The 72,053-nt window shown below is 45.9% G+C and overlaps 1 protein-coding gene across 1 annotated transcript; it reads right to left on the minus strand.

Annotated features, from left to right (window-relative positions):
- Window positions 1–10,252: 10,252 nt before the first annotated feature.
- LOC115460742 lies at window positions 10,253–59,759 on the minus strand (the record flags this gene model as incomplete). The annotated part of the gene is made up of 6 exons (XM_030190496.1): window positions 57,038–59,759; window positions 42,893–43,006; window positions 20,610–21,435; window positions 19,940–20,535; window positions 15,627–16,730; window positions 10,253–12,811 (listed from the first exon to the last, which is right to left on the minus strand). Coding segments are annotated over exons 1-6 (7,860 nt in total), but the record flags the coding sequence as incomplete, so codon positions are not given.
- Between the last annotated feature and the right edge of the window lie 12,294 nt (window positions 59,760–72,053).

Below are 72,053 nucleotides of genomic sequence, written 5' to 3' on the forward strand. Positions count from 1 at the left end.
TGAAAAAACAGGGTCCAGGAAAAGTGCCCTAAATTCTAGCTACAAACGCATCCATTATCGGCGAAGGGCGCCTATCTCTGTTCGGGTGATAACCACGCCCCAGTTCCGCCTTCGACACGCCTTCGACACGCCCCCGTCCACTTTGTCCGCATCCGCGACGGAGTGCAGTTGAAAGCGTCCCAAATTCGGCTTTTGATTATACCGCGTTATTCGTTTTTGTGAGATAAACGCCCATCTCCCGATTTAGGTCGGAACTTGGGCGTTTTTCTCGTTCGATTATAAGCTGGATGGTCTGATCCACCGACCTGGAATACCAAACTCCCAAATATTTAAGTTTAGAAGGTTCCCAGGCAAATGGATATTGAGATATCTGAGATCTATACACCAGGGAATTTAACGGCATGATGGCTGATTTAGACCAATTTATTTTATAGCCAGACAGAGAGGAGAAGGAATTGATTACATCCAAAATAATTGGCAGGGAGTTTAGGGTGGTATAGAGTAAAATAGCATCAGCATAAATAGAAAGTTTGAATACCTCTCCTCCCACAGACACCCCAGAGATATTGGAATGAGCCCGGATAGCCAGAGCCAATGGCTCTAAGGCAATATTAAAAAGGAGAGGAGACAATGGACAGCCTTGTTTAGTACCCCGCCGGAGAGGAAAAAGTTGAGAATTTGTACCATTCACTGAGATTGAAGCCATCGGATCAGTATATAAAACTTTGACCATTTTAATAAAAGATGGACCAAAATTAAACCAAGCCAAAGTGTGAAACAAGTAATCCCATTCAATTCTGTCAAAGGCTTTCTCAGCGTCAAGTGAGACCGCTATAAACGGCTCACTTGAGCCCTCAACATGTGCAAGGACATTCCAAAAGAGTCTAGAGTTATCGCTAGCCAACCTGCCTATCGTAAACCCATTTTGATCTCTATGGATGATATCCGGCACAATATGTTGAAGGCGCAAGGCCAAGATTTTGGCATAGATTTTGTTATCAATGTTAATCAAAGAAATAGGCCTATAATTCTCAACTTTAGACGGGTCCCTATCTGGCTTGGGTATAACAATGATCTTAGATTGATAGAAAGAGCCAGTTTGACCTTCATAATGTAAGAGCGAATTATAGATAATATGTAACTTGGGCACCAGAAGATCTGCAAACATCCGGTAAAATTCCACAGGGAGACCATCATTACCTGGTGATTTACCTTTAGAGAGGGAATGAATAGCCTCCAATATTTCCTGTTGGGAGAAGGGTTGTTCCAAAGCGTGCTGTTGAGACCCATCAAGTAGAGGCCTATCAAGATGGTTCCCAAAGTCCCCAAAGGATCCTGATGAAAAATGTACCTCAGAGTCATATAATTTATGGTAGTACGATTGGAATTGCTGGGCAATATCTTCATCCGAGGTATATATGACCTGTGCGCAGTCAACTATTTGCGAGACCCTAATCCTATTTCTCTTAGTTTTAAGGTATTGCGCAAGAAGATGGCTGGCCTTATTACTCTCAGCGTAGAATGTCGACTTATGAGCATGAATTAATTCCAGCGCATCTTTAGAAAGAGTGGTATTAAAATCGTACCTCAAATTCTGCAAGCACAAAAGAGTCGTTGAATCATTATCAACGACAAACTGGTCTTCCAATAGCTTAAGTTGAGCAGTTTTAACCTCCAGGTCTCGTCTACGCTGACGAGCGTGCATGGCAGAATAACTAATTATATGCCCTCTAATTGTAGCTTTAAAAGCATCCCACCACAAGAGTGCTTTACCCTCCTCCAATGGGTTAAAATGAAAAAATTCATCCATCTTGGATTTAATAAATTGAACAAAGCGATCATCCTGCAGCAGCAGAGAATTAAATCTTCAAGGTGGTGCACTCCGACTAGGCAACACCGCAGTTAAACTAAGACACATTGGCGAGTGATCTGAGAAAACCTTACTCAGTATTTCTGAATTACAAATATGTGGCAATAAATTCGAGATTAAAAAGTAGTCAATCCTTGAGGAAGTGACGTCACGCGGCTGAATGGCCGCTTAATCCCTGAGCTCCGTGCCTCCTTACCCTCTCAAAGGTGCCATCCGAATCAGAAAACCTCTTCAAACACGCGGACGGAGCTATAAGTGATTGGCGAACGTCCTAGGCAAACCGCCATGAGCAAGAAAAGTGGAGCGCAGCAACGCGAACACGACCGACCAGCCACGAGGCAAGCGGAGCGGGGCCTTGCGCGACCTCCATCCCCCAAACCACGCTGCCCGTCGGAGTCCGGATCAGCTTCCTCGAGGGAGGATGGTGCTGGATGTATGGAACCGGCCCCTATGCAAGCTCTCCCCGCAGATCTGGCGCGCTGCCTGGAGACCATTCGAGCCGAAATTAGAATATCCAAAGAAGAGATCCTAGAGCACGTGGATGCTCTCAGTGTGGATCTGCGAGAGCTAGGAGGCCGAGTGGAAGTCCTGGAGGAGAAGGCAGACGAACAGGGGGAAAAAAACGAGGAGGTTGATAAACAACTTGCCAAGTTAAGGGAACAGTCGGAGGAATTCCAATATAAATTAGATGATCTAGAGAATCGAGGGCGCAGACACAATCTAAGATTTAGAGGAGTCCCTGAAAATGGCGACCGAGAAGCAGTCCCGGAGGTGGTGCGTTCCATATGTGCCCAGTTGATGGGAGAAGACTTTGACTCCACTGCAATGGGCATCGACAGGGCTCATAGAGCGCTGGGGAAAGCGCGAGATAATAAACCCCGGGACATAGTAGTGCGTTTCTCCTCATATAACTGCAAGGACCAGATATGGCAGAAAGCTAGAAAGAATCCCGATGTGGAATTCGCGCAGAGCTATGAGACCGGTAATAGAGATTTTGAAGAGAGAGAAGATTCTCTACAGGTGGACATTCCCGTTTGCACTTTGTTTTGAGCTTAAAGGTGCACAGCACAGATGTCGAGGAGTGGGAGAGGCCTGGAAAGTCTTGTACGATGCTGGATTGGCTTCTACAGCTACCCTGCCAGTGGAAGTGGCATCCTCCACAAAAGCAAGGCTTCAGAGGTGGAAGAGGGTAGAGAAAGCACCCAGGAAGCTCAAGACTTGAGCAACAGAGGTGAGATCAAGGAACCTGTGCGTGGAACCAGAAGCTGAGGGACCTCGAGAGGAGGTGATGAGAAGAGAGACATTTGGGGGAGAGGTGAAAAATAAAGGATGGTACAAGTTAAATATTGATATGTTTGAGAATGCATGAGGGAGGGGGAGGGGGCGGGAGGGGGGATCGCAGGGAGTGTTTAGTTGTGTTGTGTTAAGCTCCTGTTTAAAAGTGGGTATGTTTGGCCGGTGGGGTTGCTTCCTTGTAACTCCCAATTGGTGCCATATGGGACCAGTTGGTGGATATTGGATTGTGGGTCAGGGAGGGTATGGGAGGGGGGTGGGAGGGAGTTGTGGGGGGAGAGGTAAGGGACTGAGAAGAACCAGAAAGTTCAGGAGGCAAGCGGGTTGGAAGAGGGGGGGTGTAAGGCAGGATAGGCGTCCTCCATCTGCAGTGGGGTGCACTTACAGAATAATCAATGGCGGGATTTAAATTGGTTACTTATAACATTAAGGGGCTGAACTCCCCTTACAAGAGGCATGCGCTGTTTCGTGAACTGCAGTTGATGAAACCTCAAATGGTCTTTTTGCAAGAAACACACCTAATGCAAAAACATGAAGGCCTGTTGTCCTCCAAACAGTACCCGCTGGTGGTGTGTGCCTCTGATGTAAAGGGGGCTAAAAAACGGGGGGTGGCGGTGCTATTTCATAAAGATGTGCAGGTGCAGATTGTACGTTCTAGAAAGGACAGGGAAGGAAGATTTCTCTTACTGCAAGTTGTGCTGGAGCAGGAGGAGTATACCTTGGCAAGTGTATATGCACCAAATGAGAGGCAGGGGGAATATTTCCTCCGTCTCCGAAAAGAGATGCAGGGCTTTGCCAAGGGTAAGGTAATAATGGCGGGAGACTTTAACGCCACCATGCAGCCTGGATTAGATCGTTCTACTCCTCCTGCCCCGCTGGATTGTAAAATCTCACAGGCCTTAAAAGATAGTGTGGAGGAGCTGGGCCTGTATGATGCTTGGAGACTGGCACACCCCAGGGGGAGAGATTACACATTTTATTCCCAGATCCATCTGTCCTACTCTAGGCTTGACTACATCTTTTTGGACAAGGCGCTGTCTGGGGGGGGGGGGGGGGGGGGAGAGTCCTCTATAGGGCACATTAGCATATCTGACCATGCCCCGACCTGGTCTACTCTCCCGTCCCTAAGAGAGGAACCGAGAGAAAAAAGATGGACGCTTAATAACATTTTGCTACAGGACCCGGACTTAGTAGCTGGGTTTCGTCCAGTTCTGAAAGAATACTTTGATATGAACTTAGACTCGGGACCCTCTCTGGGAACGGTGTGGGACGCCTTTAAGGCGGTCTCGAGAGGCTATTTTATACAGGGAGCAAGTCGGAGGGCGAGGGCACACAAAGCTCGATTAGCCCAATGTATGGACAAACTTGGGGCATTGGAGACTAAGTATAAGGCCACAGGTTCTTGGTCGGACCTGCGGAGACTGCAGGCGGTTAGACTGGAGCTTAGCTCGTTGCATGAAGACAGCTTGCAATTTGCGCATGCAAGGATGAAGCAGGTTTGTTATGAACACACTAATAAACCTGGTAGGCTACTAGCAGTCAAGTTAAGACAATTGAGATCCTCTCGTCACATTTTGAGAACCCGAGATGGCAAGGGGCAGGTGGTGCACAGCTCAGCAAAGATCAGACAGTGCTTTGCCCAATACTACGAGAACCTATACAGGGAGGACGCCACTGTGCAGACTGAGAAAATTGACGCCTATCTGGGAGCTAGGGGGCTGGCGGTTTTGACCGAACCACAGAGGGCGGAGCTTGAATGTCCGGTGCGGGTGGATGAGGTTATTGGGGCTATTAAAACTTTACCCACAGGGAAGGTGCCTGGCTTGGATGGATTCACCAACGAATTTTTTAAGGTATACGCGGTAGAGCTGGCCCCCTATCTGACAATGATTGTTAACTCAGTGAGAGAGGGTGTGCCCCTACCTAAGACTATGATGGAGGCGTGGGTGGCTGTAATTCCTAAGCCAGGTAAAGATGTTACGTTGTGTGCCTCATATCGGCCCATCTCCATATTAAATGCTGATGTGAAAATTTTAGCCAAGGTCCTGGCAAACCGATTGGGGGATGTGCTTCCTGGTCTGATCCACCCGGATCAAGTAGGGTTTGTAGCCAAAAGACAGGCAGCGGACAATATAAGGAGAACAGTGGACCTTCTTTATGCAGCCCAGATGAAGGATAGACCAATAGTACTGCTTGGATTAGATGCAGAAAAGGCATTTGATAGGGTCCACTGGGGGTACTTGGACAAGGTCCTACACAGAGTAGGGATAGGACAGTTTTACAGAACGTGGATTAGGGCCTTGTATTCTGAACCACAAGCATGTGTGCGCATCAATGGAGGGAACTCCGAATCATTTCGGCTGGGTCGAGGAACCAGGCAGGGCTGCCCACTATCCCCCCTCTTGTTTGCTCTGGCAATGGAACCATTGGCGGATGCCGTTCGAGCTAGTGAAAACATTGCTGGAGTACAGGTGGGAGGGAGGGAATATAAAATTGCCTTATTTGCAGACGATGTTCTCTTGACCTTAACCAAGCCATTAATTTCCTTGCCTAATTTAATGCAGGTGATAGAGGAGTATGCGACAATATCTGGGTACAAGCTGAACGCCAACAAGTCCACAGGATTGGCTGTGGGGGTTCCTTCTAGAGTGATGGACACCTTGAAGGCGTCTTTTGTCTTTAAATGGGAGGCTAGAGCGTTAGGATACTTAGGAGTGCAGCTGCCTGGTAACCTGTCAGAGTTGTTCACCAGTAATTATCCGCCACTTAAGCGAGCTGTACAGAGGGACCTGGACAGATGGATGTCTATGGGACTGTCCTGGTTCGGGCGGATTGCTGCAGTAAAAATGAATATTTTGCCTAGACTTCTTTATCTGTTCCAGGTCCTACCCATGCAATTGTCCAGATCATTTTTATCAGGTCTACAGGAGGCGATTAATCGCTTTATCTGGAATCAGAAGAGGCCACGCTTGCCCAGGGCCCTGCTATATAAGTGTAAGCGGTTGGGAGGGCTGGGGGTACCCAACTTGTTCTGGTACTACGGTGCAGCTCAGGCCAGGGCGGCAGTAGCCTGGTTTAAAAGGGAGGATCACCACGTATGGGTTGACATTGAGCAAGCGTTGGTGGGTTCTCGGAGACTGGGACAGTTAATATGGGTTGGGGGTAGGTACAGAGGGCAAGTAGACAGATTTCCGCCCACAGTGAAGGCTACTTTCCACTATTGGGACCTTATGTTTTCAGACAAGCAACCACTGGTTTCGGGTTTGGCTCCGATAGTGGACAACCCTTTGTTTGAACCAGGGATAGGGAGTGTCACTTTTCACAGATGGGCGGAGTCCGGATTAGACTCATTGGGGCAGCTGCATGTGGGAGAGACTATTGTGCCCTTTGAGACACTGATGAACGACTATGGGCTTGGGCAGGGGGATCGATATGCCTACCTGCAGCTGGTGCACTTTTTGAAGAGCCCTGCATATGTAGAATGTTTGAGGTGAGAAGTCCACCAGCTGGAGGAGATGTGTGTAGAGGACAAGGGCACGCAGGGTATGATAACTAGACTGTATGCCTATCAAGGGACCAGAGCTAAACCGTCCTTCCTACATAGGCAGAGATGGGAGCAGGAGCTGCAGTTTACATTGCCGGAGTCCGGCTGGGTGGCCCTGGAAAAGCAGATTTTGAGGTCATCACTGGCAGTAGCCACGCAGGAAAACGCCATAAAGGTTTTTTACCGGTGGTACCTGACACCGGTCCGATTAAATCATATGTTTGCTCAGGTATCAAAATTTTGTTGGAGGAAATGCGGGGGGTTGGGGACCGCAGGTCATATATGGTGGCTATGTCCCAAGGCACAGGCCTACTGGAGGGGGGTGAGTTCACGACTCCAGGCGTGGCTAGGTCGGTCTGTGCAGTGGCATCCTTTGGTTTTCCTTCTTGGATCTAGGCCGGCAGGGCTAACGTCTGACCAATGGATGCTGACAAGGTGTGCTCTACATGCGGCCCGAATAAATTTAGCGCAAAGTTGGAAATCCCCGCTGGTGCCCTCAATGCGAAGATGGATTACCAAAGTAAGATATATGTGTGAGATGGAAAGACTGACTGCCGTGAAACGGAAAACCGTGTATAAATGGAACAGAGTTTGGGATCCCTTTTTACAAAGGTGCTCTGGTTGAGACATGTGTTGGTTGTTAGATGGGGGGTAGTAGGGAATAGATGGGGGGGGAGGGGGGGAGTGATGGTGGGAAGGGGGGGTTAAAAGCACAAAAACTGGATAAAAATTGAAGTATAATAAGTTTCTTGTTCTAGCATTGATATTATGTTGGTACCTTTTGGGTGCTACAGCTATGTACATTGATTGTTCTAGATTATATGGTTCTGTATTGTGGTACATATGCACTGTATTATTTATCGATGCCTAATAAAGACTTCTTTAAATTAAAAAAAAAAAAAAAAAGTAGTCAATCCTTGAAAAACTCTCATGCGGAGGAGAGTAAAAAGTAAAGTCTTTCTCTGTGGGATGAAAAAGACGCCGGGGGTCCACCAATCCCAGAGAGGTCTTAAGATCCCGGACCTATCCAATGATTTCAACAGCCTGGGAAGACATGTGGATTTCCTATCCAGGATAACATCCTGCACTTGATTAAAGTCACCACTCTAATATTGCTGGCTCCAAAGGAAACAATCTCAGTAATTATATTATGAAAAAACGAGGGAGAGTCAGAATTCGGTGCATACAAGGTCCCTACTAACCAATTAGAATCGTGCAGTTTTAAGCTCACTAATATCCATCTCCCCTCAGTATCGGAGCACTGTTTTATAATGGAAAGTGGAAGGGAGGTGCGAGCAAGAATTGCAACTCCATTCTTTTTATGCACCGCAGAGGAGGCAGCAACAAGAGAATAGAACTGGTCTTGGAATCCCGCCACATCAGATGCAAGAAGATGCGTCTCCTGAACTAGAATAATATCAACCTGCAGCCCTCTAAAATACATCAAAACCTTCTTACGTTTTATAGGATTATTTAAACCTTGTACATTAACAGAGACTATTTTCATCTAAAGACAATATAAGTACAGGTTAGGTTCATAGGAACCAATCATGGAAAATGGCATCACAGGCATGGAATATCGTTGGAAAACTGCGAAGGAGACTATGCAAAAAGAAGAGAGACCAGAAGAGGTACCTAGGAGAGAAATAAAACCCTGGAAACTGCAAAACCCTCCACAGAGAAAGCAGGAACTGCACTGCCACAAAACCAGAGACCTTCAGGGTAGCAGACTGCCAGAAATTACAAGAACCCTCAGAGAGTATCAGTGAGCCGGCAGACTGCAGTGTGAGAGAACAACAGGAGCAGTAACAGGAGGAGTGATACCCCCGGTAGTACAGGCATCTGGAGAAAACGACTGCCAACAAAACGTAATGCCCCCCTGGGACCAAAGCTGCAAGAGAGAAAGTCCGTTGTGATATGCAGAATTTTTAATCTATTCAATTCAAGAATCTTCCTTAACATACAGTGCTATAACTCCACCAATTTAATCCGCCCTATCACTGCAATATAATTTGAACTCTGGTATGACATTATCCCATTGGTTGTTTCTCCCCTGCTGATCCAATTCCTTGAAAATTTTTTTTCACTTCACAAATTCTGTTGCTTCCATCCCTTTTGGCACCGATAGATTTTCACCCACTCCTTCTACTTGTCAAAAGGATTCTGGAGGTTTTCTTTCATATTTTAATACCCTTTGTGAACTGGGATCTGTTGATGCCATTAAGTAAACCTGGAGGACTATGGAAAAAGAAGCCAGCAGATCAATATAACATCAGAAAGATTTTATTGAAGATACCGCATGTAAACAAATTGCCCAACACAGGCCGTGTTTCGCCCACCAAGGGTTGCGTCAGGGGCTACAGTAAACAAACACCATCCAGCAGGTGAGGGGGGGAGAGAGCTGGGGGAGGCCCCAGAGAAGAGCAGGTCGGAGAAGGAGAGGGAGGAGAGAAAACAGGTAATGGAGATCTGGTGTCAGAGGAGGAGGACAGTGACTCTTCAGAGGAGGAAGATTTCACAGACTATTTCAGGATCCAGAGGACCCGACCAGTGGCCTGATTAAAAGGGTGAGGAAGATAAAAAGTACAGAAAAGGAGGTGGTGGAGTTGGGGAAGCAGGTTAAGATGGCAAAAGCCCTGTGCAAACTAGCCCCAGTGGAGCACCACAAGACCTATACAAAGGAGGTAACCCATTTACTTAAGCTTCTTCAAAAGAAAGAACATTTGCTGGAGGTGTTACTGGAAATGTTACAGTTCCAAAATGATGTTTAAGAATAGAGGGGATCGCTCAGAGCATGTGGTCGCAACATGTGCTGTATTTATATTTTGATTCTATTCTGTTTTATTATTCCCCAATAAATACACTAAATTTGAATTAATTACATTAACCTGCATTGTACGTTTAGGAACATGTGCTTAAAGCATTTGGAGCTTGCACATGTGAGGACATGTGCTTTTCACCAATATAAAGGCCAGATAGTTAACTTTAAAAAGAAAATGTTTATTTCTAATACAGGCAAGATAACAAATTTACAATAGAGAGGCAATTTTAGAGAGGATCTTTTACCAATGGAAGTATGCTACAAAATAACAGGTTTGATTGTAAATGAAGCTGGATAACTCACATTGATGGAGGCTGCTATGGAGAGTGATGCAGGAGATCCTTGCTGGAACAGGAAGTTTCTTTGTAGATTTGCTGTCTGATGGAGCTTGAAGCCGTTTCTTTCAGGTGGATGTGATGTCCAGCTGCTTTTAGATTTAATCACTTCAGGGCAGCGGCGACTAGGACAGGAGCATCAGGAACAGCCAGGAAGAACTCTCCTTCTAAAGAAAGAGCCCCTGCTTTTAAAGTGTCTGAACTGGGCATTTATCGTCAGGTGGTTGCCCTTGGTCCAATTAGAAAGCTCCTGGGTAGCTGAATTCTGGGCATCTGGCTTTGAGATGGAGCATGGCAACAGGTCACATTCTCAATGACATCACAAGACTTCCTGCCTGGACATCTGCTAGTCCATTGTCTGAGAGTGATTGAGCTTAGATGGGCTTAGGACATGGAAATAGCTTCTCACCTGTGTGGATTCTCTGGTGTATGGTCAGTGTTCCCTTTTTACTAAAGCTTTTACCACATTGATTACATATAAATGGCTTCTCTCCTGTATGGATTTTCTGATGTGTGGTCAGTTTTTCCTTTTTACGAAAGCTTTTATCACACTCACTACATTTATATGGCTTTTCTACTGTGTGAATTCTCTGATGTTTGGTCAGTGTTTGCTTCTCAGTAAAGCTTTTACCACACTCACTACATGTAAATGGCTTCTCTCCTGTATGGATTTTCTGGTGTTTGATCAGTGTTCCCTTTACACTAAAGCTTTTACCACAATCACTACATATAAATGGCTTCTCTCCTGTGTGGATTCTCTGGTGTATGGTGAGTTTTTCCTTTGTACTAAAGCTTTTACCACACTCAGTACATGTAAATGGCTTTTCTCCTGTGTGGATTCTCTGGTGTATGGTCAGTGTTTTCTTCATAGTAAAGCTTTTACCACACTCACTACATGTAAATGGCTTCTCACCTGTGTGGATTCTCTGGTGTATGGTCAGTGTTTTCTTCATAGTAAAGCTTTTACCACACTCACTACATGTAAACGGCTTCTCACCTGTGTGGATTCTCTGGTGTATGGTCAGTTTTTGCTTTTTACTAAAGCTTTTACCACACTCAGTACATGTAAATGGCTTCTCACCTGTGTGCATTCTCTGGTGTTTGGTCAGTGTTTTCTTCATAGTAAAGCTTTTACCACACTCCGTACATGTAAATGGCTTCTCACCTGTGTGGATTCTCTGGTGTATGGTCAGTCTTTTCTTCATAGTAAAGCTTTTACCACACTCACTACATGTAAACAGATTCACCCCTGTGTGGATTCTCTGGTGTATGGTCAGTCTTTTCTTCATAGTAAAGCTTTTACCACACTCACTACATGTAAACAGATTCACCCCTGTGTGCATTCTCTGGTGTTTGGTCAGTGTTCCCTTTTTACTAAAGCTTTTACCACATTGATTACATATAAATGGCTTCTCTCCTGTGTGGATTCTCTGGTGTATGGTGAGTTTTTCCTTTGTACTAAAGCTTTTACCACACTCAGTACATGTAAATGGCTTTTCTCCTGTGTGGATTCTCTGGTGTATGGTCAGTGTTTTCTTCATAGTAAAGCTTTTACCACACTCACTACATGTAAATGGCTTCTCACCTGTGTGGAGTCTCTGGTGTACAGTCAATTTTCCCTTTGTATTAAAGCTTTTACCACAGTCAGTACAAGTAAATGGCTTCTCACCTGTGTGGATTCTATGGTGTGTGGTCAGTGTTTCCTTCGTACTTAAGCTTTTACCATACTCATTACATGGAAATCGCTCAATGCTGTGGATTCTCTTGTGTTTTCTGAGGTGTTCTTTCTGACTGAAGCTTTTATTACAGTCAGTACATGTAAATGGCTTCTCACCTGTGTGGATTCTCTGATGTATGGTCAGTGTTTGCTTCCTACTTAAGATTTTACCACACTCATTACATGGAAATCGCTCAATGCTGTGGATTCTCTTGTGTTTTGTGAGGTGTTCTTTCAGACTGAAGCTTTTATTACACTCAGTACAAGTAAATGGGTTCATTCCAGTGTCAGTTTTCGGGTGGTCTCGGAGACTGTCTGTAGTGAAGCTTTTACCACACATAGTAGAGGTAAATGGTTTCACTACTGAATTAAGCCTCTTGGGCATTGTGAGGTTTCCTTTCCAACAAGCACTTATAACACTGTCAGCAGAAGTATATAATCTCTCATTTTTCTTGATTTCCTGGTATTTTGAGAGTGTTGCCTTCCTGCAAAATATTTGTTCAGATTTAGTAGAAGTGTCCGATTCCCCAGCAGTTTGAGCTTTTTGATGATCTATGACTGCTTCCTCTTGACTAAAGCTTTTCTGACATTCAGCACTTGAAACTGAGCTCTGTCCTTGGTGGAAATTTTCTTCCTTGTTGGAGCTTTTCTCACATCCAGGACATGAAGATATTCCTGTGATGTTTTTCTTATATTTTATAATGTCTGCTTTGTTCGTAAAGCTTTTCCCATATTCTGTAAATGTACACATTGTAGTTTCTTTATTAGTTTTCTTGTGTTGCATTAGCTCTTTCTTCCTATTGAAACCTTTCCCACATTCAGAACCTGTAAAATGTTTCTCTTTTAGGACTGTTTTCTGTTGTCCTTCTAGTTCTCTCTTTAGACTGACATTTCCCCCATTGTCCGTACATGTAGATGGTCTCTCTTCAGTATCAGATCTAAGAAGTGATTTTAGAACAAAATGATTGCTGAGGAATATCTGACAAATATCACAGGAACAGCTTTGATCTCTCATCTGGTTTCTCTCCTCTTCCCCTGCCTGTTTGAGATTACTGATACTGTTTTCACACAGAGCTGAGCCTCCTGGTGAAGGTTTTTGTTTATTTTGATTCTTTTCCTTTTCTCCCCAGTCAGAACTGGAAGAAGTTTTCTCTTTGTCTCTTTCTGATAACATCTTTTCCCCTTCAGGCTTCTCACTGAGCTTCCAGTTATGTGTCTCTGTATTACTGTTTTTAGGGTCCTCTTTTTCTTAAAAGTAAAAAAAAAGAGCATTGTGTATTATAGTAGGAAAAGACATAAAAACAATCTTACAATCCAAACGTATCACAGGCACAAAACAGCAATGATGAGCCAGTAATTATTAAATTGGAAAATGGACAAACAATCCACCTAAAGCCGCCTAGATAAACTTTTTTTTATATATTTTTAAGGGAGGGGTTTGTGGGGTGCTATGTGTTTTTTATTCTTAGTTATTTGTGTTTATCTTTAGGGGGTTTGTTTGTCCATTTTACAATTTTACCCCTGAATGCCGAAACATGTTGGGCTGACGAACTAATAGAAAAAGTACTTTGGACTTAGATTTTCCACTACTTATAAGGCTGTTTTGATTCCTTAAAGGATTTTAAGAAATAATTACCGGCTTCTCATTGCTGGTTTGTTATTGTAAGAGAAGAACAATTTAACAAGTTTAAGGGTCATAGGGTTGCCATGTGGAAATCAGCACTACCGTCCGGCATACACAAAGTTTGCCGTGTGCCATTTTCCATGTCAGAAAACATTTTTCTACTTTGTAGCGTGGGTTCATGGTGTAGGTGCGTCTGGCGGTAATTGTGCACTGACCGATTACCGCTGCGTTAAAATGTGAACCTGCTCAGGCATTAAATGGCTGCAAAAAACAGATAGGCAACCGATCCACAAAATCCAACGTGGAAACAAACACAGCAGATCAGTCAATGATATGGTTCAAAACTTTATTCTAGAGTCATTGCCCAACACAGACTGTGTTTCGCCCACCAGGGCTGCGTCAGGGGCTTTAAATTGAAACCAAGTTTCAAACCGAAGCAAAAAAAAACAGTGTGATGCCTTCTTCCAAGGTGAACCCAAGAAATTCACTCCGTGGACCGCGTGTATATGCTGCAGGTCCACGGAGTGCATTTATTGGGTTCACCTTGGAAGAAGGCATCACGCTGATTTTTTGCTTCAGTTTTGAACTCATTAAATGGCTGCATGCAGATTTCTGTTTTAGCAGACGGCTATTTAGGCCTCCATTTAAAACAAAGGCAATTCCACACGCCCACACTACCAAGCGCCACTTACATGTGCGGAGGAGTGGTCTTGTGGTTAGGGTGGTGGACTTTGGTCCTGAGGAACTGAGTTTGATTCCCAGCACAGGCAGCTCCTTGTGACTCTGGGCAAGTCACTTAACCCTCCATTGCCCCATGTAAGCCGCATTGAGCCTGCCATGAGTGGGAAAGCGCGGGGTACAAATGTAATACACAGACCCCTTTACATTCCCTCGAAGCAGAAAATACAACATATCCATGCTGACGATTACCAGAGATGCAGATAGAACAGATGATGTCACTCAAGCTGATATTTAAAAGCTCCTTGTTGGTCTTCCCACATCGATATAACAGCCATCAGAGTCTTGATCCTGTCTCCAATGGTGGCCAGTCTGGTCACAAATGCCTGTCAGAGCCCAAAAAGTAGATCTATTTCTCATGGTTCATTTTTCACTGACGAGCAATGGCTCTGCGAAGGGGCAGACTCAAGAAGAATGTCAGGAAGTATTTTTTCACGGAGAGAGTAGTGGATGCTTGGAGAACTCTTTTATTTATAGAGACGGAAATCAATAGACAACCGTACATTAAAAATACATAAATACAAATCAGCCCACTATATACATATTCACAAGTCCCCCCCCCCCTACCCAGGAACCCTAATAAAACCAATACCCATCTGAAACCAAAAAATCATGACAGTTTTAACTTAACATGCTTCCACCAAATAAAAAATTTACCAATCCCTACCTCCGCCCTTTCCCACCGTGCTACCTCCTGGACCGCCCTTACTATATCCCAACTGACCCCCTCAACAGACCTGTACTCCTGACGCAGGGAAACCCCGCAGCGCGCCATCCAAAGACAGAACCTGACAATGACAGAGATCAGAAACCCCGTTACCGGCTCCAGCTGCCCTTTCCCCTGCTGTCTCCCATAAACCCAATCCGCGTAGGTGTAAGATCGAAAACTAGGAATTTGTAACAGAGAAGCCACTCTGTCACACACCTGAATGGAAAAAGGGCATTCCTTTAAAAAATGGTTCATGGTTTCTACCTTTCCAACACATTCCCCCCTCGGACAGTCACGGTCCTTCATGTTCCTGTCCTTCAGATTTCCCCTTACATATAGCTTTCCATGCAAGGACAGCCAAGCAATGTCCCTGTACTTGTGTGGGATCCTTTCTGATGACACTAACCGCAAACCCCGCTCCAATACCGACCCAGGAGCATCCCTAAGTACCAGTGGAGAAGAAAATCTCTGAGTGCGCACCCTTTCCACCCAATCCTCCCTCCTCCCTTCCTTTATTTCCTCTACCATAACACCCCACAACCGTACTAACTTGACCAGGGTCCGATAATACCCTACCCCCTCCGGAAAGCCTTTCCTCAAAACCCTCACCCTCCCCCCTCCCAGCCAGGGGACCCAATATTCCTTCCACCACTGAATAACACTCTCTGCCCACCCCGGGGGTTCTTGATCTACTGCCCGACCCAAATTAAATTGAAGAAACAAAGAACTGAAAACTAACACTGGGTTAACCATACCTACCCCTCCCTCATTCCTTGGCAAGTATGTGATGTTTCTTTTGACTGGATTCATCCGGTTACCCCATAGCATTTGAAAAAACACACTGTAAAGTGCCGTGTAACAACGCTCTGGTAACAGACAGATGTAACTTAAAAATAAAAACATTGGCACTACATGGGATTTGATCAAACGAACCCGATCTGCCATCGACATCCTCCAGCCCTTCCACCTCTCTACCTTTGCCCTTGCCTCTTCAATCTTCTGATTCCAATTAATCAATCCATAGTCCCCTGCCTCAAACTGTATCCCCAGAACCCTTATCCTCTCTGTAGCCTGTGGGAACCCACCCTCCAATTCAAACCTTGCCCCTGCCGGTCCCACCCATAAGCTTTTACATTTCTGATAATTCACCCGCGATCCTGACGCCTGCGAATACCTTGAAATCATCCCTTGCAATTTCCTGCCTTCTGTCTTATCTGCTACCCAGACCGTAATATCGTCCGCATAGGCCACCACCCGTAGTTGCTTCCCCTTGCTCACCTCCACCCCTTGCAATCCCTCTTCACCACTCAACTCCAAACGCCGCACAAATGGGTCAATGGCGAAGGTATACAGCAGAGAGCTCAAGGGACACCCTTGTCGCACTCCTGCCGTAATCCCAAAATCCTTCCCCTTCCAGCCATTCACCAATGGAAAACACCGCACATTGGTATACAATAACCGAAGCTGTTCTACCCATCCCCTTGGAAACCCATAATGAATTAACACCTCCCATAAAAAATCCCACTGTACCCTATCGAAGGCTTTGTCCTGGTCCAGGGCTACCAGTAACCGCCCTTTCTGATCCTCCCGACTGCGCTCCAGACCCTCCCGTACCCATGCCACTGCCTCCAACACCCCCCTGCCCGGAACCCCACAACCTTGTGAGATCGCCAGCACCCCCCCAGATACCTGTCTCATCCGTGCTAAGAGCATATGCGCAAAGACCTTCCGGTCGCTATTTAACAATGCTATAGGCCGCCAATTAGCCATAAGCCGAGAATCTTTGCCTTTACTAAGGAGAACCAGTGCTGACTCTGAAAAAGACTTTGGCAAGGAACCCGTCCTCCGTGCCACCTCCCAGACCTCCAACAAAATCGGAGCCAGCTGGTGTTTGAATGCCTGATAAAACTCCGCTGGGAGCCCATCAGGTCCCGGCGAGGTCCTGCTCCGCAAGGCCCCGATGGCCTCCTCCACTTCCTTCAACGTCCAGGGCTGTTCCAGAACCTGGAGATGAGGCCCCCAGTTTCCCACCCCCGGGGTCCCTTCTACATACTTCTTCATGACTTCCTTGTCCAAATTCTGATCAGAAAAAAACTGCTCAAAATGATCCCCCACCACCCCCAGGATCCCTTCCCTTGAATCTCTGATGACCCCCCTTTCATCCCTTAACCCCTCTATTATCCTATGTTCCCTTCTCTCCTTGCAGCATACGAAAGGATCTGGGCTCAACAGTTTCCCAAAATCCCTTTCGTACACCAAAGAGGCGTACCTGTTATATTGCACCTTCTCCATTTCTGACTGCACCACCTCTATATCCTCCCTCCTCCCCCCTCTAGAAATTAAATTATCTCTCCTCTTCTTTAATGCCATCCCTAGCCGGGTTACCTCCCGTCCCTCCCGTCTCGCCTGACGTATGAAAAAGACCTTCGTGCGCCGTTTCACTTCCTCCCACCAATCCCCTGGAGATGAAAAAATACCCTGTAAAGACGATTGATCTATCAGAAACTCCAAAAATTCCCTCTGTACCGGCCCCTCCCTTAGCCATTTTAAATTTAGTCTCCACATACCCCTTCCTGACCTGTGAATTCCCGCACCTCCTAACTTAATTAACACCAACTTGTGATCTGAAAAATCCACCTCCACCAGTCTAGGCCCCTGCCCACATGCCCCTCCCCGAACCAAAAACCTATCTATCCTACTTCTACAACTACCCCTGGAAAACGTAAAACCCTCCCTTCCTGCAAAATGTTCCAAAAACACGTCCACCAACCCTGCTCCCTTCATGATCCCTGCCAACCTCACCCCATCATAACGCACCTGTGCTGACCTACCCCCACTATCTTCTTTCCTCAGGATCGTATTAAAATCCCCTCCCCACACCAACTGACGGGACGTATACAGATATGGCCTGATTTTCCCGAACAACAGTGACCTCCCCCTCTTACTCTGGGGCCCATAGATATTAATAATTCTTAAAGCCACCCCGTGCAATAACACATCCACCACCAAACACCTCCCTACCCCTAACTCCACCACCCGTTGAATTACCACCTTATGTGTCTTGAACAAAATACCTACCCCCCCATACCTTTCCCCTGCCAGCCCCCAAACTGAAGGACCCCATCTCCATGCCTGTTTCGCCCGCCTGACAGCATCCAATGTTTGCAATCTCGTCTCCTGAATCAAGAAACAATCTGCCTGTATAGCAGAGAGGCCATCGAAGGCCACACATCTCGCCCTCTGGGAGGAGACACTAGCCACATTAAGCGTGGCAAAGAATAACAGCACTCCCGCCATCACCTCTATCTAGAGAAACGCCTCCCCTGCACAAACTTCTCCTTCTTCCCTTCCTTCTGCTCTAACCCGCCACCTAAATCCTGTACCTTACCATCCCCCACATCTTCCTCCTCCGCCCAGTCCCTCACTCCAAATTCAAAAATCCTCTCTTTCCTTCCCCCCTCCCCCCTTATTTTCTTCCTCCCCTTCTTCTTCTTCTCCTCACCTACAACCCCTCCTCCCCCTAAGGCACAACCATCTCCCCGCTCCCCCTCCTCCCCACCCTCCTCCCCCTCTGTTTCGTCCTCCGACCCTTCCCCCCCCTTATCTACTGCTTGAAAAACACTATTTCTTCCAGATTTCCTCTTCCCCCCTTCTCCCCTTCCTATACCCCCTTCCCCCCTCCCCCCTCCCTCCTCCACACTCTCAACTTCCATATCCCCCCCCTCTTCCAAGCAACCCTCCTCCATCCTAACCTTTCCCCCCTTCTTCCTACCCCTCACCTTTCCCCCTCCCTCCCTCACTGCCTCCTGCCTGCTTCCTTCCCCCTCCTGCCATCCTCTATTATCCCCTCTTCCCTCCTCTACTATCTCTTCCTCCCTTCCTTCTACTTCCAAACCCCCAAATTTATTCCCAACCTCTATCCCTTGCTCTAACCCCCTCCCAGCAGCTACCCGCATCCCCATCCCCCTTCCCTTTCCCTTTTGTTTCTTTGAGACCCGTAACCATCCTTCGTCCTCACCCTCCTGCCTCTGAGCTCCCCCCCGTTTCTCCCCCCCCTGACTTGTCAACTCTTCCTCCACACCATCCGTACCCTGGACCCCTGTCCCCTGTCCCTCCTCTCCCCTCCCCCCCTCCTGCATTTGACTATCCCTTCCCGTGCCATCCTCTCCCCCATTATGAGAAGCCTGCGGACAATCTCTAAATGCGTGCCCCAGACCCCCACAAAGATTGCATCTAACGGAGGTACAATCCTCCGTGGAATGCTCCTTGGCCCCACATTTTGCACACTGCATTACTGGGCAGGACATGCTAAAGTGCCGAAAGGACCCACACTTAAAACACTGCCTCGGCTGTCCTTTATAGAAGCACAAAATTCTGTCCCTCCCTATGAACGCCGCTGAGGGAATGTGCTGTATCACCTGGTCCACTTGATTTAATTTAACCAAAGCCCCCCATCCACCCGCCCATACCCTACTGGGGTCCGGGAGTTTAGTCAACGGAGTTCTCAACTCTGCATACCTCTGTAACCAGAAAGCCAGGTCTGCCCCTGAAATGGACTCGTTCCGCACCAACAGAGTCACCTGCACCAGGTCAGGTCTGCTGATCGGGACCACTTTATAATTTTTCCACTCCCCTCTCCCCCTTACCCCTTCATACCTCTCCCAGAAGACCTCCATTCCTCTCTGTGTCAAGAAACTGACATCGTACTCCGGGATGTTCACCGGATGTATGCATGCATAAAGGTCCTCTGGGATAAACCCTAGCCCCAAAACCAACCTCAATACTGTGTCCCTGGAAGGCATCCCCCCCTCCCCCACCCATCTAACTTGTACCACATTCCGCCTCCTGGGTACTTGCCCACGACCTCTCCCCTCTTCCCCAAAACCTGCCCCCGCCCTACCACCCCATGGAAACCCTCCCCCCTCTCTTCTCCCCCCACTACCTACTACCGCAGCAAAGGACTTAGCCCCCTGCTCCCACTGCCCTCTCCCACCTTTCCCTGAACTCAGTGCATCCTGCCCATCTCGTACCGTCCCCCCCTCCGATTGCCCCCCTGCTATCCCTTCACTTGCCTCACCCTCCCCCCCCTGCCGTGCCGTGCCCCCTCCCCCTTGATCCCCACCTCCCTTTTCCCCAACAGACAAATGTATCAATTCAGAAAATACCCCTTCACCCCCCTCCCCCCTCTTATCAATACACATATTTATCACATCAGATATGCCCCCCTCCTTCAAACATTCTCTATCCATAGCAACCCTCCCCCCCAAGTCCAAACTCAATCCCCCTACAGAGCTGTCCTTATCCTGCAGCAAAACCCCACAGGCCTGGGCTGAAGATCTGGTGTTTAGTTCTGTCTGCAGAGCATCATCTGACCCCTGCTGGCTGTCTGTATGCTGTCCTCTCCACACAGGCAGGTCTTGCAGGAGACTGGTAGTTGGTTTCACCTCAGGCTTTCCCCCTTCTCCCTCCTGATTGGATGGGAACTCCTGTCCATCCAACCCTCTGGGGCGTAGCTCCTCAGAACCTGGCTGCACAGCAAGCTGAACTCCTGCAATCAGAGAGTCAACTGGCTGCACCTGAGCCAGCCTTCCAGAGTACTGCAGTCCTCCTGCCATCTCTGCACAAGCTGTATCCATTCCTTTAACATGTAAACTGCTTTCCTCCTCACTGGATGTTGCTACTAACACCTGCTTGGAAAGCAGACTGCCTCCCAAGTCTCCTTTCTCAGTTTCTACAATGTGCAACAGTTTAGGAATCAGTCTTGTTTCAGATTCTTGTCCCTTAGGTGGTATCACAGGTTCTGAAAAGACACCAGAACCAAGTCCAACCACCTCCTGTCTGGAGTCTTTTCCACAGTGAGTACATCTGGCTGGCTTGCCAAAGCCTTCATAAAAGTTAAAGTAGCTTGATTATCAGACCCTGACAAGTCCTCTGTTACAGGCTGACGTTTAAACATACAAGCAGAGCCAGACTCTGCCTTTTCTCCTGCTTTCATAGACACTGTAGCCTCTTTCTGGCACACTTCTCTCTCAGGACACAAATGTTCAGAAGCAGAGGCCATTCTTTCCTGATTCAAATAAAGCTCCCTCAAGGGATTATCACTGCCCTTTTTTAAGGAGCCCAACAGCTTCTCTTTCTGCTGGAGCTGTTTTATCAGTCGGACTTCCTCCTTCTTGTAAGCCTTCCTGTGTTCAGCTGGGGCTAACTTGCTCAAAGCCTTAGCCATTTTTTGCTTCTTCCCCAGCTCTGCACACTCCTTTTCCAGGGCCTTGATTTTCCTGACCCTCTCTACCACGCCTTTAGCCGTGTCTTCTGGATCACAGCTTTCTAACTGGACCTCCTCCTCTTCCTCCTCCTCTGACCAGCCATCCTCGCTCTCTACCTGATCAGGAACAGGCAGAGGCTCCTGGCTCACCTCCATTCCCTCCTCTCCAACCATCCCCTTAGAGAGTTTTTCAGGGGTCTTTACCAACTTCCTCCCCTCTCCACATTCTTCACGCTCACCTTCCATGAGCAGCTGAGTCGTGGAGGGGGTAACGATCCGGCTTCCACCCCTGGACTTCTGCACTCTGCGGTCCACAGGACTCCTTTCCCTCCTCTCTGGGGCTGATCCAAAACGAGAGCTACTCCTCCGGGCCTTCTGGTCCCTGGCCCCAGTAGGCCCCATGGCCTGGGACCTTCCTGAGGACTTCTCCCCAGGGACCCTCCTCATTGCTGGGGAAGGAGCTAGGCCCCGCTCCCCTCCCTCCTGGTACTGGCAGAGCCTCCGGCAGCACTTCCTCCTCTGTCAAGGACTAGCCAACAACTGAGCTGGAATGCCCTCCTGCGGGAGGTGGTGGAGATGAAAACGGTAACGGAATTCAAACATGCGTGGGATAAACATAAAGGAATCCTGTGCAGAAGGAAGGGATCCTCAGGAGCTTAGCCTAGAATGGGTGGCAGAGCTGGTGATTGGGAGGCGGGGCTAGTGCTGGGCAGACTTATACGGTCTGTGCTGGAGCTGGTGGTTGGGAGGCGGGACTAGTGCTGGGCAGAGTTATACGGTATGTGCCGGGGCTGGTGGTTGGGCGGCGGGGATAGTGCTGGGCAGACTTATACGGTCTGTGCCAGAGCTGGTGGTGGGAGGCGGGACTGGTAGTTGGGAGGCGAGGATAGTGCTGGGCAGACTTATAGGGTCTGTGCCAGAGCTGGTGGTGGGAGGTGGGACTGGAGGTTGGGAGGCAGGGATAATGCTGGGCAGACTTATACGGTCTGTGCCGGGGCTGGTGGTTGGGAGGCGGTGATAGTGCTGGGCAGACTTATAGGGTCTGTGCCAGAGCTGGTGGTTGAGAGGCAGGGATAGTGCTGGGCAGACTTATAGGGTCTGTGCCACAGCTGGTGGTTGGGAGGCGGGGATAGGGCTGGCCAGACTTATACGGTCTGTGCCCTGAAGAGGACAGTACAAATAAAAAAGTAGCACATATGAATTTATCTTCTTGGGCAGACTGGATGGACCGTACAGGTCTTTTTCTGCCGTCATCTACTATGTTACTTGACTACAAATATTTTTATGGATTTTCCTCTTTTGAACCCCTCTATCATAGTTCCTTTGACCACATCCTCTGGTACAACGAACAGCTTAATTATGCACTGCAGGTAAAACAACCTTTCTACATTCTCTTAGGCTTCCGTGGCAGGCGTCATGTTGTGGTTGTTCGGGTCTTGCCTTGTCTGAGTAAACGTAATCAATGTTTCATTTATTGTACTGTGATTTTCTTCTTCTTCTTTTGTTTTTTTAAATATTTTTATTGAGAGAAGTTGAACCATCTTAATAAATTGAGGGCTAAAATTGAACCATTTTAACACATGAAAAAGATAAGGGCATTCAATTCTATCAATTGCTTTTTTGGCATCAAGTGAAACAGCTACATAAGGTTCTTTGATATTTTCTGTAAATGCGAGAATATTCCAACAGTCTTGAGTTAACATTAGCCAATCTATTAGGAGTGAAACCGTTCTGGTCTCTATGTATAAGCTCAGGGAGAGTGTTTTGTAGGTGTAGAGCCAGGATTTTTGCATATATTTTGTTGTCAATATTTATTAATGAAGTAGGGCGATAGTTCGCAACTTTACTTAAATCTCTATCGAGTTTTGGAATGACAATTATAGTGAATTGGAAAAAGGAACCAGATTGCTGATTATCAGAGATTAAAGATTTATAGATAATATCCAATTTGGGGATCAATAAATCTGCAAATTTTGGTAAAATTCGGCAGTAAAGCCATCATTCCCGGGAGATTTCCCTTTGGGAAGAGATTTAATGGCGTCTATTAGTTCTTGTGGAGAGAAAGGTTTATCTAATTAAGAGTTTTGGAAAGGTGGTGACTAAAGGGCGATGAAGATCCTTTACAAATTGTTGGAAGGATTCTTTGGAGAACTGAATTTCAGAGTCATATAGCTTCTTATAATAGTTTTGAAATTGCTGGGTAATGCCATTATCACTGGTATATGCGATATCATCAAAGTCAGTGATTTGGGATATTCTAATCCTGTTCATCTTAGCTTTTAGATATTGAGCTAAAAGATGACTTCCTTTGTTATCTTCTGCGTACATAGTACATTTTTAAAGGTGAATTATTTGTAAAGCTTCTTCGGAGAGAGCCGTATTGAGGTCATATTTTAGTGATTGTAAAGTAAGGAGAGTAGCCGGGTCGTTAACATCCAGAAATCTATTTTCCAGGGTTTTAACGTGAGAGATTTTATCTGCCAAATCATTTTTCCTTTCAAAACTTTTCCCAGCTGAATAACTAGATTTTAAAGCATTCCACCATGTAAGAGCCTTATAATCTTCAACAGGACTAAATTCATAAAATTCTAATAATTTGGTTTTGATATATTGAACAGAATCTTCATCTTGTAACCTTATGGAGTTGAATCTCCATGATGGATTTTGATGATTGACCGTTATATCATCAAGGGAGAATGGTCAGATAAGGTTTTACTGAATATTTCAGCATTATTGGTAATGGATAACAACGAGAAGGAGATAAGAAAATAATCAATTCTGGAGTAACTACCATGTGGGGATGAATAGAAAGTGAAATGTCTCTCAGTGGGATGAAAAAGACGCCACGGATCAACCAATCCTAGAGTGGGTTTTAAATCTTGGATTTTTGCTAGGGTTTTGGTAGGTCTAAGGGGACATTTAGATTTTCTGTCTAAAATAAGGTCTGTATTTGTTTGAAATCACCACCTATCACTATATTCTGAGAACCAAATGAAGCAATCTCTGAGATTATGTTGTGAAAAAACACAGGAGAATCAACATTTGGAACATATACATTAACTAACGAGAGATTCTAGTTTTGTAAAGATAATTTAAGTATTACCCATCTGCTTTCATTGTCAGAAAGTTGTTTTTCAATACAAAGCTGTAAAAATTTACAGATTAAAATAGCTACACCGTTATGTTTTCAAGAAACAGGTGAGAGACTAGCAAGAGAGTAGAATTTGTCTTGTAGGCTCATACAATCTGACCTATTGAGATGGGTCTCTTACATAAGTACATAAGTAATGCCACACTGGGAAAAGACCAAGGGTCCATCGAGCCCAGCATCCTGCCAACAACAGCGGCCAATCCAGGCCAAGGGCACCTGGCAAGCTTCCCAAACGTACAAACATTCTATACATGTTATTCCTGGAATTGTGGATTTTTCCCAAGTCCATTTAGTAGCGGTTTATGGACTTGTCCTTTAGGAAACCGTCCAACCCCTTTTTAAACTCTGCTAAGCTAACCGCCTTCACCACTTTCTCCGGCAACGAATTCCAGAGTTTAATTGTACGTTGGGTGAAGAAAAATTTTCTCCGATTTGTTTTAAATTTACTACACTGCAGTTTCATCGCATGCCCCCTAGTCAGGCCAGAAACAGAGCCAAACCTGAACCAAACTCACACCAGAAATAGTACCTGGCAATTAAAGTCTGAATATACTTAAATAACAATCATCAGCTGCAAGAAAGTAACATTCAAAACAACAGCTCCTGGCAATAACTATAAACAGGGCGGGTTCTTGACCGGTCTGGAGGGTCTAGAGGAAAGAAAATTAGCAGGTAAGATCTAATTTCACCTTCCTCAGTGACCCTCCAGACCGGTCAAGACTTGGGACGTACCAAAGCAGTAAACATCTATGGGCAGGACCCCCGAAGGACAGAGGTCAAAACTGCTGCACCAAAACTTGCCTCTTCCTTTGCATGCACATCAATCCTATAATGTTTCACAAAGGAATGTAAGGAAGACCAAACAGCCGCCCGACAAATATCCAGCGGAGGGATCATACTATTTTCCGCCCAGGAGGCCCCCACTCCCCTAGTGGAGTGAGCTATAAATACCTGAGGTACCTCACGACCCTTCAATAAATAGGCAGATGCAATCGCCTCCTTTAACCAACGGGCTATAGTTGCCTTGGAAGCGGCTGCACCCTTCCTGGCCCCGCCATACAGAACAAACAACCGATCCGAAGTCCTGAACTCCTGAGTTCTCTTTAGATAACAACGTAATACCTGCCGAACATCAAGCTTTGCGAGATGACGTTGCTCTGGATCTCCTGCCGGATCCCCTAGAACTGGCAAAGAAATCGCCTGATTCACATGAAAACTGGAAACCAACTTAGGCAAAAATGAAGGCACTGGTCGTAAAGAAACCTTTTCCTTGGAAAAAGACAAGAAAGGGACCCTACAGACAAAGCATGAAGCTCCGACACCCTCCGTGGTGACGTAATGGCCACCAAAAACACAGCCTTCAAGGAAAGATCTTTAACAGAAGCCGAAACCAAAGGCTCAAAAGGAGGCCGAACCAAAGCATCCAAAACAAGATTCAGATCCCATGGAGGAACCAATCAACAGTGAGGAGGACAAAGCAACTTGACCCCTTTCAGGAAACGAATCACATCAGGCGAAGAGGCTAAGGACTTGCCCTGAATCCTTCCCCAGAAACAAGACAAGGCCGCCACCTGCACCTTCAAAGTAGACAAGGCCAAACCCCTGTCCAACCCATCCTGCAAAAAATCCAAGACTTCCGCAATTGAAGCACGACGAGGAACAAAATCCCGATCTTGACACCAGTGCTCAAAAAGTTTCCAGACACGAACATACGCCCGAGAAGTGGACAGCTTGCGAGAACTCAACATCGTAGCGATAACTCTAGAAGAAAACCCTTTCTTTCTCAGCATTTGCCTCTCTAGAGCCAAGCCATAAGAGAGAAAGGAGACGGATCTGGCATTACAATTGGACCTTGACACAAAAGAACCTCCTCTGTCAAAGAAATCGGATCCACTTCAGCTGGAAGCACCAGATCTCCATACCACGAAAATTTGGAGCAACCAACATCACCAGACCCGAGTGACACTCGATGAGCTGAACCACTCAACCGACTAGGGGCCACGGCAGAAAAACATACAGTAACTCCTGCGACTGAAAAACCGATGGACTTGTGCATTGCCTGCTGTCACCATGAGATCCATCACTGGAAGACCCCATTCCAACACAATACGACTGAACACTGACCAATGGAGAGCCCACTCTCCAGGATCCAGAGTATGCCTGCTCAGAAAATCTACGTCCACATTGTCCACCCCAGCTACATGTCCTGCCGAAAGAGCCTGAAGATGAAGTTCTGCCCAGAGAAACAAAAGCGCCGCCTCTTCTGCGACCGCTCGGCTCTCTGTGCCCCCTTGATGGTTAACATAAGTCACGGTCATGGCGTTCTCGCAAAGAACTCTGACCACCTTGCCGAGAAGGAGAACCTGGAAGAACTGAAGAGCCAAGCGAATGGCCCGAGTCTCCAACCGGTTGATGGACCACTGAGCTTCCTCCCAAGACCACCGACTTTGGGCTACCTGACCGAGACAATGAGCACCCCAGCCTGTCAGACTGGCATCTGTAGTGAGTACTATCCATGCTGTGGATTCTAAAGGCATTCCCTTTTTCAAGTTGCCTGTGTGGAGCCACCAGCGCAAGCTGCAACGAGGAATTCTGGACAATGGCAAACGCATCTCCAACTCCTGCGTTTGAGGAGCCCAACGGCTCAAAAGATCTGACTGCAACTGTTGCATATGCGCCCTGGCCCACGGAACTACATCTATGGCTGCCACCATCATACCCAGAACTTGAAGGTAAGCACGGGCCATCGGCATTCGCTCCGCAAGAAATCAACAAATCTGATCCTGCAGCTTGAGAATCCGAAGGGGCGGTAAAAATCCCCTGCCCTTTACCGTATCGAATAGAACCCCCAGATATTCCAGAGACTGCGACGGACTGAGATGACTCTTGGACAGATTCACCACCCAACCGAGGGACTCCAAAAAATGCATCGCTCGGCTGTAACTATTTCGCTCTCCATCTTGGACTTGACCCGAATCAACAATCGTCGAGATAAGGGTGCACCAAAATGCCCTGCCTCCGCAATGCCGCCGCCACCACTACCATAATCTTGGAAAAGGTGCGGGGAGCTGTCGCAAGACCGAAAGGCAGCGCACAAAATTGAAAATGCTTGCCTAAGACGGAAAAACGAAGAATGGTAGGCCTTCCTCCCAAAGGAGTCTAAGGTTCTAGAGTCCTTTCCCGGGGGCGCCGAAGCATGCTCCCTCAGCTCTGGGTCCCCATGGATCCGGTACTGGGACTCGATCTTCTTGGGAATGTGGGGATTACTTAAAGGCTTGGTCCAGTTCGCCAGCAATGTCTTTTTGAGGACATGATGCATGGGTACTGTGGACGCTTCCTTAGGTGGAGAAGGATAGTCCAGGAGCTCAAACATTTCAGCCCTGGGCTCGTCCTCCACAACCACCGGGAAGGGGATGGCCGTAGACATCTCCCGGACAAAGGCCGCAAAAGACAGACTCTCGGGAGGAGAAAGCTGCCTTTCAGGGCAGGGAGTGGGATCAGAAGGCAGGCCATCAGACTCCTCGTCAGAGAAATATCTGATGTCCTCCTCCTCCGCCCACGAGGCCTCACCATCAGTATCAGACACAAGTTCATGAACCTGTGTCTGAAGCCGTGCCCGGCTCGACTCCGTGGAAACACGGCCATGGTGTGAGCGTCGAGAGGTAGACTCCCTCGCCCGCACCGGCGAAGCTCCCTCCGCCGACGTCGTCGGGGAGCCTTCTTGGGAGGCGACCGCAGTCGGCCCCGCAAGCGGCACTGATGTCGGAGACCTCACCCTGGGCAAGGGGCCAGCCGGCGCATCACTCGACGGTACCGGTGGCGCAAGCACCCCCCGGTACCGGAGGGGAAGGGCGCAACAGCTCTCCCAGGATCTCTGGGAGAACGGCCCGGAGACTCTCGTGCAGGAAGCTGTGGAAAAAGACATGGAAGCCGATGCAGGTGTCGAAGTCAGAGTCTGTTCCGGGCGTGGAGGCTGTTCCGGGCTGTCCAAGGTGGAGCGCATCGACACCTCCTGAACAGAGGGTGAGCGGTCCTCCCAGTGCCGATGCCTACTGGATGCCGACTCCCTCGGCGACCCGGAGCTCTCGGTACCGACGCGGGAAGGAGACCGGTGTAGATGCCGCTTTGACTTTTTCAAACGAAGCATGTCACCGGAGCTTCCCGGTACCGACGAGGAGGACGTAGAATCCAGCCGTCGCTTCCTCGGGGCCGAGGCCGAAGAAGGTCGGTCTCGGGGGGGGGCTGTACCGCAGAAGCCCTCAGGGTAGGGGGAGACCCACCCGAAGGCTCACCGCCACCAGCAGGGGAATGGACAGCCCTCACCTGCACTCCAGTCGAAGCACCACCGTCTGACGACATCAGCACTAGTGGAGGTCCCGGTACCACCGACGCCGACGCAGCCTTCCGATGTCTCAGCCCCGACGATGCAGAGGGTCGATGCCTCGATGCAATCGATACAGTCGCGGCCGAGGGCGGAGGTCTTGACGCACTCGATACTCCCGGTGCCGATGAAGAGCCCGAGAACAAAACATTCCACTGGGCCAATCTCGCTACCTGAGTCCTTTTCTGTAAAAGGGCGCAAAGACTACAGGCCTGCGGGCGGTGCCCAGCCCCCAGACACTGAAGACACGACGCGTGCCTATCAGTGAGCGAGATTACCCGGGCGCACTGGGTGCACTTCTTGAAGCCGCTGGGAGACTTCGATGACATGGGCGGAAAAATCACGCCGGCGAAATCAAATTTGTAATTGCGGTAAGGCACCAAAAAGAGGGGGAGAAAAAACTCGACCCGAGGCCTCAAAAGGGCCTACCCCGAAAACGAAAGAAAACTTAACGGGGCCAAAAACTGGAAATACGGGAAGGGGAAAAAGACCGAAAGGCCCTTCTCCGAAATCCCTTTTTTTTTTTTTTTTTTAAATCGAAAGTCAAAAAACGCACGAGGGTCAACTTAAGGGGCGCGAACGGCGCAAACACGACCGTACCGAGCGCGGACAAAAGAAGACTGACAAACACGAGCCGATTCGGGCGGGAAGACGGCCGCGCATGCGCGGTGCGCATGGGCGCCCGAGGACTAGCAAAGGCCTTTGCTAGTGAAGTTTCCGATTGGAGGGGCTGCCGTGGACGTCACCCATCAGTGAGAACAAGCAGCCTGCTTGTCCTCGGAGAATGCTACCTCACCTTGCGTACTGTGTTCAATTCCGGTCACCGTATCTCAAAAAAGATATAGTGGAATTAGAAAAGGTTCAAACAAGAGCGGCCAAAATGATAAAGGGGATGGAATTCCTTTCATATGAGGAAAGGCTAAAGAGGTTTGGGCTCTTCAGCTTAGAAAAGAGACAGATAAGGGGGGATACGATTAAGGTCCTTAAAATCCTGAATGGTGTAGAATGGGTAAAAGTGAATCAATTTTTCACTCTTTCAAACGTACAAAGACTAGGGGACACTCAATGAAGTTTCATGGAAATACTTTTAAAATAAATAGGAGGAAATATTTTTTCATTGAAAGAATAGTTAAGCTCTGGAACTCACAGCCAGGGGATGTGGTAACGGTGGTTAGCATATCTGGGTTTAAAAAAAGGTTTGGACAAGTTCCTGACGGAAAAGTCTATAGTCTGTTATTAAGATGTTATGTTCTTCACTGAATAGGTAATTAAACTCTGGAACTGATTGCCAGAAAACACGGTAAAAGCAGTTAGCGTAGCCCCTCCCTAGATTGAGCATAAGATCAAACATAAGAACAGCCATACTGGGTCGGACCAATGATCCATCTAGCCCAGTATCCTTCTTCCAGCAGTGGCCAATCCAGGTCACAAGTACCTGGCAGAAACCCAAATCTCACTTCCGCAAGGACGGGCCTTGGCAGAGAGAAGGTCCCAGCCAGCAGCAGACAGGATGTGCCAGGACACTGTACGAAGAAAGGAACGTTTGAGGTAAATGCGCTGGGGTTGGGGGAGGAGTGTCAGTGACGGAAAATGCCAGAGCGGGAGAGGGGGTAAGAGAGAGGGAGTTCCAGACCTGAGGACAGAGAGATTTGTGGAGGAAGTATTCACCACCCCCCCCCCCCCCCCCACTGCTCTGGGCCCTCAGGCACTGCCCAGTTGCCCGATACGTCAATCTGCCCCTGATGCTATGCTGTGAGAACATCGTATGGTTTCTGTACCCTTTTTTACAATTATGTTTTTATTTTTTACAATTAATTTGTATGTTTTTACTATATAATTTATATTGTCTGTACTAATAGTTTTAATGCTTTATTTGTATGTAAAGCGTTGGGTCCTTCAATAAACTTTGCTTCCTTCAGCCTAAGACCTCGCCTCTGAGGTCCATCCATGGTTCACTAGACTTCTTCTGTTGTGTTGTTTGGTTTCTGTTGCTGATTCCCTCTTTCTTTCTTGCTTGCATTGTATATGGAATGGGTCATCTCGTCATCATTCATTATCAGTCACCCAGGCTTCTTGCACTGAGCCTCACCCACTGCCAATGTGCCTGAGAAGAGAATTTAAGAATAACGGGAAACTCTTACCTAGAGACATCAGGATCTCATAGTTGTCCTTCATCACCTCCCTCCAAAGCTCCTTCTGCTCCTCATCTAAATACTCCCACTCCTCCTGGGAGAAAGAGACAAAGACGTTCTCAAATGTCACCTGCATCTGAAACACAAACCAGAAACACAGTCAGGGACACGGGGAGGTACTCAGAATGAATTTGAAATCAGCTCCTGCCTTTGTTTTGGGGGTGGTAACTGTGCAGATTTTTAAACAATTCAGCTTTAGAGCATAAGCTTAAGAGCATAAGAATAGCCATACTGAGACAGACCAGTGGTCCATCTAGCCCAATATTCTATTTCCAATAGTGGCCAAGCCAGGTCACAAGTACCCAGCAGAAACCCAAATAGTAGCAACATTCCATTCTACCAATTCCAGGGTAAGCAGTGGCTTCCCCATGTCTATCTCAATAGCACACTGTGGACTTTTCCTCCAGGAACTTGTCTAAACCTTTTTTTAAATCCAGATACACTAACTGTTGTTACCACATCCTCTGGAAATGAGTTCCAGAGCTTAACTATTCGTTGAGTGAAACAATACTTCCTCCTATTTGTTTTAAGGGAAAATTAGGTTCACACCTTGATAATTTTCTTTCCTTTAGTCACAGCAGATGAATCCATTAACTGATGGGTTGTATCCGCCTACCAGCAGGTGGAGATATGGAACACTGAAAGCACATGGTGTTCCTGGATGCCCAACTCCCTCTGCCTTCAGTATATGAAATCTCCAAAGCAGAGTGAATAAGAAAGGCAAAATAACATAAACTTTCCTCAAGAGAACAAACACCCCTGAACCAGAGCAATAACCAAAGGAGGGACGTTATCAACCTCCTGCAATAAAAACAGCATGTAGTAACTCTGACAGCTTGTCTTCAAGTACTCCTGATGAGGCACAATGTCTGTATGCAATATATGTACAAAAACTAAAGCCAGTCAGGGAGGGATCATGGATTCATCTGCTGTGACTAAAGGAAAGAAAATTATCAAGGTACGAACCTAACTTTCCCTTCCTTGTCATCAACAGCAGATGAATCCATTAACTGATGGGATGTACCAAAGCATTCCCTAAGTAAGGTGGGAACAGGCAACTCCACGAGCAAGCCCTTGCGCTCCAAAATACGCATCCTGCCGCACTGCCACATCCAGCCTGTAATGCCTACAAAAGAGAGCTGAGAAGCCCAGGTAGCCACATGACAGATCTCTTGAAGAGAAAAGACACCCGTTTCAGTCCACGAAGAGGACATTGCCCTCGTAGAGTGCGCTTTAAACGCTTCAGGCAGCAACCGCCCTGAAAGCAGATAAGCAGAAAAAATGAGTTCCTTAAGCCAGCGGGCTATAGTGGCCTTAGACGCTGGAAACCCCCGTCGGGGACCTGCCAACAGAACAAATAAATGATCATAATTCCTAAACTCATCTGACATCTGCAGATACTGCCACAGAGCCCTGCGGACATCCAAAAGGCGCAATTGCCCACAGAAGTCCGGAAACTCCTCCTTACAAAAGAAAGGAAGAAAAATGTGCTGATTCAGGTGAAAAGCTGAAACCACCTTAGGCAGAAAGGAAGGCACAGTACGAACAGTTACCCCGGATTTCGAGAACTGTAGAAAAGGATCCCGACAGGAAAGAGCCTGAAGCTCAGACACTCTTCTCGCCGACGTCATTGCCACTAAAAGGACTGTCTGAGAGTCACACCCTTTTCAGAAGCCCGTTTAAGAGACTCAAACGGAGATCGCTGGAGCGCCTTCAACATGAGCCACAAGTTCCAAGCCGGACAGGGCGACCGCAAAGGAGGACGGAGACGAAGTGCCCCTCTGAGAAATCAGACAATATCCGGATGAGCAGCAAGGGACAAACCGGAGACTTTCCCCCGGAAGCAGGCCAACGCTGCCACTTGAACTTGAAGGGAATTGTAGGCCAGGCCCTTTTGTAGCCCGTCCTGCAAAAAGTCCAGCAAAAGCGAGACTGTTGCCAGAGTCGGCGAGATAGACTTTGGAGTACACCACGCCTCAAAAGTGTGCCAGATTCGAACATAAGTCGCAGAGGTAGACCGTGTGCGAGCCTGCAAGAGCGGGGCAATAACCTTATTAAAATAGCCCTTGTCCCTCAATTGCGCCCTCTCAAGAGCCAGGCCGTAAGACCACAGCGGCAAGGATCACCGGACCCTGAACTAACAAGTTTGGAACCCAAGTCAAAGGAAGATGCGCGTCCACCAGCATCTGCCAGAGATCTGCGTACCACCACGGACGCCTTGGCCAATCCAGGGCGATGAGGATCACCAATCCTCAGTGCAGGCGAACCCAAAGTAGCACTCACCCTACCAAGGGCCAAGGAGGGAACACATACAGGAGGCCCGAGTGCCAAGGTTGAGCCAGGGCATCCAACCCCGCCGAGCGAGGATCTCTCCTTCTGCTGAAAAAGCGAGGGACTTTGGCGTTTACGCTTGACGCCATGAGGTCCAAGCCTGGAGTCCCCCATTTGGTACAAATCTGAAGAAAAACTTCTTCTGCCAGTTCTCATTCCGCCGAGTCGATTTGATGTCTGCTGAGGAAATCGGCTTGTACGTTGCTCTGACCGGCTATGTGAGCCGTGGACAGCAGCTCTCAGTGGCGCTCGGCCCAGTCGCAAATCTGAGACGCCTCCACAGCAGGGGCCCTGCACTGAGTGCCGCCCTGACGAAAGATGTAGGCCACTGCTGTTGGCAGAACTCGGACAGGAAGACCCTTCAGCGTCCTGTGGAAGGCCAGAAGAGCCTGAAATATCACTCTCAGTTCCAAGCGATTGATGGACCATCCCGCTTCTGCGGTGGACCACAGACCCTGAGCATAGTGTCCCCGGCAATGAGCTCCCCAGCCCGAAAGGCTAGCATCCGTTATCACCAGACACCAAAAAGGAAGAGCCAGTGGCATCCCCTGCCGCAGCATGCTGTCGGAAAGCCACCAATCCATACTGCACTGGGCCGCAGGAAGCCACTTTAGTCTGCGTTGGTATTCCTGGGAATTCGGAGACCATTGCTGGAGCAGAACAAGCTGCAGCGGCCTCATGTGAGCTCTCACCCAGGGAACCACCTCTATGGTGGCCGTCATTGATCCCAGGAGCTGAACAAAGTCCCAAGCTCGAGGGCGAGGCATCCGCAGGAGCAGGCGTACCTGATACTGAAGATTGAGACGCCTGTTGTCGGGAAGAAAAACGAACCCCAAAGCTGTGTCGAACTGGACTCCCAAATACTTGAGAGACTGAGAGGGGGGTCACGTGACTTTTGGGCATATTTACTACCCAGCCCAGAGTCTGAAGAACTGTAACAACTCTGGCTGTGGCAAGTCGGCTTTCATCTGCCGAATCCGCTCTGATGAGCCAGTCGTCGAGATAAGGGTGAACTCTGATACCCTTTCACCTAAGAAAGGCAGCCACCACTACCACTACCTTGAAAAATGTCCAAGAAGCAGTTGCCAGGCCAAAAGGCAAGGTGCAAAACTGTAAATGTTGGCTCAATACCGTAAACCAGAGAAACCGCTGATGCGGCGGCCAGATAGGAATATGCAAATACGCTTCCTTGAGGTCCAGTGACGTGAGAAACTCTCCTGGCTGTACTGCCACAATGACAGAGCGCAGGATTTCCATGCGGAAGTGTTGCACTCCTAAGCCCTCGTTGACTCTGCGTAAGTCAAGGATAGGTCTGAACCGCCTTTTTGAGGCACCACAAAATAGATGGAGTAGCGACTGCAGCTGCGTTTGGCAGGAGGAACCGGAACCACCGCTCCGAGTTTCAGCAACACCTGCAAGGTCTCGTTTACTGCTGCCTGCTTGGCGGCAGTGCCGCATCGGGACTCCAAAAACGCGTCTCCCACCGGGGCAGCAAATTCTAGTTGGTAACCTTCTCTGATCAGGTCCAGGACCCACTGATCCGAAGTAATCTTGGTCCACTCCTCGAGAAAGAGGAAGAGACGACCCCCTACTGTGGGAACCGACGAGTGGCCGGCGCCCCATCATTATGGAGGACGCCCCTGAACTCCTGGACGTTGCCCGGACGCTGCAGCGCATTTGTCTGAACCAAAGGAGTTCCTCTGCTGGAAACGGGTACGTTGAACAAACCCCGCAGAGCGCCCCGGGTGATACCTGCGAGCTTTGCGAAAACGTGGCCTGGAAGAGGAGGGAAAAGAAGGACTTTTGGAAGAAGGCCTCGGCCTATCCTCAGGCAACCGTTGGGACTTAGAGTCCCCTAGGTCCTTAACAATCTTCTCCAAATCCTCCCCAAATAAAAGAAGGCCCCGAAAGGGTAACCTCACCAGCCTTTGTTTAGAGGCCATGTCAGCCGCCCAATGCCGGAGCCAAAGAAGGCGGCGGGCAGCAACCGCCACCGACATCTGCTTAGCCGAAGCTCTGACCAGATCAAACAGGGTATCAGCCAAAACAAAATAGAGTAGACTACATACGCGGCCGACCTCAGCGAGGGAACCCGCTCCATCGGCGGGCTGCTCAATCACCTGCTGCAACCAGGAAAGGCAGGCCCGGGCTGCATAGGAACTGCAAATAGCCGCCCGTAAGGAAAGGCCCGAGATTTCAAAGGACCGCTTCAGCGCAGATTCAAGCCACCGGTCTTGCATATCTTTCAAAGCGACCCCTCCCTCCACCGGGAGAGTAGTCTTTTTAGTCACAGCTGTGACTAACGCATCCAACTTTAGGCATCCCAAAGAGGGCCAACTGACTTTCACTCAGAGGGTAAAGGTGACACATAGCCCTGGCCATCTTCAAGGGACCATCAGGGTCAGACCATTGAGCTGAAATAAGCTCTTGGACGGAAGCATGGACGGGAAAAGCCCGAGAAGGCTTCTTAGTACTAGCCATCCTAGGATTAACAGAAGAGGCAGCGCACTCGTCAGGATCTTCAATACAAAGGGCCTGTAAGGCATCAGAAACAAGAGCTGGCAGCTCGTCGCGGTGGAAAATCCGAACTGCTTTAGGGTCATCCAACTCCTGTGGCAAGCAGCCACCCTCATCTGGATCATCAGTCCGTGAGGGCCTGCCAGACCCCTCAGACTCCCCGAAACTAGACCACGGGGAAGAACAGGGTGAAGAGTCCCCCTCAGATGGGGTATTCACTCGTCTACGCTTAGCATCAGCCAAAAGCTCAGGGGAAGAAATAAAGTCTCCAGCAGATGCTGGGTTATCAAGAACTGGAGGCAACCCAGTACGCAAGGAATTGTCAGGAGCCTCAGGCAGTGCTCTTTTTAACATAAAGGCCTTATGCATCAGCTCCTCTAGAAAACTCGAAACGAGGCGTCCCCCTGCACTCAGACTCCTCCGAAACCGCGAGGATCGAGTAACGTGGCGCCTCCAGCACAGCATCTAGGCAGCATGTGCTGCAAAGCCCCGCTGCTAATCTGCGTTTCCCACAGTGGGAGCAGCGCTTAACCCCTTCAGCAGCCATCAAATACAGAAAACAAAATGGTGCCTTCGCACCAAAACTTACCCCGCACAGAGCGCTGTCAGTGGGAACCTCCCCGGAGGAGCTGGGCACCACTCTCAACTCAGGAATCAAACAAGCTTCGGTCAAGCTGCACCGTACCAGGAGCTCTGGAGAAAGTCTCAGAAATCGCCACACGGTGAAAGTGAGCCTCTCTCTTTTTTTTTTTTTAACTGTGAGGAAAGTTAGAGGCAGGCAGCCACAGAGGAACTCCGGGAGGAGAGGGAATGGGGTAAGGCAGGGACAGGGAAAACCAAGTATGCCTTTAAAGTGGGCACCAGCAGCCACAACACCCCCCGCTCTACTGGCAAAGCACAGGAGCCACCCCAGGCAGAAATCCAGGAGCTGAGAAAGCGACGTCCACACCTGCTGGGAGATAGAGATATACTGAAGGCAGAGGGAGTTGGGCGTCCAGGAACACCATGTGCTTTCAGTGTATCTGCTGATAGGCGGATACAACCCATCAGTTAATGGATTCATCTGCTGTTGATGACAAGGAAAAGTATTTCCATGTAATTTCATTGAGTGTTCCCTAGTCTATGTGAGGCAGTGGACAAAGAAATGATATTAAAAGCTTTGAACTCTATTTCAACTTTTCACCCTGCAAGTAAAGTGAAGGAATGCCAGATGGTTCAGATTATTTAGAAATTTAGCTCTGCTGGGCTAAAGGTTAGAAAGGTCAGGGAGAAATTGAACACTCTCTGTCCCTTTTTAGGGTTAAGGCTAGTTCACAGGTATTAGTTACCACATCTGTATACCATTATGAACAAGGCATGAGCCAGACGTACTGTAGTTTAAAAGTAGGCTGAAGCTGTTTAAATAATTCTAGATATTCTTGATATGTAGATTTTGTTATAAGGAATTCTGATTTCTGTTTATTTAGAATATGTCTTATAAGGATGCTTATTTTAGAATATGTTGCATTCTGGTAGTTAATATGTAGAATGTCTGTTTAACTCTCTGCCGTACTTTCTAAGTAAGACTGCAGTGAAAAGGTCAGCATCTGGTTTGGGTTATCTGCAGTTCTGGCTGGTTTAATGTATGGAGCTGGTGGGTGAAAAAGGTCAGGAAAAGTCTTGATTAATTATAGGTAAATGTAAGAATATCCCTTAGCCCCTAAGTGAACCCAGTTTAAGCTATAGCTGAGAAATTAATCATAATGAAAATGCAAGAGTTCTGGTGCCATATTGTCTAGTTTGAGAGGCCCCAGGTCGTAGGTCAGTTTGAGAAATATTAAACCTATGTAACTGATATTTTTAAAGTAATGTATAGAGATGATTGGTTGAGGCAAGGTAACCAATCTATTCTTTACCATCTGGAGAGAAAGAGGGGCTAGGGAGATAGAACTGTATATAAGTGGGAGCAGAAGCAGCTTACGTCAGAAGGAACAGACAGAAGAAAGAGAGCTGAAGGAAGACAGACAGCAGAAGAAGAGAAGCAGCTGAGACAGAAGCCATAACATCCAGAGAGCTGAGGAAGAGAAGAGAGCTAGAACTGATGTCCTACTTTGCTTGCTGGCAAATAAAGAAGATTTCTCTCTCATTCTGGTGTGTGCTGTTTGACTCCTGAAGTACCACAGATTCTGCTAACAATAGGGGTAATTCATGCATCAATTCCTGCAACATATGTACCTTTTGAAAGAGTAAAAAAAAAATCGATTCTACACCACTTAGGATTTTGTATACCTCAATCATATCTCCCCTCAGCTGTCTCTTTTACTACTACTACTACTTATCATTTCTATTGCGCTACTAAACGTACGCAGTACACTTGAACATGAAGAGACAGTCCCTGCTCGTCAGAGTTTACAATCTAATTATGACAGACAAACAGGACAAACAAGAGATAAGGGAATATTAAAGTCCCAGGCACATTCGAACGTTGGAGGTGAGAATTATTATATAGGATATCTAAATCTGCACTACCCAAGCTGCAAAGGCCTCAAATACAAATCAACCTACGCATCCAGCTTTTTCTACATAAGCACACAACTGTGGAACACATTACCAAAAGCCTTGAAAATGACGCACGACCACCTAAACTTCCGGAAATCACTAAAAACTAACCTATTCAAAAAGGCATACCCTGCCGCTCCAACCTAAATGCCTGACCTCTGTGACACAATAAAACTAAAGTAAGTAATGGACATAACTCTTCCGTTGTATGATTCCCTAATTGTGGCTATACCACACGATCTTTATCCTACCGCACCACCACTTTGTATTTGTTCTCACCGGAGCCGGCAAACGCCTCTCCGATACTATGTAAGCCACATTGAGCCTACAATATGTGGGAAAATGTGGGATACAAATGTAATAAATAAATATGCAAGGAGCTCAACGTAGTTGAAGAGTTGTCTGGCTTTAAAGTAAATTATAAGTCGGAAATAATGGGGATAACGATATCCAATCCAGAATTCGAGGAAACGCTACACAATTTCTCCTTTAAAATGGCGAAGAACAGTTTTCAATATCTGGGCATACAGCTTCCCCGGGATCTTGCACAAATATATGGGCTAAATTATGTTCCACTGTTTAGAGAGCTTCGGAAAGGTATGAGCAGGTGGAAAAGTGGATGGCTATCACGGTGGGGCAGAATAGCAGTGGTTAAAATGAATATAGTACCTAGGATGCTGTTCCTCTTCCAAACCCTCCCGGTGGGTATTCCCGCAGGTGAAATAAACAGAATGCAATCAGATATATCAAAGTTCACATGGGGGGGGGGGGGGGGGGAACAGGCTAGGATATCGAAAAAGATTATGTGGGGAGGGGTGGAACAGGGAGGGAGAGGATTACCGAACATTACTTGATATTTTCAGGCAGCGCAATTAAAACAGGTAGCCGAATGGAGTAAAGGGAAGGAATCACAAGTGGTGGTCTTAGAACAAAATTTTGAATTACAATGTAACTTAGAAGGGGGCTTGTGGGCGTCCAGACCAATGTACAATCCCAAACGTAGGACAGAGAATCCTTTTGTAGCTCACTTAGAAAGATTGTGAAATGCAAACTTAGGAGAGGTCGAGGGACATCTACATTAGCACATATCACACAGGAATCTGAATTCCCAGCGGGGAAAGGGTTAGAAGGTAAAGTTTGCCTATTTGCGGATGATACTACTACTACTACTTCTTAACATTTCTAAAGCGCTACTAGGGTTACGCAGCGCTCTACAGTTTAAGAAAGAAGGACAGTCCCTGCTCAAAGGAGCTTACAATCTAAAGAACGAAATGTCAAGTTGGGGCAGTCTAGATTTCCTGAATAGAGGTATAATGGTTAGGTGCCGAATGCGACATTGAAGAGGAGTGCCTTGAGCAAGGATTTGAAGATGGGCAGGGAGGGGGCTTGGCGTATGGGCTCAGGAAGTTTATTCCAAGCATAGGGTGAGGCGAGGCGCAAAGGGCGGAGCCTCGGGTTGGCGGTGGTGGAGAAGGGTACTGAGAGTAGGGATTTGACCTGTGAGCGCAGGTTTCGGGTAGGAATGTAAGGGGAGATGAGGGTAGAGAGGTAATGAGGGGCTGCAGATCGAGTGCATTTGTAGGTAAGTAGGAGAAGCTTGAACTGTACCTGATCGGAAGCCAGTGAAGTGACTTGAGGAGAGGGGTGATATGGGCATATCGGTCCTGACGGAAGATAAGAAAATGCAGCAGACTTCTGAATGGATTGAAGGGGGGATAGATGGCTAAGTGGGAGGCCAGTGACGAGTAGGTTGCAGTAGTCAAGGCGAGAGGTAATGAGAGAGTGGACGAGTGTTCGGGTGGTGTGCTCAGAGAGGAAAGGGCGAATTTTGCTGATGTTATACAGAAAGAAGCGACAGGTCTTGGCTATCTGTTGATATGTGCAGAGAAGGAGAGGGAGGAGTCGAAGATAACTCTGAGGTTGCGGGCAGATGAGACGGGGTCGATGAGGGTGTTATCAACTGAGATAGAGAGTGGAGGGAGAGGAGAAGTGGGTTTGGGTGGAAAGATAATAAGCTCAGTCTTGGTCATGTTCAGTTTCAGGTGGCGGTTGGACATCCAGGCAGCAATATCAGATAAGCAGGCCGATATTTTGGCCTGGGCTTCTGCAGTGATGTCTGATGTGGAGAGATAAAGCTGGGTGTCGTCAGCATAAAGATGATATTGGAAACTATGAGATGAGATCAGCGAGCCCAAGGAAGAGGTGTAGATTGAGAAAAGAAGGGGTCCAAGGACAGATCCCTGAGGAACTCCAACAGAGAGCGGGATGGGGGTGGAGGAAGATCCATGAGAATGTACTCTGAAGGTACTGTGGAGAGAGATAAGAGGAGAACCAGGAGAGAACAGAGCCCTGGAACCCAAATGAGGACAGTGTGGCAAGAAGTAGGTTGTGATTGGCAGTGTCAAAAGCGGCGGATAGGTTGAGGAGGATGAGGATGGAGTAGTGACCTTTGGATTTGGCAAGGAACAGATCATTACAGACTTTAGATAGTGCCGTTTCTGTCGAGTGTAGAGGGCGAAAGCCGGATTGAAGCGGATCGAGGATGGCATGAGAGGAGAGAAAATCAAGGCAACGGCTGTGAACGGTGCGTTCAAGTATCTTGGAGAGGAAGGGTAGGAGGGAAATGGGGCGGTAATTGGAGGGACAGGTAGGGTCTAGTGAAGGTATTTTGAGGAGTGGTGTGACTACAGCATGCTTGAAGGTGTCAGGGACAGTTACAGTGAAGAGAGAGAGAGGTTGAGGATATGACAGATGGGGGGGGGGGGGGTGACAGTAGGAGAGATGGTGTTAAGTAAGTTGGTGGGGATGGGGTCTGAAGAACAGGTGGTGCATTTCGAGGAGGAGAGAAGATGGGCAGTTTCCTCTTCGGTGATATCAGGAAAAGAGGAGAAGGAGGCCAACCGGGCGAGGAGTATGGGAGAAAAGATAACCTCCATGGCACAGGGCCGCGACTGAAGCAGAGTCTTCAGGGTAAAGCCAAGGTTCAGTTAGGGCAAGCAGATGGCGAGTACGAGAGATAAAGAGGTGATGGATGTAAGAAAGTTTGTTACAGACAGAGCGGGCATTCCACAGAGTGCAAGAGAAAGGCAGGGAAGGAGGGGAAAGGCACAGAAATTAGATTGAAGATATCACGGTGTGACCTGCACAAATAGGATGACAGCTAATGTGGAGGACCAGGATTGGGATTAATGTCCCCAGCGGAGAGCAGGAGAAGGAGCAAGAGAGTACGGAGAAGAGTAGGAGAGGTACGACGACAGCGACGAAGGAGATGGATGAATGGAAGGAAGGAAATGTTGAAGGGTGAGAGCTGAGAAAAAGGGCTAAAGCAGGGAATGGATTGAGCAGTGCCAGGCTCATTTCTTCTGTGTGTGTGTGGCATTGCCTGGCACTGCATCCCCTGCTGCCCACCTCCTGCTCAGCAGAAACCGCAAGAGCCATTCTCCACACCTCCAGCTCCAGAAAGGAAGGGGAGAGAGAGAGAGAGGGAATATAAAGAGATGTCAGGATGCAGAAAGTGAGAGTCTGGTAAAGCAGGAGGAGCAGCTGTTGAATGAGGGGAGGAGAATGAGGAAGAAGAGCCTGAGGGGCTACAGCAGGGAATAAAGAACCCCTGGAATGGATTGAGCAGTGTCAGGCTCATTTCTTCTTGTGTGTGTGTGGCATTGCCTGGCACTGCATCCCCTGCTGCCCACCTCCTGCCAGTGAGGGGAGGAGAATCAGGAAGAAGAGTCTGAGGGGCTACAGGAGGGAATGGATTGAGCAGTGCCAGGCTCATTTCTTCTTCTGAGTGTGTGGCATTGCCTGGCACTGAATCCCCTGCTGCCCACCTCCTGCTCAGCACAAACCCCAAGAGCCATTCTCCTGCCCTTCTCCACACCTCCAGCTCCAGAAGGGAAGGGGAGAGGGAGAGAGGAAGGAGAATGTAAAGAGATGTCAGGAAGCAGAAAGTGACAGAGGGAGAGGGAGAATGTAAAGCAGAAAGTGAGAGTCTGGTAAAGCAGGAGGAGAATGAGGAAGAAGAACCTGAGGGGCTACAACAGGGAATAAAGAGCCCCAGGAATGGATTGAGCAGTGCCAGACTCATTTCTTCTGTGTGTGTGTGGCATTGCCTGGCACTGCATCCCCTGCTGCCCACCTCCTGCCAGTGAGGGGAGGAGAATGAGGAAGAAGAGCCTGAGGGGCTACAGCAGGGAATGGATTGAGCAGTGCCAGGCTCATTTCTTCTTGTGTGTGTGTGGCATTGCCTGGCACTGCATCCCCTGCTGCCCACCTCCTGCCAGTGAGGGGAGGAGAATGAGGAAGAAGAGCCTGAGGGGCTACAGCAGGGAATGGATTGAGCAGTGCCAGGCTCATTTCTTCTTGTGTGTGTGTGGCATTGCCTGGCACTGCATCCCCTGCTGCCCACCTCCTGCCAGTGAGGGGGAGAATGAGGAAGAAGAGCCTGAGGGGCTACAGCAGGGAATGGATTGAGCAGTGCCAGGCTCATTTCTTCTTGTGTGTGTGTGGCATTGCCTGGCACTGCATCCCCTGCTGCCCACCTCCTGCCAATGAGAGGAGAATCAGGAAGAAGAGCAGCAGCTGCTGTGTGAGGGGAGGAGAATGAGGAAGAAGAGCCTGAGGGGCTACAGCAGGGAATGGATTGAGCAGTGCCAGGCTCATTTCTTCTTGTGTGTGGCACTGCATCCCCTGCTGCCCACCTCCTGCCAGTGAAGGGAGGAGAATGAGGAAGAAGAACCTGAGGGGCTACAACAGAGAATAAAGAGCCCCAGAAATGGATTGAGCAGTGCCAGGCTCATTTCTTCTTGTGTGTGTGTGGCATTGCCTGGCACTGCATCCCCTGCTGCCCACCTCCTGCCAGTCTCCTACCTGCTCCATCCTCTTGCCCTTCTCCACACCTCCACCTCCAGTCCAGCTCCCTCCTTGCAGCCACTCCAGGGACAGGTCTGGATTATGCTGCACTGCTGGTGGGTCAATGAAGTGCTGGGAAAGAAAGAGAAGAGGGAAGTGAAACTCCGCCCCTTCACTCCACCCCAGGAACATTCTGACCAATCCCTAGGTAGGTGGTAGGTGAGGCTCAGTTTGAAAGGGGCGGGATCTTGTTGCTTTTCCCTCCCTATTGTTTTGCGTGAACTAAATTGACGCCAAGCTCCGCCCACTGGCTTCAGCTCTTTCCAGCCTCCTTGTCTCATGTCATAGAGTCACTAACTGGCACATTGCAGACAGCCCATGAGAGCAGAGAGAGGAAGCACCGACTGAGACAAAAACAGGTGCTGCCACCTCTGGCCGGATGTTTCTGCAGCTTTCAGTTCTGAGTGGTGGTGGGCTTAAATGCTACAAAATCTGAACACAAAATACATAAACCCACACATAGCAATAAGGAAAGAATCCTGAATATATAAACAAGTCAATAATAAAGCACAATGAAAGGGAGGGGGGAGAGTAAGTACCAGGCAAGGAGTATGAAAAAGTAGCTGAATATATAGATAAACAAAATCTATGCAATAAGGTAAACCAAATTGTAAACACCAATGAAATAGCATAGGTATAATGTGCTTCAAAGGTACAACACAATGAACAGAACATGAGCCCTCCAGGGACAGGGAAAGACCCAGAGTACCTGAATGCAACATAGTAAATGACGGCAGATAAAGACCTGAACAGTCCATCCAGTCTGCCCCATAAGATAAACTCATTTTACATGGTATGTGATCAGTGGCGATTCTTGTTCGGCTGCCACCCGGCAGTGGCGTACCAAGGGGACGTGCATGCCGCTGGGGGGGGGGGGGGTGCCGCGTGCCGGTCAGCTTCGTTCGTTTTCATGCTCCCTCTGCCACGGAACAGGTTACTTCCTGTTCCGGGGCAGAGGGAGCATGGAAACAAACGAAGCTGAGCGGCGCGCGGCACCCCCCCCCCCCCACCAGCGGCGTGCACCCGGGGGGGTTCTCTCGCCGGGAGGGAGTTGCGCTGTACCGGGAGGGGGGGCGCTGCACCCGAGGGGGGGTTCTTTCGCCGGGAGGGAGTTGCGCTGCACCGGGAGGGGTGGGCGGGGCGCATCGGTGATCCGCCCCGGGTGTCAGCCCCCCTAGAAACGCCACGGCCACCCAGGGCAGATCACCACTGCGCAAACCCCCAACGGGTGCAGCGGTGTCCCCCCCTGTTGCATTCTTACCTGCTGGCAGCATCCGCGCGGCTGTCGGATCCACTGGTTCCCTGCTCCCTCTGCCCTAGAACAGGAAGCAACCTGTTCCAAGGCAGAGGGAGCACGGAACCAGCGGAGCCGACAGCCACACAGCTAGGATTACCATTTCGCTCCAGAAAAAGGAGGACAGATTGAGCCAAGGGTGCTAGTGGGTGAACAAACCAAAATATCCATCCAGCAAAAATGGATAGTCAGAAACAAGACCTGGTGGTTTGACCCAGGAGAATCCCCCACAGTGGGTGCTGAAGATGTCGCATCTAACTTTGGAGTCCTCACAGCCTCCTCCATGGTGTTGTCAAAGTGGTGGAGCAACCTGGTCTGAGGGGTCAAAGATGTCCCTCCCAAAAGCTGGGACTCTCCCTTTGTCCAACGCCAAGCCGGGATCTTACCCTCATTTCCTGCCGGCTACGGAAGCACAAACGAATCCAAGTTCTGTTGACCAAGAGGAGTAGAGGTTTCTACTAGCTCATCTCATACATTCCTGAATCTACATTATCCCAACTGTAAAGGACTAAAATATACACTAACATATGCATCTAATTTCTCCTACATAGCCACGCAAATCTGGAATGAACTACCAAAAACCATAAAAACAACCCACGACATAATAAATTTCTGTAAATTATTGAAGACCAATTTATTCAAGAAAGCTTACCATAATAACACACCCTAATTGTCAATTAACAAGATGTACACTGGACTTTCACAGTATCTAATTCTTTTTTTGTTTTGTTACATTTGTACCCCATGCTTTCCCACTCATGGCAGGCTCAATGCGGCTTACATATTGTGTACAGGTACTTATTTGTACCTGGGGCAATGGAGGGTTAAGTGACTTGCCCAGAGTCACAAGGAGCTGCCTGTGCCTGAAGTGGGAATTGAACTCAGTTCCTCAGGATCAAAAGCCACCACCCTAACCACTAGGCCACTCCTCCACTCCTATTTTGACGTTTAATATTCATGATTGTTTCAAGCTAAGTTATCCTGATTTTTATTATAAGACTAGTAAAAAAGCCCCGTTTCTGATGCAAATGAAACGGGGGCTAGCAAGGTTTTCTTCAGACTGTGCATGTGGGAGTGTGTGTGTCCCTGCCCTCCCCCTCCCCTCTCCGAGTCCAGTGTTAAGTTTGCTGCTGTTCTCTGTTTGTGTTACAGAGAGAGTGAGGGCATCTCTCTCCCCTCCCCCCTCTGAGTCCTTCACTGTTACAGAGAGAGGGATTTCGTGCTGTGCTGTTTTCCTTCACTCATGGGGAAACCGGATGTCTCTGGCGCTTCACACTTCCGGCTGGAGGCTTCATTAGAACGTTGGTGGTGCCTTTTATATATAGAGATGAACTTTCCTTCCTGAATACTTACTCCATTCTGTCTGCTCTACCTTAACTATGTATTTCTTTTTTTCCGGAACTGGTAACCACCATTACGGAAATATGTAAGCCACATTGAGCCTGCAAATAGGTGGGAAAATGTGGGATACAAATGTTGTAAATAAGTAAATAAAAGGTCACCTAACCCTTACACTTAGAAGGCATGAAAGAGAGAGGAAAAAGGTAAGCACAGAGCAGATTCTCAGGTGTCTTCTCAATCAGCCATTTTGCCCTGCTCCCCCCCCCCCCCCCCCCATTGTAATGTTTTGACCTTTGCAGCTGCTCCTTTTTCGCCCTTTTTCTCATTTTATCATAGTCTCCTTTTTGAAAGTTAAATGCTAACATATTGGATTTCCTGCGTGTACTTACTCCAGAGCTTATATCAAATCTGATCATGTTATGATCGCTGTTATCAAATGGAGCCAGCACCATTACTTCCTGCATGAGATCATGCGCACCACTCAGGACCAGGTCTAGAATTGTTCCCTCCTCTTGTTGGTTCCTGAACCAGCTGCTCCATAAAGCAGTGCTTGACTTCATCAAGGAATTTTACCTCTCTAGCATTCCCTGATGATACATTTACCCAGTCAATATCGGGTTAATTTAAATCACCCTTTATTATTTGGCTCCCCAGTTTGTTAGCCTCCCTAATTTCTGATAACATGATGGATGGTCGTACACTCCTATACAATCCTTTTTCTCTTTATATATGGAATTTCTATCCATGGGTATTCTAAAATGTTTTGTGTCCTGCAGAATTTTTTTTTTCATATTTTTATTAAGGTTTTTCAAGTATAACACAAAACAAACAAACAAAAAAAAGTTACAATAATCCATGGCAAAGTTAATAACAAAAATGAAAAGACAGAACAACATACCATGACAATACCCATAGCAAATCAGCAATTATACAATTATCAGGTAGTGCTATTAGGAGTCCGACAAAATGAATCTAAACGAGCCCAGGTCTTCAAGACAGATTGAACACAACGGTGCTTATGGGCTAGAATAGTTTCATATTTCCTAATCACACACACGTTACTCCACCATTCATTATAATTGAGATGTACATTATTTTTCCAGTTTGAAACAAGTGTAAAGCAACAGCTAACAAAATATTAAACAATTTCTTATCGGATTCTAAGAGAGAGAGGTTAGGAGAAGAGGCCCTTAAAAGCACAACATCATAAGAAATCACGGTTGACGCAGGCAACTGAAAAATAAGGCGCAACTTAGCCCAAATGAGTCGCCAGTATGCTCTTACGTTCTTACAGTAAAAAACCATATGGGAAAGGGATCCATCTGATTCTTGACAGGACCAGCATTTGTAATCAAGACTCTTAGTAATCCTGGCCACTCTAGCAGGTGTACAATAGGCCCTGTGAAAAAGAAAATAGGAGGATTGGGAAATTGCTACCGATTTAGTTGGACACATCGAATGGACCCAAAAGGTGTACCAGTCAAAATCAGACGCATCAATCAGACGAGATCCCTTTCCCAAGACACCCGTAATGGAGTGAAGAAAAGGCTAGACGAATTTTATATTTAATATAAAATGTTTATTCACCTCTTAGTTTACAATTTACTGTATAGCATCAATGGTCTATACAGGAAGCATATCTGCACAAACAAGCAATGTACAGGCAAAGAAGTCAGAATGCTTGCTACATATTTATTCTATCCTGCTTATATACTGTTTGTCTTTGCTATATGACTAATCTTTTCCTGACATCACGTGCATGCTGTACCATACCATAAATCTTTGATCTTGAGCAGAACATGCTGCGTCTGTTCCCCTCACCACTCCCCCCTCCTTTTCTCACAGACAGGCGCCTTGCCCATTTTCCTTCATACTTCAGAGGAGACAATGGACAGCCTTGTTTAGTACCCCGCCGGAGAGGAAAAAGTTGAGAATTTGTACCATTCACTGAGATTGAAGCCATCGGATCAGTATATAAAACTTTGACCATTTTAATAAAAGATGGACCAAAATTAAACCAAGCCAAAGTGTGAAACAAGTAATCCCATTCAATTCTGTCAAAGGCTTTCTCAGCGTCAAGTGAGACCGCTATAAACGGCTCACTTGAGCCCTCAACATGTGCAAGGACATTCCAAAACAGTCTAGAGTTATCGCTAGCCAACCTGCCTATCGTAAACCCATTTTGATCTCTATGGATGATATCCGGCAAAATATGTTGAAGGCGCAAGGCCAAGATTTTGGCATAGATTTTGTTATCAATGTTAATCAAAGAAATAGGCCTATAATTCTCAACTTTAGACGGGTCCCTATCTGGCTTGGGTATAACAATGATCTTAGATTGATAGAAAGAGCCAGTTTGACCTTCATAATGTAAGAGCGAATTATAGATAATATGTAACTTGGAGACCAGAAGATCTGTAAACATCCGGTAAAATTCCACAGGGAGACCATCATTACCTAGTGATTTACCTTTAGAGAGGGAATGAATAGCCTCCAATATTTCCTGTTGGGAGAAGGGTTGTTCCAAAGCGTGCTGTTGAGACCCATCAAGTAGAGGCCTATCAAGATGGTTCCCAAAGTCCCCAAAGGATCCTGATGAAAAATGTACCTCAGAGTCATATAATTTGTGGTAGTACGATTGGAATTGCTGGGCAATATCTTCATCCGAGGTATATATTGTTGGAATGTAATTGTATTTTACATGCATTGCCTGTCACCTATTATTTCTCTGTGATTACTCTGTGACCTCTGATGTGAATTACTTAGAGAGGTCACACAGCTATGCAACTTCCTGTGGGCGTTAGATGCAGCAGATGCAGCACATGGAGCACATGGAGCTCATGATCTCTCCTAACCTGAGAGGATCTATGGTGGTGTGAGCATCCATTACCATCTAAGCACATGGAAGGAGCTGATAATACAAATGTATAGTAATATGTATATATAAGCCTGTCTGATTATAATCTAACTACAAACTGTGAGTAAACAGATGTTTTGTTACTTCAACTTTAAAGTGACTCAGCAGTGAATTATTCTGGGGTGAATGAGAGAGAGATGAAGAAAGAAATTAACATTTCTAAAGCTGAAGCTGTGTGTACTAAAATCTGCTAATTATTTACTACAAATAATCCAACAAAAGGGTTATGGGCCCAGGGTCCAGGAATTGAAAAAGAAGAGAAGTATTACCAGGCAGAAAAAAAGGCCACATTTTTCTCTTAAGTTTTAAAGGAAAGATTCAGTCTGTCTCTCTCTCCCCCCACACAGCAGACAGAAGGCTAAGAAAATGGCTGAGGGAAGAAATTCACCATTGTTCTATTCTCTCAAGGTGCCTAAATTAACTGAGTTTAATTATCGGCAGTGGGAACTAAGATTCATATGTCTCCTTCGAGCAAAAAGATTAAATATATGCTTAGACCAAGACAGAACAGCTGAAAATATGGCTGAATGGGACAATGCAAACTATTATGTGAAGTGCATGCTTTTGGAAGCTCTCTCAGAGAAACAAGCCATATTAGTGGAGGGAAAAGATACACCAAAGGACATTTTATATAAACTGAGAACTATGTATGCAACTACATATGCAAAGCAGCAACCAATTTGGTTGGCAGAGTTGAATGAAACTAAATTAAGGGATAAAAGTAAATGTAATGATCACATTATGCATCTTATGTCTTCATTTCAAAAGCTAGAACTTTCTGGAATTCCCATGTGTGATGCATTGAAAAGAGCATTTCTTTTTACCTCACTATCAAAGAAGTTTGATGTTTTTAGGTCTGTAAATGAGGCCATTGAAGGGCAATCTTTTGAACAGACAACATCAAAACTAAGGCAGGAATGCATAATAAATGATTCTGAGGAGATGTGTTCTCAAAGCAAGTCAGAGAGAAATGAAACAAATTTCTTGGCAAAGAACAGAGGAAGGCGGAGCTATGGGAAAACTCCACCCAAGGGCAAGCTGATTTGCTACTCATGTGGAAAGGAGGGACATGTATCTAAATGGTGTAAGGAAACACAAAACACTCCCTCTAGCTCACCTAAGCCAATGGAACTAAAGAATTTTCAAACCAGGAAATGTATGAAGGACAAAGATAAACACAAGGGCTTTCTAATGGCAGAAAAATCTTTGACTATGGTAAATAATAATTCAAATGAAAGTACTTGGATTTTGGATTCGGGGAGCACATGCCATTTAACCAATTCTAAGGATTTCTTTCAGGAAATGTGTCCAGAGGAAGGTATTCTTAAAACTGCAAACGCAGGGACTGCTAAGATCCAAGCAAAAGGTATTGGATTCTTAAAATGCAAAGTGTCTAATGAAGTTAAAGAAATTCCTGTAAGTGATGTCTTGTATATTCCCCAAGCAGTTTGCAATATGCTTAGTGTATCTACATTAGATAAGAAGGGATTTGCGATTCATTTTGAAAACAGTAAGTGCACAATCTCTAAAAATGATGAAGTGTATGCTGAAGCTTTTATGCATAATGATGTTTATAAGCTGAACATTTCAGGTGAAGCCTCACATATGGCGCAAGTAAGGAAGAATGATGGTAAATGTAGTCTGGAAATCTGGCACCGCCGCCTGGGACATCGTGATTCTAAGGTGATCCAGGATCTTTACAGTAAGCAACTGGCCACCGGCATTCAGATAAGTGCAGATGCTGGTAAAATGGAGAAATGCATAGACTGTGTTACTCAAAAAGGTGTGAGACCCTCATTTCCTGCATACACAGGAAATAGGAGTAATAAAGTACTGGACTTAATACACAGTGACTTATGTGGACCGTTTAATATCCCATCATTGGGAAATAACAGATTTGTGCTAATATTCTTGGATGATTTCTCTAGATATTGTGTGGCCTATTTGCTGAAAGAAAAAAGTCAAGTCACAGACATGCTGAAGAAATACGTAGCCATGGTGAGCAATAAATTTGAAAGAAAACCAAAGGTTCTTCAGACCGACAATGGTGGTGAGTTCACTTCACAAAGCATGCGCACATTTCTAGAACAAGAAGGCATTCAGCATATCACAACAGTAGCTTATACACCAGAGCAAAATTCTGTTGCAGAGAGAAAATTTAGGTCACTTGTGGAAATGACCAGGTGTATGCTGTCAGATAGCAATCTCCCTAAAAGACTATGGGGGGAAGCCATTCTCACAGCAGTGTACCTACAAAACAGAATGCCAACTAAAGGCGCTGAGCGCACACCACATGAGACATGGCATGGTAGGAAGCCAAACCTGTCACACATAAGAACATTTGGAAGTACAGCATATGCTCATATACCAAAGCAAAGAAGGCATAAGCTGGATTCCACAACAGAAAGGGGCATTTTAGTTGGCTATGCTCCAGGACACAAAGGATATAGAATTTTGAATCTGAAAACTGGCATTGTTGGCATAAGACATGTTACATATTTTGATGAAAACAAAAGGGTTGATAAAGGCTGGATTATCCCAGATGAGCCTTATCATCCAGAATATGAAACTAGAACCATAATAGACATGCCAGTGTATATAAATGCCATACCAAGGCAGATGTCTGAAAGCAACTCACCTGTATCTAACGAGGAACAGGCAGAGGAAGCAGACACAGAAAGGATCATTGAAGAAGACAGTACAGTTGGAGAAGGGGAATCAATTGGAGAAGAACTCTCAGATTTAGAGGATGCGGAAAGGTCAGACCAACCTGTTGTCAGACGCTCATCCAGGGAAAACAAAGGTGTTCCACCCCCAAGACTGTCTTACCTAACAAAGTCAGCAGAAGCTCAAGAGCCCTTAACATGGGATGAGATTGAGAAAATGTCAGCAGAAGAAGCTGCTGAATGGCATAAAGCTGCACAAGAAGAAATTGATGCATTGGATAAAAATAATACTTGGATTCTTACAAAATTACCTCCTGGCAAGAAAGCTATAGGATGCAAATGGGTATTCAAGTTAAAAAGGAATGCACAAGGAAAAGTGGAAAGATATAAAGCCAGATTAGTGGCAAAGGGATATCTTCAAAAATATGGAGAAGATTTTGATGAAGTGTTTGCACCTGTAGTGAAACACACGACAATCAGAACACTTCTGAGCATTGCAGTCTCAAAAGGCATGCAAGTCAAACACATTGATGTGAAAACAGCATTTCTTCATGGAGAAATAACTGAAGACTTGTACATGGAACAACCAACAGGTTTCATAAATACAAAACAAAGACAGCTAGTGTGTAAATTAAACAAAGGTCTTTGTGGATTAAAGCAAAGTGCAGAATGTTGGAATGAAAAATTGCATGAAATATTGACAAATTTAGGTTTTAAACAAGGTGAAGCAGATAAATGCTTGTACACTAGGTGCAGAAATGGACAATATGCATACATTTTAGCTTTTGTTGATGATCTGCTCATTGCAAGCAAAAGTGAGCAAGAGTACAAGGACATTGTAAAGTGTTTAAACCTCAATGTTGAGATAAAAGAACTGGGTAATGTGTCATACTATCTTGGTATAGAAATTGAGAAACAAAATGATGGTTCTTATCTTCTAAGCCAGAAGCAGAAAATAAATGAGCTTATTGAAAGTTTAGGTATGCAAGATGCCCAAGTTGTAAGCACTCCCATGATCACTGATTTTTTGAAGGATGAAACAGTAAGAGAACCTTTACCAGATAACATCCAATATAGATCAGCCATAGGTAAGCTTTTATATCTAGCTACCACATACAGGGCTGATATAGCAAATGCAGTAGGAATTTTGAGCAGAAGGGTCAGCTCACCTACCAAATCAGATTGGACTGCAGTTAAAAGGATGGTAAGGTATTTAAAGGGTACCATTGATTGTAAATTAAAGATTTCAGCCAATAGTAATCCAAAACTAATATGTTACTGTGATTCAGATTGGGCAGGGGATCATTCTGATTATAAATCCACAAGTGGATATGTGTTTATGTATGGAAATGTACAAATTTCATGGGCCAGTCATAAACAAAGTATTGTGAGTCTGTCTTCTACAGAAGCTGAATATGTGGCTGTATCGGAAGCGTGCAGAGAACTGATGTGGATTGAAAAACTTTTGCTGGATTTTGGAATAGCTGAAAAGAGACCAATCCAGATAATGGAAGATAATCAGAGCTGCATCCGACTGTCACAGAATGACAAGGTTCAGTCACGCACCAAGCACATCGCAACGAAATACCACAACGTGCGAGAGTTGGCGAAAGAAGGGGTCATCAGTCTACACTATTGTCACACCAGTGAGATGACAGCTGACATCATGACCAAACCGTTACCCAGAGAACATTTTGTGAATCTGCGTATAAAGCTTGGACTTTGTATGAATAAATAATTGCATGACAGTTATGCATGAGAAGGGGTTTGTTGGAATGTAATTGTATTTTACATGCATTGCCTGTCACCTATTATTTCTCTGTGATTACTCTGTGACCTCTGATGTGAATTACTTAGAGAGGTCACACAGCTATGCAACTTCCTGTGGGCGTTAGATGCAGCAGATGCAGCACATGGAGCACATGGAGCTCATGATCTCTCCTAACCTGAGAGGATCTATGGTGGTGTGAGCATCCATTACCATCTAAGCACATGGAAGGAGCTGATAATACAAATGTATAGTAATATGTATATATAAGCCTGTCTGATTATAATCTAACTACAAACTGTGAGTAAACAGATGTTTTGTTACTTCAACTTTAAAGTGACTCAGCAGTGAATTATTCTGGGGTGAATGAGAGAGAGATGAAGAAAGAAATTAACATTTCTAAAGCTGAAGCTGTGTGTACTAAAATCTGCTAATTATTTACTACAAATAATCCAACATATATGACCTGTGCGCAGTCAACTATTTGCGAGACCCTAATCCTATTTCTCTTAGTTTTAAGGTATTGCGCAAGAAGATGGCTGGCCTTATTACTCTCAGCGTAGAATGTCGACTTATGAGCATGAATTAATTCCAGCGCATCTCTAGAAAGAGTGGTATTAAAATTGTACTTCAAATTCTGCAAGCACAAAAGAGTCGTTGAATCATTATCAATGACAAACTGGTCTTCCAATAGCTTAAGTTGAGCAGTTTTAACCTCCAGGTCTCGTCTACGCTGACGAGCGTGCATGGCAGAATAACGAATTATATGCCCTCTAATTGTAGCTTTAAAAGCATCCCACCACAAGAGTGCTTTACCCTCCTCCAATGGGTTAAAATGAAAAAATTCATCCATCTTGGATTTAATAAATTGAACAAAGCGATCATCCTGCAGCAGCAGAGAATTAAATCTCCAAGGTGGTGCACTCCGACTAGGCAATACTGCAGTTAAACTAAGACACACTGGCGAGTGATCTGAGAGAACCTTACTCAGTATTTCTGAATTACATATATGTGGCAATAAATTCGAGGAGATTAAAAAATAGTCAATCCTTGAAAAACTCCCATGCGGAGGAGAGTAAAAAGTAAAGTCTTTCTCTGTGGGATGAAAAAGACGCCAGGGGTCCACCAATCCCAGAGAGGTCTTAAGATCCTGGATCCTATCCAATGATTTTGACAACCTGGGAGGACAGGTGGATTTCCTATCCAGGATAACATCCTGCACTTGATTAAAGTCACCACCCAGTAGAATATTGCTGGCTCCAAAGGAAACAATCTCAGTAATTATATTATGAAAAAACGAGGGAGAGTCAGAATTCGGTGCATACAAGGTCCCTACTAACCAATTAGAATCGTGCAGTTTTAAGCTCACTAATATCCATCTCCCCTCAGTATCGGAGCACTGTTTTATAATGGAAAGTGGAAGGGAGGTGCGAGCAAGAATTGCAACTCCATTCTTTTTATGCACCGCAGAGGAGGCAGCAACAAGAGAATAGAACTGGTCTTGGAATCCCGCCACATCAGATGGAAGAAGATGCGTCTCCTGAACTAGAATAATATCAACCTGCAGCCCTCTAAAATACATCAAAACCTTCTTACGTTTTATAGGATTATTTAAACCTTGTACATTAACAGAGACTATTTTCATCTAAAGACAATATAAGTACAGGTTAGGTTCATAGGAACCAATCATGGAAAATGGCATCACAGGCATGGAATATCGTTGGAAAACTGCGAAGGAGACTATGCAAAAAGAAGAGAGACCAGAAGAGGTACCTAGGAGAGAAATAAAACCCTGGAAACTGCAAACCCCTCCACAGAGAAAGCAGGAACTGCACTGCCACAAAACCAGAGACCTTCAGGGTAGCAGACTGCCAGAAATTACAAGAACCCTCAGAGAGTATCAGTGAGCCGGCAGACTGCAGTGTGAGAGAACAACAGGAGCAGTAACAGGAGGAGTGATACCCCCGGTAGTACAGGCATCTGGAGAAAACGACTGCCAACAAAACGTAATGCCCCCCTGGGACCAAAGCTGCAAGAGAGAAAGTCCGTTGTGATATGCAGAATTTTTAATCTATTCAATTCAAGAATCTTCCTTAACATACAGTGCTATAACTCCACCAATTTAATCCGCCCTATCACTGCAATATAATTTGAACTCTGGTATGACATTATCTCATTTGTTGTATCTCCCCTGCTGATTCAATTCCTTGAAAAGTTTTGTTCTCTTCACAAATTCTGTTGCTTCCATCCCTTTTGGCACCGATAGATTTTCACCCACTCCTTCTACTTGTCAAAAGGATTCTGGAGGTTTTCTTTCATATTTTAATACCCTTTGTGAACTGGGATCTGTTGATGCCATTAAGTAAACCTGGAGGACTATGGAAAAAGAAGCCAGCAGATCAATATAACATCAGAAAGATTTTATTGAAGATACCGCATGTAAACAAATTGCCCGACACAGGTCGTGTTTCGCCCACCAAGGGTTGCATCAGGGGCTACAGTAAACAGTAATTCAATCTGTTTGTTTATTGTAGCCCCTGACGCAACCTTTGGTGGACGAAACACGGCCTGTGTCGGGCAATTTGTTTACATGCGGTATCTTCAATAAAATCTTTCTGATGTTATATTGATCTGCTAGCTCCTTCCCCCAAGGATGAGGAGGGTCCCTGGGCCGTGTTCTCCAGGACAGGCCATGGGGCCCCCTGGAATCAGGGACCAGAAGGCCAGGAGAAGTGGTTCCCTCACTGGCAGGGCTTCAGAGAGGAGGGAAAGGAGCCCTGTGGATCGAAGAGCGCAGGCTTCCACGGGAGGAACCCAGACCGGTACCCCCCTCACAGGTGCACGCCATCTAGCAGGTGAGGGGGGGGGAGAGAGCTGGGAGAGAGCTGGGGGAGGCCCCAGAGAAGAGCAGGTCAGAGAAGGAGAGGGAGGAGAGAGAAGAGGTCATGGAGATCTGCCGGGAGGCCCTACTGGTGTCAGAGGAGGAGGACAATGACTCTTCAGAGGAGGAAGATTTCACGGACTATTTCAGGATCCAGAGGACCCGACCAGTGGCCTGATTAAAAGGGTGAGGAAGATAAAAAGTACAGAAAAGGAGGTGGTGGAGTTGGGGAAGCAGGCTAAGATGGCAAAAGCCCTGTGCAAACTAGCCTCAGTGGAGCACCACAAGACCTATACAAAGGAGGTAACCCGTTTACTTCAGCTTCTTCAAAAGAAAGAACATTTGCTGGAGGTGTTACTGGAAATGTTACAGTTCCAAAATGATGTTTAAGAATAGAGGGGATCGCTCAGAGCATGTGGTCGCAACATGTGCTGTATTTATATTTTGATTCTATTCTGTTTTATTATTCCCCAATTACCTATAAGGTAAGGAAAAGGGGAAGTAAATACACTAAATTTGAATTAATTACATTAACCTGCATTGTACGTTTAGGAACATGTGCTTAAAGCATTTGGAGCTTGCACATGTGAGGACATGTGCTTTTCACCAATATAAAGGCCAGATAGTTAACTTTAAAAAGAAAATGTTTATTTCTAATACAGGCAAGATAACAAATTTACAATAGAGAGGTAATTTTAGAGAGGATCTTTTACCAATGGCAGTATGCTACAAAATAACAGGTTTGATTGTAAATGAAGCTGGATAACTCACATTGATGGAGGCTGCTATGGAGAGTGATGCAGGAGATCCTTGCTGGAACAGGAAGTTTCTTTGTAGATTTGCTGTCTGATGGAGCTTGAAGCCGTTTCTTTCAGGTGGATGTGATGTCCAGCTTGAGAAGTCAGGATTCCAGGAGATTCTAGCTTGCTTTTAGATTTAATCACTTCAGGGCAGCGGCGACTAGGACAGGAGCATCAGGAACAGCCAGGAAGAACTCTCCTTCTAAAGAAAGAGCCCCTGCTTTTAAAGTGTCTGAACTGGGCATTTATCGTCAGGTGGTTGCCCTTGGTCCAATTAGAAAGCTCCTGGGTAGCTGAATTCTGGGCATCTGGCTTTGAGATGGAGCATGGCAACAGGTCACATGCTCAATGACATCACAAGACTTCCTGCCTGGACATCTGCTAGTCCATTGTCTGAGAGTGATTGAGCTTAGATGGGCTTAGGACATGGAAATAGCTTCTCACCTGTGTGGATTCTCTGGTGTATGGTCAGTGTTCCCTTTTTACTAAAGCTTTTATCACACTCACTACATGTAAATGGTTTTTCTCCTGTGTGGATTCTCTGGTGTATGGTCAGTTTTTCCTTTTTACGAAAGCTTTTATCACACTCACTACATGTAAATGGTTTTTCTCCTGTGTGGATTTTCTGATGTGTGGTCAGTTTTTCCTTTTTACGAAAGCTTTTATCACACTCACTACATGTAAATGGTTTTTCTCCTGTGTGGATTCTCTGGTGTATGGTCAGTGTTCCCTTTTTACTAAAGCTTTTACCACATTGATTACATATAAATGGCTTCTCTCCTGTGTGGATTTTCTGATGTGTGGTCAGTGTTCCCTTTTCACTAAAGCTTTTACCACATTGATTACATATAAATGGCTTCTCTCCTGTGTGGATTTTCTGATGTGTGGTCAGTTTTTCCTTTTTACGAAAGCTTTTATCACACTCACTACATGTAAATGGTTTTTCTCCTGTGTGGATTCTCTGGTGTCTGGTCAGTGTTCCCTTTTTACTAAAGCTTTTACCACATTGATTACATATAAATGGCTTCTCTCCTGTATGGATTCTCTGGTGTATGGTCAGTGTTTGCTTCTCAGTAAAGCTTTTATAACACTCACTACATGTGAACGGCTTCTCTCCTGTGTGGATTCTCTGGTGTATGGTCAGTGTTTGCTTCTGAGTAAAGCTTTTATAACACTCACTACATGTGAACAGCTTCTCTCCTGTGTGAATTCTCTGGTGTCTGGTCAGTCTTTTCTTCTCAGTAAAGCTTTTACCACACTCAGTACATGTAAACGGCTTCTCACCTGTGTGCATTCGCTTGTGTCTGGTCAGTGTTTCCTTCGCAATAAAGCTTTTACCACACTCAGTACATGTAAATGGCTTCTCACCTGTGTGGATTCTCTGATGTATGGTTAGTGTTTGCTTTTTACTAAAGCTTTTACCACACTCAGTACATGTAAACCGCTTCTCACCTGTGTGAATTCTCTGGTGTATGGTCAGTGTTTCCTTTCTACTAAAGGTTTTACCACACTCATTACATGGAAATCGCTCAATGCTGTGGATTCTCTTGTGTTTTGTGAGGTGTTCTTTTTGACTGAAGCTTTTATTACAGTCAGTATATGTAAATGGCTTCTCACCTGTGTGGATTCTCTGATGTATGGTCAGTGCTTGCTTTTTACTAAAGCTTTTACCACACTCAGTACATGTAAACGGCTTTTCACCTGTGTGGATTCTCTGGTATCTGGTCAGTGTATTCTTCTCAGTGAAGCTTTTACCACACTCACTACGTGTAAATGGCTCAATGCTGTGGATTCTCTTGTGTTTTGTGAGGTGTTCTTTTTGACTGAAGCTTTTATTACAGTCAGTACATGTAAATGGCTCCTCACCTGTGTGGATTCTCTGGTGTATGGTCAGTGTTTGCTTTTTACTAAAGCTTTTACCACAGTCAGTACATGTAAATGGCTTCCCACCTGTGTGGAGTCTCTGATATCTGGTCAGTCTTTTCTTCTCAGTAAAGCTTTTACCACACTCAGTACATGTAAACGGCTTCTCACCTGTGTGGATTCTCTGATGTATGGTCAGTGTTCCCTTCGTACTTAAGCTTTTACCACACTCATTACATGGAAATCGCTCAATGCTGTGGATTCTCTTGTGTTTTGTGAGGTGTTCTTTCTGACTGAAGCTTTTATTACAGTCAGTACAAGTAAATGGGTTCATTCCAGTGTCAGTTTTTGGGTGGTCTCGGAGACTGTCTGTAGTGAAGCTTTTACCACACATAGTAGAGGTAAATGGTTTCAATACTGAATGAAGTCTCTTGGGCATTGTGAGGTTTCCTTTCCAACAAGCACTTATACCACTGTCAGCAGAAGTATATAATCTATCATTTTTCTTGATTTTCTTGTATTTTGAGAGTGTTGCCTTCCTGCAAAATATTTGTTCAGATTTAGTAGAAGTGTCCGGTTCCCCAGCAGTTTGAGCTTTTTGGTGATCTATGACTGCTTCCTCTTGACTAAAGCTTTTCTGACATTCAGCACTTGAAACTGATCTCTGTCCTTGGTGGAAATTTTCTTCTTTGTTGGAGCTTTTCTCACATCCAGGACATGAAGATATTCTCTCATCAGTGATGTTTTTCTTATATTTTATAATGTCTGCTTTGTTCGTAAAGCTTTTCCCATATTCTGTAAATGTACACATTGTAGTTTCTTTATTAGTTTTCTTGTGTTGCATTAGCTTTTTCTTCCTATTGAAACCTTTCCCACATTCAGAACCTGTAAAATGTTTCTCTTTTAGGACTGTTTTCTGTTGTCCTTCTAGTTCTCTCTTTAGACTGACATTTCCCCCATTGTCCATACATGTAGATGGTCTCTCTTCAGTATCAGATCTAAGAAGTGATTTTAGAACAAAATAATTGCTGAGGAATATCTGACAAATATCACAGGAACAGCTTTGATCTCTCATCCGGTTTCTCTCCTCTTCCCCTGTCTGTATGATATTACAGATACTGTTTTCACACAGAGCTGAGCCTCCTGGTGAAGGTTTTTGTTTATTTTGATCCTTTTCCTTTTCTCCCCAGTCAGAACTGGAAGAAGTTTTCTCTTTGTCTCTTTCTGATAACATCTTTTCCCCTTCAGGCTTCTCACTGAGCTTCCAGTTATGTGTCTCTGTATTACTGTTTTTAGGGTCCTCTTTTTCTTAAAAGTAAAAAAAAAGAGCATTGTGTATTATTGTAGGAAAAGACATAAAAACAATCTTACAATCCAAACGTATCACAGGCACAAAACAGCAATGATGAGCCAGTAATTATTAAATTGTAAAATGGACAAACAATCCACCTAAAGCCGCCTAGATAAACTTTTTTTTATATATTTTTAAGGGAGGGGTTTGTGGGGTGCTATGTGTTTTTTATTCTTAGTTATTTGTGTTTATCTTTAGGGGGTTTGTTTGTCCATTTTACAATTTTACCCCTGAATGCCGAAACATGTTGGGCTGACGAACTAATAGAAAAAGTACTTTGGACTTAGATTTTCCACTACTTATAAGGCTGTTTTGATTCCTTAAAGGATTTTAAGAAATAATTACCGGCTTCTCATTGCTGGTTTGTTATTGTAAGAGAAGAACAATTTAACAAGGTTAAGGGTCATAGGGTTGCCATGTGGAAATCAGCACTACCGTCCGGCATACACAAAGTTTGCCGTGTGCCATTTTCCATGTCAGAAAACATTTTTCTACTTTGTAGCGTGGGTTCATGGTGTAGGTGCGTCTGGCGGTAATTGCGCACTGACCGATTACCGCTGCGTTAAAATGTGAACCTGCTCAGGCATTAAATGGCTGCAAAAAACAGATAGGCAACCGATCCACAAAATCCAACGTGGAAACAAACACAGCAGATCAGTCAATGATATGGTTCAAAACTTTATTCTAGAGTCATTGCCCAACACAGACTGTGTTTCGCCCACCAGGGCTGCGTCAGGGGTTTTAAATTGAAACCAAGTTTCAAACCGAAGCAAAAAAAAACAGTGTGATGCCTTCTTCCAAGGTGAACCCAAGAAATTCACTCCGTGGACCACGTGTATATGCTGCAGGTCCACGGAGTGCATTTATTGGGTTCACCTTGGAAGAAGGCATCACACTGGTTTTTTGCTTCAGTTTTGAACTCATTAAATGGCTGCATGCAGATTTCTGTTTTAGCAGACGGCTATTTAGGCCTCCATTTAAAACAAAGGCAATTCCACACGCCCACACTACCAAGTGCCACTTACATGTGCGGAGGAGTGGTCTTGTGGTTAGGGTGGTGGACTTTGGTCCTGAGGAACTGAGTTTGATTCCCAGCACAGGCAGCTCCTTGTGACTCTGGGCAAGTCACTTAACCCTCCATTGCCCCATGTAAGCCGCATTGAGCCTGCCATGAGTGGGAAAGCGCGGGGTACAAATATAATACACAGACCCCTTTACATTCCCTCGAAGCAGAAAATACAACATATCCATGCTGACGATTACCAGAGATGCAGATAGAACAGATGATGTCACTCAAGCTGATATTTAAAAGCTCCTTGTTGGTCTTCCCACATCGATATAACAGCCATCAGAGTCCTGATCCTGTCTCCAATGGTGGCCAGTCTGGTCACAAATGCCTGTCAGAGCCCAAAAAGTAGATCTATTTCTCATGGTTCATTTTTCACTGACGAGCAATGGCTCTGCGAAGGGGCAGACTCAAGAAGAATGTCAGGAAGTATTTTTTCACGGAGAGAGTAGTGGATGCTTGGAATGCCCTCCCGCGGGAGGTGGTGGAGATGAAAACGGTAACGGAATTCAAACATGCGTGGGATAAACATAAAGGAATCCTGTGCAGAAGGAAGGGATCCTCAGGAGCTTAGCCTAGAATGGGTGGCAGAGCTGGTGATTGGGAGGCGGGGATAGTGCTGGGCAGACTTATACGGTCTGTGCCAGAGCTGGTGGTGGGAGGCGGGACTGGTAGTTGGGAGGCGAGGATAGTGCTGGGCAGACTTATAGGGTCTGTGCCAGAGCTGGTGGTGGGAGGTGGGACTGGAGGTTGGGAGGCAGGGATAATGCTGGGCAGACTTATACGGTCTGTGCCGGGGCTGGTGGTTGGGAGGCGGTGATAGTGCTGGGCAGACTTATAGGGTCTGTGCCAGAGCTGGTGGTTGAGAGGCAGGGATAGTGCTGGGCAGACTTATAGGGTCTGTGCCACAGCTGGTGGTTGGGAGGCGGGGATAGGGCTGGCCAGACTTATACGGTCTGTGCCCTGAAGAGGACAGTACAAATAAAAAAGTAGCACATATGAATTTATCTTCTTGGGCAGACTGGATGGACCGTACAGGTCTTTTTCTGCCGTCATCTACTATGTTACTATGTTACCTGACTACAAATATTTTTATGGATTTTCCTCTTTTGAACCCCTCTATCATAGTTCCTTTGACCACATCCTCTGGTACAACGAACAGCTTAATTATGCACTGCAGGTAAAACAACCTTTCTACATTCTCTTAGGCTTCCGTGGCAGGCGTCATGTTGTGGTTGTTCGGGTCTTGCCTTGTCTGAGTAAACGTAATCAATGTTTCATTTATTGTACTGTGATTTTCTTCTTCTTCTTTTGTTTTTTTAAATATTTTTATTGAGAGAAGTTGAACCATCTTAATAAATTGAGGGCTAAAATTGAACCATTTTAACACATGAAAAAGATAAGGGCATTCAATTCTATCAATTGCTTTTTTGGCATCAAGTGAAACAGCTACATAAGGTTCTTTGATATTTTCTGTAAATGCGAGAATATTCCAACAGTCTTGAGTTAACATTAGCCAATCTATTAGGAGTGAAACCGTTCTGGTCTCTATGTATAAGCTCAGGGAGGGTGTTTTGTAGGCGTAGAGCCAGGATTTTTGCATATATTTTGTTGTCAATATTTATTAATGAAGTAGGGCGATAGTTCGCAACTTTACTTAAATCTCTATCGAGTTTTGGAATGACAATTATAGTGAATTGGAAAAAGGAACCAGATTGCTGATTATCAGAGATTAAAGATTTATAGATAATATCCAATTTGGGGATCAATAAATCTGCAAATTTTGGTAAAATTCGGCAGTAAAGCCATCATTCCCGGGAGATTTCCCTTTGGGAAGAGATTTAATGGCGTCTATTAGTTCTTGTGGAGAGAAAGGTTTATCTAATTAAGAGTTTTGGAAAGGTGGTGACTAAAGGGCGATGAAGATCCTTTACAAATTGTTGGAAGGATTCTTTGGAGAACTGAATTTCAGAGTCATATAGCTTCTTATAATAGTTTTGAAATTGCTGGGTAATGCCATTATCACTGGTATATGCGATATCATCAAAGTCAGTGATTTGGGATATTCTAATCCTGTTCATCTTAGCTTTTAGATATTGAGCTAAAAGATGACTTCCTTTGTTATCTTCTGCGTACATAGTACATTTTTAAAGGTGAATTATTTGTAAAGCTTCTTCGGAGAGAGCCGTATTGAGGTCATATTTTAGTGATTGTAAAGTAAGGAGAGTAGCCGGGTCGTTAACATCCAGAAATCTATTTTCCAGGGTTTTAACGTGAGAGATTTTATCTGCCAAATCATTTTTCCTTTCAAAACTTTTCCCAGCTGAATAACTAGATTTTAAAGCATTCCACCATGTAAGAGCCTTATAATCTTCAACAGGATTAAATTCATAAAATTCTAATAATTTGGTTTTGATATATTGAACAGAATCTTCATCTTGTAACCTTATGGAGTTGAATCTCCATGATGGATTTTGATGATTGACCGTTATATCATCAAGGGAGAATGGTCAGATAAGGTTTTACTGAATATTTCAGCATTATTGGTAATGGATAACAACGAGAAGGAGATAAGAAAATAATCAATTCTGGAGTAACTACCATGTGGGGATGAATAGAAAGTGAAATGTCTCTCAGTGGGATGAAAAAGACGCCACGGATCAACCAATCCTAGAGTGGGTTTTAAATCTTGGATTTTTGCTAGGGTTTTGGTAGGTCTAAGGGGACATTTAGATTTTCTGTCTAAAATAAGGTCTGTATTTGTTTGAAATCACCACCTATCACTATATTCTGAGAACCAAATGAAGCAATCTCTGAGATTATGTTGTGAAAAAACACAGGAGAATCAACATTTGGAACATATACATTAACTAACGAGAGATTCTAGTTTTGTAAAGATAATTTAAGTATTACCCATCTGCTTTCATTGTCAGAAAGTTGTTTTTCAATACAAAGCTGTAAAAATTTACAGATTAAAATAGCTACACCGTTATGTTTTCAAGAAACAGGTGAGAGACTAGCAAGAGAGTAGAATTTGTCTTGTAGGCTCATACAATCTGACCTATTGAGATGGGTCTCTTACATAAGTACATAAGTAATGCCACACTGGGAAAAGACCAAGGGTCCATCGAGCCCAGCATCCTGCCAACAACAGCGGCCAATCCAGGCCAAGGGCACCTGGCAAGCTTCCCAAACGTACAAACATTCTATACATGTTATTCCTGGAATTGTGGATTTTTCCCAAGTCCATTTAGTAGCGGTTTATGGACTTGTCCTTTAGGAAACCGTCCAACCCCTTTTTAAACTCTGCTAAGCTAACCGCCTTCACCACTTTCTCCGGCAACGAATTCCAGAGTTTATGTTTAAATCGTTTTTATTGATGACAATCAGATTATATACAATTCCACATTGGTTCTATCATCATTTCCATTTTTCTTCCTTCCCACCCTCTCCTCCTCCCCACCCTCCCCTCCTCCCCCCCCTTCCCTTTTCCAAACTATCTTATACATACAGAGTTAACTATTAATAATGGGTTAGCTACATATTCAACAATTGGCTTCTTGCTGCCGGGGATAGAGTCCTCAAAAATGGTGTCCATCTTGTCAAAAATTGTTCAAATTCTTGTCTAGGTCTGTCTTTGTAGAGCAATCTCTCCATTCTTAGAAGAAAAATCATCTGGGTCCGCCACAATTGAGTTCGTGGACCTCTTGCTTCCAACCAGTCCACGAGAATGGTCTTTTTTGCCACCATCACTGCCCGTTTCACAAAGTCCGTATATCCTCTGGGCTTTGATACGCCCAGGTCCAGCTTTCCAAACAGCATCAAGGGATTACTTCTCCATGTTGCGTCCCAGATTCTCCGGGAGTGTTCCACAATGGTCCTCCAGAACTTTTGGACTTTCGGGCAACTCCAAAACATGTGTCCTAACGTTGCTCCTTCCCCCCCACATTTTGGGCACGCCCCATCCGGGGACAATCCCATGTGGAACGCTCTGCGCGGGGGTATATGGAGTCGTGCCGCAAACTTATATTGGAGCTCCCAGTATGTTGACCATGGAGTCGTTCTTCGAATCGTTAGCATATGGGACTTAAACACAATTGCTGGAATCAGAGTTAGTAAGTCTCCACTCCAGATCTTAGCTTGTTTGACATAGTCCATTTCCAGCTTGGTGTCCTTGATGTGTCTATGATGGGATGCTTGAGGCACTTTCTGTTGTGAGTTCAAAGACAGAGCCGAAGGCAATTCTTCCTGAACATCCTCTGTCAGCGCCTCCCATGGCAAGCTCCTCACATAGTGCCTTAATTGCCAGTAGTAAAAATGGTCTTTAGGTCCGAAAAGTTGTGCTTCTATTAAGTCATTAAAGGATTTCAATCTCCCTTCTTCAGTGATTATATTCAACAAATATTGTACTCCTTTGGCTTTCCATTTTCTAAATATGTCGTGTAGATCACCCGGGGAGAACTCCGGGTTTCCGCACACTGGCAGGAAGGGAGTGACTCTGGGAGAGCAGTGATGTAATCTGCAGATCCATGCCCACGCTCTCTGTAGGGTGGGCAGTATATGTGATGTCACCAGCGTTGGTATAGGCGTGCATTTCAACCTATGTAAATAGCTACTGAAATGATGGTTTTTAAATAGGTTCATCTCAATTTGAGTTGCTGAAAAGTCTGCTGTGCCTCGGAACCAGTCATTTAAATGTCTCATGGCACATGCTATTGATAGGGTTCTGATGTTCATTAGGCCCAAGCCGCTATATTCTGTCGGAGCACACACCATATCCAGTGCCATTCTTGACCGTTTCCCGTTCCATATGAATTTTTGTAGTGCCGCGTTCAACTTCAATTCATCTGCTCTGTTAAGGTATAGAGGTAACATCTGGAATCTGTACAACCAGCAGGGTGCAATCATCATATTACACATTGCTATACGCCCTAGCAGCGATAGCGGGAGCCCTTGCCACTGTTTCAGTTTGGCTACAGTCTCCTTTAACAGTGGGTTAATGTTGCGCTCATAGATTTTCGTTAAGTCTTGTGGGATTTGCACTCCTAAATACTTCACCTCCTCCACTCCCTGTAGATTAAATGCACTTTCCCTTTCTCTCCTTTCTACCTGCCCCAAAGGATATATTTGCATAACATTGGATTTTTGCATGTTTATCTTAAATCCCGATATTGCTCCAAACTGAGTAATTGCACGGATTAGAAATTTAACTGAAGTATTGGGTTGCTCCGTCACTATCAACAAGTCGTCTGCAAATGCCATTGCTTTAAGTTTTTCTCCTCCTACTTCCACTCCCACTATTGATTCTGTCTTGGCTATTGTCCTTAAGAGGGGTTCTATTGCCAAAAGGAACAGTGCTGGGGAGAGGGGACATCCCTGTCTGGTCCCTCTCTTTATGGGAAATTGTCTGGTCCGCTCTCCATTCACTAGTACCGTAGCTCTGGGGTTCGAGTAGAGCGCCATTATCGCCCGAAGTGTCCATCCCTCCATACCCGTGTAGCGTAACACTTCAAATAAGTATCCCCAATCTATGCTATCAAACGCTTTCTCAGCATCTAGGCTGATCAGCGCTGATTTTATCTTTGAGTGTTGGCAGTGTCCCATTGCTAGCAATACTCGCCTCACGTTCACTACTGATTGACGGTTCCTAACAAACCCAACCTGCTCCGGTGCTATCAAATTTGGGAGGTGTTGGTGTAGCCTATTTGAGATCAGTTTGGCAAGGATTTTTACTTCAACATTAATCAACGATATCGGCCTATACGATTCTGCTTGCGTTTCTACTTTCCCAGGTTTTAAGATCAATGTAATCAAAGCTTCATTTGTGAATGAGGGAAAGCTTCCTTTGTCCACCACTTCCTCAAAGTATTCTATGAGGGTGGCTATTACCATAGGTCCCAAGATTCTGTAAAATTCACTTGGGTATCCATCTGGGCCAGGAGCAGAGTGGTTAGGTAGTGAGCTAATGATTTCTTGCAGCTCCTTTCCTGTTATGGGTCTGTTTATGGACTCTACAACCTCGCTAGAGAATTGAGACATGCCTGACTGTTCCAAATATTCTTGTATTCCTACCTGGCTCGATGTCTTCCTTGCCTCGTATAGGGAACCAAAGAATTCCTCCAGAACCCTGGCTACTTTCTCTTTTTCGTGTTGGGTCTTCCCTTCCTGGTCTTTTATTGCTGTTATCACCCTGCTACCCCCCTGGTGTTTGACTAATCTGGCCATTAACGTTCCTGATTTATTGCCAAAACGTTGGAGCTTGTATTTCCTAACTATTAATGCTCTAGTCGCTCTCTCATGTAGCAATGTGTTTAATGCTATTTGTGCTGTTTGCATTTGTTCTTTAAGATATTGGTTAGGTGAGTGTAGATACCTCCTTTTTGCTTTTTGATATTTCTGCTCCAAGTTAATAATGGCCCCTGTCAACCTTTTTTCCCTCTTAGCCGTGAAAGCAATTATGTCTCCCCTTAACACCGCCTTTGCGGCTGGCCAAAACACAAATGGGCGATCTTTGTAAGCTGCATTGTTGTCTGAGTAATCCACCCATCTATTTTGAATGTATCTCCTAAATTCTGTATTGGTTGATAAATAAGATGGAAATCGCCATCCCTTAGTTATCGTTCCATCTCCTAGAACCCGCATATCAACCCAGACCATCGCATGGTCTGATATTTCTTCTGGGCCTATCTCTGCTGAACGCACCTGGGAAAAAATTTTCTTGTCCACTAATATGTAATCTATCCTGGAAAATGTTCCATGGGCTCTAGACATGTGGGTAAACTCCCTCCTTTCAGGATTCAATGTCCTCCATGTGTCTGCAACTAGCAGGGATTGCATGAATTGATTTAAAGCTCTTTTATTTTGCCCTCCTCTCGTTGCTCGTCTTGGTACTGAGCAATCCAGCATAGGATCTGCCACTAGATTGAAATCACCTAAGATAATTAACGGCAAGGATCTATAGAGGAGGCAAGATTGCACTACTTTGTCATAAAATGATCTCTCATATAAGTTCGGACCATACATCCCCACTACCAAATACTCTTTGTGGTGAAGCCATAAATGTACCATCACATATCTACCTTGGGGATCACTTTCTATGAGTTGAGTTTTTGCCACAATTCCTTTACGGATTAATATGGCTACTCCTCTTTTCCTCCCCTCCGCTGATGACGCATGAACCTCTCCAACCCAAGTTCGTTTTAGCTTTAGGTGTTCCTCAGGTGTTAATCTAGTTTCCTGGAGACATATCACGTCTGCTTTATGTCTATTTAGTGCAGCTAATATTTTTGCCCTTTTTATTGGGCTGGAGACCCCTCCCACGTTCCAAGTCAGAAACCTTATCGACTTATCTTGCATGCTCATATGAGGTCTCAGTGTCATTCTTGTATTGGCTTTTCTCCTTTGACGCCCGTGGTGCCCAGCTCACCCGGACCTCTTGGTTCCACTCCCGTCCTCCTTCCCCGTAGCTCTGACTGTTCGTATATGTGGTTCCCCCTCCTACTTGGTTACCTCCCCTTCTATTCCTCCTAAGTAACCTGTTCCTCTGTATATTCCTGATCGAATTATCATTGTTCTTTCCCCCCCCCCTCCCTCATCCCTCTCCCCCTTCTCCCCTTTACTCCCCATTGCTTACTCTCAACCCCACACTCTCTATCTGAGCGTCAGGTATAAGAGTAAAGGTCTGATGATGGTGGTAATCCCCTCTCACCTTACTGGTTGCTACTGTAACAAGTGCACTTTCAATTATAACATAACATAACTATAACTCTCAACATGTTCATTTATGAAGATTAACTACTACTTAACATTTGTCTTTTACTGCCCATGGAGCTGAATGGCATGTCATCTGCTCTTCCTCCCATTTCCAGAAAATCTGTTCCTCTCTTGCTTTGTCCAGCAATTTAAATTTGTAATTCCATCAGGTGTTCTCTGTATCTGTCTCCTGGTTCAGTGCTTTTTGTGCCTCTGATGGAGTTATAAAAGTTTTCCATGTCCCTTTTATTTGGATTTTTAGCTGGGCCGGATACAGCAATTTAAAGCGCTGTTTCTTGGCCACCAGACTCTGACATATAGGACTAAAGGCCTTCCTTTTTTCTTGAACCACCAGAGAGTAATCTTGGAATATCCTAATATGCTCTCCTTCCAGCGTTAAAGTGTCCCATTTGGATCGGGCCCCTCTCAAAATCTCTTCTTTGTGGATAAAATTGTGTATTTTTATGAGAACTGCTCTTGGTCTGGTCGTCGCTGGATTCTTCCTTCCAACTCGATGGGCCCTCTCCAAGCATAATGACCCCGCACTATCGGATAGCGCAAATTCTGCTTTTAGCCAGCGTTCAAGCTGAGTTGGTAAGGTCCGGTCAGGAATCGTTTCCGGCACTCCTATTAACCTAAGATTCGATCTTCTGGATCTGTTCTCAAGGTCGTCAACTTGTTTTCGCAGGGCCTGGAGCTCTTGCTGCGTTTCTTTGAGGGCCGCTTCTCTGTGGCTTTCCATATCTTCGATCTCTGATACGCGAGCCTCTAGTTCCCCCGTTCGGCGGGTCGTCTCGCTCAAAAGGGATTCCATACTTGCCAGCCGATTTGTTATTTTGTGTAATTCTGGTTCCAGCGCCTTTTTTACCGCCTCTGCCAGCTGTGAAAGTTGTTCTGCGGTAAAGGCACAGCCTTTTTCCTGGTTCGGGCTCGCCGCCATCTTAGGTGTCGTCTGTACTCTGTTTTTCTCGCCTTCTTTTTTTAGCGTTTTGCCCGACATCGCCCTGGTTTCTCTTGTTACATATGAGTCCATAATCTCTTGGGAGATAGCGATTCCTGTGGAGGGCAATTTCGTCGATTTTAGCGCGATTTTGAGCTTAGTGGGGGGATTATCCCGGAGAGACCTGAAAAAACGTGTCTTCGTCTCTCAATCCATCACGTGACCTCAATTCCAGAGTTTAATTGTACGTTGGGTGAAGAAAAATTTTCTCCGATTTGTTTTAAATTTACTACACTGTAGTTTCATCGCATGCCCCCTAGTCAGGCCAGAAACAGAGCCAAACCTGAACCAAACTCACACCAGAAATAGTACCTGGCAATTAAAGTCTGAATATACTTAAATAACAATCATCAGCTGCAAGAAAGTAACATTCAAAACAACAGCTCCTGGCAATAACTATAAACAGGGCGGGTTCTTGACCGGTCTGGAGGGTCTAGAGGAAAGAAAATTAGCAGGTAAGATCTAATTTCACCTTCCTCAGTGACCCTCCAGACCGGTCAAGACTTGGGACGTACCAAAGCAGTAAACATCTATGGGCAGGACCCCCGAAGGACAGAGGTCAAAACTGCTGCACCAAAACTTGCCTCTTCCTTTGCATGCACATCAATCCTATAATGTTTCACAAAGGAATGTAAGGAAGACCAAACAGCCGCCCGACAAATATCCAGCGGAGGGATCATACTATTTTCCGCCCAGGAGGCCCCCACTCCCCTAGTGGAGTGAGCTATAAATACCTGAGGTACCTCACGACCCTTCAATAAATAGGCAGATGCAATCGCCTCCTTTAACCAACGGGCTATAGTTGCCTTGGAAGCGGCTGCACCCTTCCTGGCCCCGCCATACAGAACAAACAACCGATCCGAAGTCCTGAACTCCTGAGTTCTCTTTAGATAACAACGTAATACCTGCCGAACATCAAGCTTTGCGAGATGACGTTGCTCTGGATCTCCTGCCGGATCCCCTAGAACTGGCAAAGAAATCGCCTGATTCACATGAAAACTGGAAACCAACTTAGGCAAAAATGAAGGCACTGGTCGTAAAGAAACCTTTTCCTTGGAAAAAGACAAGAAAGGGACCCTACAGACAAAGCATGAAGCTCCGACACCCTCCGTGGTGACGTAATGGCCACCAAAAACACAGCCTTCAAGGAAAGATCTTTAACAGAAGCCGAAACCAAAGGCTCAAAAGGAGGCCGAACCAAAGCATCCAAAACAAGATTCAGATCCCATGGAGGAACCAATCAACAGTGAGGAGGACAAAGCAACTTGACCCCTTTCAGGAAACGAATCACATCAGGCGAAGAGGCTAAGGACTTGCCCTGAATCCTTCCCCAGAAACAAGACAAGGCCGCCACCTGCACCTTCAAAGTAGACAAGGCCAAACCCCTGTCCAACCCATCCTGCAAAAAATCCAAGACTTCCGCAATTGAAGCACGACGAGGAACAAAATCCCGATCTTGACACCAGTGCTCAAAAAGTTTCCAGACACGAACATACGCCCGAGAAGTGGACAGCTTGCGAGAACTCAACATCGTAGCGATAACTCTAGAAGAAAACCCTTTCTTTCTCAGCATTTGCCTCTCTAGAGCCAAGCCATAAGAGAGAAAGGAGACGGATCTGGCATTACAATTGGACCTTGACACAAAAGAACCTCCTCTGTCAAAGAAATCGGATCCACTTCAGCTGGAAGCACCAGATCTCCATACCACGAAAATTTGGAGCAACCAACATCACCAGACCCGAGTGACACTCGATGAGCTGAACCACTCAACCGACTAGGGGCCACGGCAGAAAAACATACAGTAACTCCTGCGACTGAAAAACCGATGGACTTGTGCATTGCCTGCTGTCACCATGAGATCCATCACTGGAAGACCCCATTCCAACACAATACGACTGAACACTGACCAATGGAGAGCCCACTCTCCAGGATCCAGAGTATGCCTGCTCAGAAAATCTACGTCCACATTGTCCACCCCAGCTACATGTCCTGCCGAAAGAGCCTGAAGATGAAGTTCTGCCTAGAGAAACAAAAGCGCCGCCTCTTCTGCGACCGCTCGGCTCTCTGTGCCCCCTTGATGGTTAACATAAGTCACGGTCATGGCGTTCTCGCAAAGAACTCTGACCACCTTGCCGAGAAGGAGAACCTGGAAGAACTGAAGAGCCAAGCGAATGGCCCGAGTCTCCAACCGGTTGATGGACCACTGAGCTTCCTCCCAAGACCACCGACTTTGGGCTACCTGACCGAGACAATGAGCACCCCAGCCTGTCAGACTGGCATCTGTAGTGAGTACTATCCATGCTGTGGATTCTAAAGGCATTCCCTTTTTCAAGTTGCCTGTGTGGAGCCACCAGCGCAAGCTGCAACGAGGAATTCTGGACAATGGCAAACGCATCTCCAACTCCTGCGTTTGAGGAGCC

Source organism: Microcaecilia unicolor, chromosome 1 (genome assembly GCF_901765095.1).
Source record: "Microcaecilia unicolor chromosome 1, aMicUni1.1, whole genome shotgun sequence".
Taxonomy (NCBI): domain Eukaryota; kingdom Metazoa; phylum Chordata; class Amphibia; order Gymnophiona; family Siphonopidae; genus Microcaecilia; species Microcaecilia unicolor.